The sequence below is a fragment of the Arvicanthis niloticus genome, chromosome 28 (genome assembly GCF_011762505.2).
Source record: "Arvicanthis niloticus isolate mArvNil1 chromosome 28, mArvNil1.pat.X, whole genome shotgun sequence".
In the NCBI taxonomy this organism is placed as follows: Eukaryota; Metazoa; Chordata; class Mammalia; order Rodentia; family Muridae; genus Arvicanthis; species Arvicanthis niloticus.
In genome coordinates, this window is record NC_133436.1 from 22,435,805 (window position 1) to 22,507,893 (window position 72,089).

General features: G+C 40.9%; 3 protein-coding genes across 4 annotated transcripts in view; 2 read left to right on the forward strand and 1 right to left on the reverse strand.

Moving 5' to 3' along the window:
• The window catches only part of Fuca2 (alpha-L-fucosidase 2), a 16,546-nt gene extending 16,481 nt beyond the window's left edge, over positions 1-65 (forward strand). Inside the window, exon 8 of the mRNA XM_076926889.1 lies at positions 1-65. This exon is cut by the window's left edge and continues 344 nt beyond it. The gene's annotated coding sequence lies outside the window, so the exon portion shown is untranslated.
• A 10,292-nt stretch (positions 66-10,357) lies between these two features.
• Positions 10,358-40,503, reverse strand: Pex3 (peroxisomal biogenesis factor 3). Its single transcript, XM_076926890.1, has 12 exons — positions 40,130-40,503; positions 33,446-33,577; positions 30,013-30,094; positions 24,839-24,882; positions 23,278-23,402; positions 22,955-23,021; positions 22,801-22,855; positions 21,919-22,084; positions 19,769-19,839; positions 18,683-18,805; positions 15,025-15,121; positions 10,358-11,376 (listed from the first exon to the last, which is right to left on the reverse strand). The coding sequence occupies exons 1-12, from the start codon at positions 40,200-40,202 to the stop codon at positions 11,296-11,298; spliced, it is 1,116 nt and encodes a 371-aa protein (XP_076783005.1). The 5' UTR covers positions 40,203-40,503; the 3' UTR covers positions 10,358-11,295.
• Positions 40,482-55,581, forward strand: Adat2 (adenosine deaminase tRNA specific 2). 2 transcript variants are annotated; one of them, XR_013108021.1, is made up of 6 exons: positions 40,482-40,663; positions 44,159-44,263; positions 47,755-47,905; positions 49,396-49,502; positions 53,966-54,156; positions 54,261-55,581. XR_013108021.1 is itself a non-coding variant. In XM_076926891.1 (6 exons), the coding sequence occupies exons 1-6, from the start codon at positions 40,568-40,570 to the stop codon at positions 54,302-54,304; spliced, it is 576 nt and encodes a 191-aa protein (XP_076783006.1). In that variant the 5' UTR covers positions 40,483-40,567; the 3' UTR covers positions 54,305-55,581. The 2 variants fall into 2 exon arrangements, 1 of the variants encoding a protein (XP_076783006.1); XM_076926891.1 differs by having other exon boundaries at positions 40,483-40,663; positions 54,084-54,156.
• Positions 55,582-72,089: the final 16,508 nt, after the last annotated feature.

Here is a 72,089-nt window from a genome sequence, read left to right on the forward strand (position 1 = left end):
CCAGAATGTGTTTGGTCTCCCTCATACCCACATCACTCTTTTATTAAATCCTCATATGTAATGCAGACAGTGTGTGATGAATTTGACTAGCTATATGTGTCCAGTGAACTCTGTAATTATCGTTTCATGTATAAAGCTTCTATTTGCTGTAGACATTTTGAAACACAAGTCACTACCTAGATCACCACTATTATTTGATAATATTTTCATATATATTCTTCCAATTTGGGGACAGAAAGAGATTTGAGATCGGAGGGGTAGGGTTATTTTTTTAATAAGGAGTAAAACTCAGGTTGCAAACCTAGTTGAAAATTGGGAAGGTGTCATTAGCTTCTTTTCTGTTCCTGTCATGAAGCACAACGACTAAAGCAATATACAGGAGGAGGAATTTATCTTGGCTTACAGTGCCAGAGGGTTCTATGAGAGTCTATCATAGCATGAAGATACAGTAGCAGGCAGACACGGCAGCTGGAGACAACCACATCCTCAGCTGCTAGCACGAGGCAGAGAGTGAACTGGGTAGGGTGAGCATTATACCTGTGGTTCTCCACCTTCCTAATGCTGCGACCCTTTAGTATATAGTTCCTGTTGATGTGAGCTCCCCCACCATAGAATTATTTTCATATGTATAATTTTGCTACTGTTATAAATTGCAATGTAAATACTTTTGGAGATAGAGGTTTGCCAGGGGGCCAAGACCCTCAGGTTGAGAACCACTGCTCTATTCTATCAATGCCTACCGGCCCCGTGGTATACATCCTCCAGGAAGGCTGCTTCACCCAACCCTTCCCAAATAGTGCCACCAGCTAAACATGACGAGTTCAAATACCTGAATCTATGGAGGGATTTTCTCATCCAAACTCAAAAAAAAAAAAAAAAAAAAAAAAAAAGAAAGAGAAAGAAAAAAGATAAAGAAAAAGAAAAAAAACCCTCTACTTAGATCTTTGTCTTAGTTTCTTTTCTGTTGCTGTGACAAAACACTGTAAGCAAGGCAGCTTTTTGTTTGTTTGTTTGTTTTGTTTTTTTGAGACAGGGTTTCTCTGTGTAGCCTTGGCTGTCCTGGAACTCACTCTGTAGACCAGGCTGGCCTCAAACTCAGAAATCCTTCTGCCTCTGCCTCCCAAGGGCTGGGATTAAAGGCATGTGCCACCACTGCCCGGCTAGCAAGGCAGCTTATAAGAGAGAGAGTTTAACTGGGCCTGTGGTTACAGAGAACTGGAGTCTATGGTGACCAGGAAAGGCTGTAGACTCAGAACAGCTGCTGAGATCACATATGGATCCATATTCAGTAGGCAGAGAAACACCAGGGAAGGCTCCTGACGCACCTCCTCCAGCAAGGTAGCACCTCCTAATTCTCCCCAAACTTCCATCAAATGAGAACCAAGTATTCAAACAGATTAGCCTATAGGGGCCAGTCTCATTCAAACTACTACTATGTTCCTGTAAAATGAGCTAAAAATAATAGTGACTCTGATATAAGTTTAAAGAAAAATTGATTAAAGAACTCATTCCCAAAAGATGTTCAACATGGTCAAATGTGATGATGTACACCTGTATTCCCAGCACTAGAGAGGGTTACAAGTTCAAGGCCAGCGTGTGCTACATAGGCACACAGACCATCTCAAACAAAACAGATACTTTTAAATGGTCATATCTTTTTTGTTGTATTATGATTCAAATTCATTGTTCACAAAAGAAAATTTAAGGCTGGGTAATGTTAGCTCATGCCTTCAATCCCAGTACTTAGGGGGCAGAGGCAGGCATGTCTCTGAGTTCAAGGCCAGCCTGGTCTACAGAGCAAGTTCCAAGACGGCCAGGGCTACACAGAGAAACAGTGTTGAAAAACCAAAAATAAATAAATAAACAAATAAACAAATAAATAAATAAATAAATATTTAAAGTAGAGTGTAAAATAAAATACCATTCTCTATATATATCCACTAAAATCTCTCGTTAAGGTTGGGATATTTTAAGAAATTACCCATTACTAAAGACCTTGCAACTATCAAGACTGGACTCAAAATTTTAGGCTCAAGCAATCTTACTTCTCCAGTCTTCAAGCATCAGGGAATACAGATGTGCCCCACCACACCTGGCTGATAATATCAACTATTCAAAACTATGTCAAAAAATATTCAAGGGGAAAAATATTTCAGTTAATCCTAAATCTCAATATTTTATTATAGAGCTATTATGCATACGTTCAAATGATCAAATTCTACACCAAGAAAACACACACAAAAATTCATTTTAATTTTTTTTCTTTTCGATAATATATTTGTTTACTTTACACCTGATCACTGAGACCAAACAAGGCAGTCCATTTGGGGGAATGGGGTCCACAGGCAGGCGACAGAGTCAGGGACAGCCTCCTGCTCCAGTTGTTGGGGGACCTGCATGACGACTAAGCTGCACATCTCTCATAAATGTGTGTTTGTGTGGGGGGGGGATGGGCCTAGGTCCAGCCCATGCTTACTCTTTGGTGAAAAACTACAAAATTTTAGAAAGGAAGAAAACCAAACAAAATCCAAAGCAGTCTTATAAGAATCTTGACACAGCTGTTCAGTCATCTGTTTAAGAAAGTGTTTTTGAGAGGGGGAAAAAAAAAAGTGAATTGCTTACATTCTTAGTGTTCTTTTCTTTGCTCGATACAGTTGAAAGTAAAAGGAGAAAATAAGATGCCTAAAGCAAATTTTATACAGGGTTCAGCTGGTGAGTAGCTGTATTGGTTACTTCCGAATTAACTGGGATTAAACACCCAACAAAAAACAATGTAAGGATACAGTTTCCATGGTGAGGACTGCACATCTGGGGTGTGAGATAATGTAAGGATACAGTCTCCATGGTGAGGACTGCACATCTGGGGTGTGAGACAAGGTAAGGATATAGTCACCATGGTGAGGACTGCACATCTGGGGTGTGAGACAATGTAAGGATGCAGTCTCCATGGTGAGGACTGCACATCTGGGGTGTGAGACAATGTAAGGATGCAGTCTCCATGGTGAGGACTGCACATCTGGGGTGTGAGATAATGTAAGGATACAGTCACCATGGTGAGGACTGCACATCTGGGGTGTGAGACAATGTAAGGATACAGTCACCATGGTGAGGACTGCACATCTGGGGTGTGAGACAATGTAAGATGCAGTCTCCATGGTGAGGACTGCACATCTGGGGTGTGAGACAATGTAAGGATACAGTCACCATGTTGAGGACTGCACATCTGGGGTGTGAGACAATGTAAGGATACAGTCACCATGGTGAGGACTGCACATCTGGGGTGTGAGACAATGTAAGGATGCAGTCTCCATGGTGAGGACTGCACATCTGGGGTGTGAGACAATGTAAGGATGCAGTCTCCATGGTGAGGACTGCACATCTGGGGTGTGAGACAATGTAAGGATACAGTCACCATGGTGAGGACTGCACATCTGGGGTGTGAGACAATGTAAGGATACAGTCACCATGGTGAGGACTGCACATCTGGGGTGTGAGACAATGTAAGGATACAGTCACCATGGTGAGGACTGCACATCTGGGGTGTGAGACAATGTAAGGATGCAGTCTCCATGGTGAGGACTGCACATCTGGGGTGTGAGACAATGTAAGGATACAGTCACCATGGTGAGGACTGCACATCTGGGGTGTGAGACAATGTAAGGATACAGTCACCATGGTGAGGACTGCACATCTGGGGTGTGAGACAATGTAAGGATACAGTCTCCATGGTGAGGACTGCACATCTGGGGTGTGAGACAATGTAAGGATGCAGTCTCCATGGTGAGGACTACACATCTGGGGTGTGAGACAATGTAAGGATACAGTCACCATGGTGAGGACTGCACATCTGGGGTGTGAGACAATGTAAGGATACAGTCACCATGGTGAGGACTGCACATCTGGGGTGTGAGACAATGTAAGGATGCAGTCTCCATGGTGAGGACTGCACATCTGGGGTGTGAGACAATGTACGGATGCAGTCTCCATGGTGAGGACTGCACATCTGGGGTGTGAGACAATGTAAGATGCAGTCTCCATGGTGAGGACTGCACATCTGGGGTGTGAGACAATGTAAGGATACAGTCACCATGGTGAGGACTGCACATCTGGGGTGTGAGACAGCTGGTTGTATTGGGTTTACAAATGAGGCTGAAAGGTGAGGGTTTGGCAACACTTGTTTTTCTCTCTCTCCCTCTCTTTCCCTCTCTCTCCCCCTCTCTCCCCTCCCTTTCTCTCCCTCTCTCTCCCTCTCTCTATCCCTCCCTCCCTCCCTCCCTCCCTCCCTCCCTCCCTCCCTCCCTCCCTCCCTTCCTTCCTTCCTTCCTTCCTTCCTTCCTTCCTTCCTTCCTTCCTTCCCAGTCAGACCCTGAACATGGAATGATGTTACCTACCTAGTTTTTGTACTAAAGTCGAACCTCTCTGTAAATGACCTCACAGGTATGTTCATAGGCATTCCTGTAGGCTGCTCCAAACCCAGTTAGATTGACAAGGAAAAATAACCATCACAGTACCTCATAACTTGACACACAAATAAATACATTATGTTAACCCTATCACTCCAGCCCTCGTTCTCTGTTGTATGACAAAACTTGTCCCACTACATGTGTGCTGGCACATGTCACTAATCCCAGATGGGGACTAAGTGTTGCAGCTCAGAGGGGCAAAAATTCCCCAAACTGAAGCATTGCAGCTCCAGAAGGTATCCTGGCAGTCAGGACCAAAGAGTACCATGAAGTCAACTGCACAGGAAACCTCACATAAGACATTTATTAGAAAAGACGTGAGAGGATGGTTCCCTCTGTCTCAGCTAGTGACAGGGAACTAAGCAGGAATCTGGCTTATATAGGGTTTCTTGGGGGTAGAGTTTTCTAGGGTGGAGATGTCCAGGGTTGGTGAGATTTCAAGTCCTGCACTTGGGGCAACCCCAGGGATTGGTGGAGTTTCAAGTTCAGGAATTGGTGGGTTTTCAAATTTCTTAAGCTTGGACCTTTACACTCATGACATACACTCATGACAGGCCAAAGTATGCATACTACTAAAGTCCGACTCGATGAACCAGTACATTCTACTAGAGTCATAGGAATGTGGGCGAGAAGTTACATATGAGAGCAGAAGTGACTCAAGGATAGCTTCATCATCAAGGTCAGCCCTGAAGGGACTCTAGCCTACTCAGCATGTGGCTCTGGCAGGCCTTTCCCTTCTCCTATATTTCCTCTGCCTTGCTAAAAAAAAACCTATTAGATTACATTCCTAAAGCCTAAAGTCCAGCAATCAAAAGCCCCCTTTGGCCCATCGAATTAATGTGCCCAATTAAAATGAAACACCTCATCCTAACACAGGTTTCCCCCTTTAACTTTATACTGCCATTGGCCTATGGGCCACATTTGTCTGTATGTCTCTTTATCCAGATGCAGTCCTTTGTTCCCCAGGATAAATAACCCCACCCTCTTTCCCTTGTTCCATTTTCCTTCTGTCTCACAGCAATATCCCACACCCTGGTACCAACTTCTATCTTAGGGTTTTACTGCTGTGAACAGACACCATGACCAAGGCAACTCTTATAAGGACAACCTTTAATTAGGGCTGGCTTACAGAGGTTCAGTCCATTATCATCATGGTGGGACCATGGCAGCATCCAGGCAGGCATGGTGCAGGAGGAGTTGAGTTCTTCATCTTCATCTGAAGGCTGCTAGTAGAATACTGACTTCCAGGCAGCTAGGATGAGGATCTTAAAGACCACACCCACAGTAACACACCAACTCCAACAGGGCCACACCTCCAAATAGTGCCACTCACTGGGCCAAACATATACAAATCATTACAATATTGTTTAACTATGAAGTATTATATAATTAAAACCCAAGTTACAGATAGAGAACATCCCTACTTCAAAAGTGATAAATGATATGCTTGGGCCACACAGTGAGGAAAGACTTGGTCAGAGCAAGACCAGAACCCAGCAGAACCACCAACCCTAAAGTACAATGTTCAGCACCTGGAGATTTTAATATCATCATGTGGGCTCCAACAGCCTTGGATAGCCTTATTCCTTAAGTTTCAGCACATGTAAGGCCATCTCTTAGGCTGGGGCTACTTTGTAGCTTTCCTCAGTGGATGTCTCATGATCCTGACATCTCTGATATCTTGAAGTCTCCATTACCAGTAAGCCTTTGCTTTTACAGCCTCAAGCAATGCTCTTCAGTGGCCCTTTCAGGGTCTTCTTGAAAGAAATCCAACACTGCCATATGTTGCCTGGTCTCAGAAGTGCAAGCCTCCATGACCCCTTAACTTTCACATTTGACGTATTTGGGAAATTATATGGATGCTGCTATTGCTTGCTCTAGAGCTAGTCTGGCTTCTTTCTGCCACATCAGTGCTGGCCTCTGCTGACTGTGGTAGCAGAAACTGAGGAAGAACTTCCCTAGGAGGTTGGGTAAAGCCTTTTACTGTCATTCTAAGCTTAGATCCTTACCTTTCCAACTTAATGTACATTTTCACAAGTTGGAGTCCTTGAACAATTTACTACTACTGTTAGCAGCACAGAGAGGTTTCTCTTGGACATTGTAAATCTTTTGACAATTGAGGTTGCTTTCCTCAGACCCTCTTGTTTGAAGCTTTAAACTCATTGTTCTCCTCACTAAACTGAATTTTTATCATTTTTTCAGATCAGCAAGCAATGAGTGACCTGCCACAGAGTAGCAGTCACAATGCCTTAAGATTTTCTTGGCCACATTTCATTACATTAATCCCATTGGGTGAGAAGAAGACCGCTACTACAATGTTGGGGCCAAACTTGATTTTACTGGTGTGTACCAGGAGCTGGCCAGCAACTGCCTCCTAAGTCCAGTTAAAGAGGGCAGCCCTGAATCCATTTCTTGGGTTCCTTGTAAGGAGTAAAAATCACAAGTAGTTGTAAAGCAGGTTTGCAGAAGACAGACAATGGGGCAATAAGGAAATACAGAAAAATAGCCCAAAACAAAATAAAACAAAACAAAACAACCCCACCATACGATTAGAGAAGGTCAGGAAGGGTCAGAGAGAGTCAGGGAGGGTCAAGGAAGGCCAAGGAGGGTCAGAAATGGTCAGAAGGGGCCAAGGAGGGCCAGGGTCTAAAAATGAAGTCAAGGTCATGGGTTAGGGCAGGTCAGGCTCCAGGAAACAGACTTAAAAACAGCAACTCAGCACTTACGGTAAATGAATGGTAACTTATTTTAAACAACACAGCATAATGGCAGCTGCCTTCAAAATGGAGTCAGGCAGGTTCCTCAGGTTCCTTTTTGCTTTCACTTCAGTTCCATTTTCACGACCCAAGAGGAAACCAGCCAAGGGTTGTTTTGTTTCCAAAGAGTCTCCATTTCCCCCTGAAACCTTGTGAGCTGGGACTTCACTATGCATTCTAATTTTCTCAATTCCCACTAGATTAAGCCCTGCCTATGCATGCCTTTATCTAGTGTTTCTTTAGCAGGAAGCTCCAGACTCTACTACGTGCTCCCCACAAACCAGTTCTGAAGGTCTGTGAATCACACTACTTGGTACACATTTTCCATATTACTTAATGCCTTGCTTTGACAAAATACCTAATGAAGGCAACTTAAGAAAAGGTCTATTTTGGCTCATACCTGAAGGGTTCAGGAAGGCATGTGGGCAGAAGCATGAAGCAGCTGGCCACGTTGTCAGGAAGCAGAAAGATGAATGCTTGTTTTCCACCCATTGTATCATTTCTATTCAGTCTGGGATTCCAACCCATGGAATGGAGCTACCCACATTCAGGGTGAACCTTCTCACTGTAGCACTCAAGACCAAAGATGTATCTTGGCAATTGCAATCCAGTTGACCTTGAAAATTAGCCATTACAAAAGCTTTGAGAGAGGCACGTTATATGTCTCTGCATTCAGAGGGTTGATACTGGCTGTATTGCCAGTAACTAGACTACATAATAAAAATGTGTGAGCATCTACATTCAAATCTATTTAGGGTGTATTTTTCCATGTGAAATGTACTATATTTGTGCCTGTAAATACTATAAGAATTCAAAAATCACTAAAGCATATTATTAAGATCATCTGTGGCATGGAAGACAAGAATTATTGGGATAATTAAAAATCAGTATCAGGTATTGGTCCTACAATTCATCTTTCCCTTAGAGTCGGCTTGTTCGAATGCCAGTCTGTTTTTACATGTACTGTCTAAATACTGAAGGCAAACCAAACTAAATTACTGGGTTAAATAAAATAGATATTGATGTTGACTTTACCATTCTAAATGTATGGGTTCATTTCAGTTTTTTTTTTTTTTTCAGTTTCTTATTAATGCCATACAGAGGTGACCAGGACTGCTCTAAAAGGTCAGCTTGTTCAAATACCTATGAATTAGAAAAACTTCACTCTGCTTTCGTTAAATAAAAAAACACTACAGGATAAGAATTTGCCATCCTTATCTCCCAGCAAAACAAACACTCTTCTCAGGTTTACACGCCTATAAAAAGTCTATTTATTATGTCTGGAAGGGGAAACGTGTAGAAGCAACAATGTTCATTCAAACAAGCCACTAATCAGCTAACTAACGCTCATTTCCTGCTGACTGATGGCTAGGATAAGCAAGGGTTTCCAGTGGATGGCACGCCCTCCGGTTCCATTCCTACGTGGTGTGTGTGTACCAAAGCTCAGTTTTGTGGCAGTAATGGGCTGAATATGGCCATCTCTTGAACCTCCAAAATGTGTTCTTAAAAGTGAAGTCTTAATTATTGTAATTAAGTTTTGAAAGGAGCTCATGTTGCATGGGGGATGGACACTTACACCATAGGAAAGGACACAGACACATAATTAGGGTTCTATTTTTTTTAAAAAAGTACCCTTAGAATCTGAAGGTGAGCAAAGAACAAAAGGATTTCCCCCAGAGCCTTCAGAGGTAGGAGAGTCTTGCTGACTCCTTGGTTTTAGATTTCAGAGCAGAATTAAAATACATACATACATACATACGTACGTATACACACACACACACACACACACACACACACAAATACATATTTGGTGTTTCAAGTAATCCAGTTAGCAGTAATTTGCTATGCAGCTTTATAAGACTAATACAAAAGCCGCATTCTGCCAGTGGAACATTTCATTACCTTGCTTTTATAAGGTAATGATGGAGAGCTGCAGTTTTCTTGACAGCTACACTGAATACTGTGGAATGACTAGACAAACTGTTGCCTTAAAAATAAAATACCGTTGGATCAACGTGAATCTGTCTGAACTAATAGATGGGGAAATCTAATATAACCCACATGGATGCCGCATGTGATTTTTACCAGAAAGACAACAGAGAACATCTCTCAGTAGAGTTACAGAAAAGGGTGTGTGATTTCTACTGAGGAACAGATATGCACCCTGAAAAGTGACACAAGGCCTAGATCCTATGGGAAACAGTAACTAAGAATGTTTAGATTTTTAAGTTAAAATGTCTAAGGCTTTATGATAGATTGTTTTAAAATCAATTTCTAACCAAGCTGTTTCAGACAAGAAGGTTCTAGCACCATTAGGAGCAAATCAGAACTTTGCGGCATAGTTAACTTTAGATGCATAGGTCATTTCACTGCTTTTGAACCTTGCCAGCTCATCAGCGCCTTTGACTCTGCAGGTGCCGATGACTCCAGGTGATAACTTTCTGCTGAACAATTTTCTTCTGACAAGGCTATACCTGTGTGATCTCTATGTTTCTCTGATTGAAATCCTGGGCATTTTTGGACGAGACACATGGCCGATTCCATATAGTTATAATTAGGGTTCTATTTTTTAAAAAAATAAATAAAAAAAAGTACAACCAGAATCTAAAAGTGAGCAAAGAACAAAAGGATTTTCCAACAGCCTTCAGAGGGAGCATAGTCCTGCTGACACCTTGGTTTTAGATTTCACAGCAGAATTAAAAAACAAAAAAGGATTTTTGGTATTTTAAGTAATCCAGTTAATAGTAATTTACTACGGCAGTTCTAGGAGACTAATACAAATCAATTCTGCCAGTGGAATATGTGTGTGTGTGTGTGTGTGTGTGTGTGTTCCAAAAGGCAACTTCTTTCTCAGAAACGACAGTATCAGTATATCACATTGAATGTTAAAAATAAGTGTGTCTCTTCTGACCTCTTTCTTTATACACAGTCGTCTTGCTACAGACCTCAGCCAAGCTTTACAAAGAAAGACCTCTACAGTTCATTTTCTACCACCTCCTATTTAGCTATGTTGTTTAATGTGGCAGGGACATAAAACTATGTTCTGAGAACAATCTATTACCAGATACAGTGAATCCACTGCTGACACGTGATTCGGTCAGTTCTGCCCTTCTAAATGAAGAACCACAGGTAAGCTAGTGACAAGAGATAACTTATTTTTATTTACAGTTTTTCTGAAAATAAAAAAAAAAAACAAGTTATAAGAAAGCACCAACTATGAACCAGTTAAAACTTTAAACTAGCATGCTCTTAAAAAAAAAAACAGCAAAAATATTGCTAAAGAACAAATAAATTAATGGTTAAAAAGTATTAACTAAACAAAACTATATTTTATTAAAATAGTTTATTGCAACAAGTTATACTCAAAATCAATACAAAGTTATTAAATTTATACACAGATGAATAAAACTCTGTAGTTATTAATAATGGCGAGTAAACAACATAACACTAGCCTGAAAACCTCTATGCAACCTCCTGAGGGTTGCTAACAGAGCTTTAGCAATTGCTGCAAATAAATACCGAGGAAACAGCAGCAAGGGAAAGAGACAGGAGTTAAGTGCACTGATTTCCAGATGACAAGCTGTCTGGCCGGGCTGTGTGAGCCAGTCCCGTGAGCCTTCTAAGGGTGGCTGGAGACGATCTGGCTGGCTCTCGCTCACTTCAGAGTCCAGGAAATTCCATAATTAGTTAAACATCCTAATTTCAGAGTCCAGCATCCTAGATCTACTTTTCAAGATGTATTTCCCCTCATCTTATGTGTGAAAGGACACCACATTCCATTCCGTGTACGTATAAAAGTACCTACTTGGTTCGGATCAGCTATCCAGACGGTAAGAAATCATGATTGATCCTGATGTAATCTGTGCGCCAGTTAGATACACCTGATGAAGTAGACTGCTGATAAAAAATACAGTAAGGTGCTAAGGGAATCTACTTCTTTATGAAATGAAGACTCTGCTTAAGAATATATTTTATTAGGCATTTGGTTGCAAATTGTCACTCTAGGTATAGGTGATTTACTCAGAGTACTTTTTAATGTAGATGAATCTGCTTTAGTTTTTCTTGAAAGAAAGCAGTCATTTCTCCAGTTGGGGTGTACTAAACGCTTCGTACACGTTAGCAGCAAAGTCTTTCACTTGCTCCATCATCAGCAGATCCTGGAAACAATGATGACAGCACAGTTTGTAAGGTTAGATGGTGTGAAATTCATCTCTACAAGGCAATGCATCTGTCTTGAAGCTTTGTGTACTTAGGAACAAGGAGAAGCTAAGGAAAGGAATGCTTTTCTTATACTAAGTCATAGGATATACTGGCCAGTTTCTTATTTCTAGAAAATATAGCAAATAATTCATATATGTAGTATATGTCTATTTAATATGAACACATATACACAAACTATACACGCACACTTTATAGCAAGGGTTCTCAGTGTCCGATGGTGAAGATAAAGCCTTTAGTTTCAATTAACTAAAATCTCATGTTTCCTTTAAGCAGGATCACAGGCTTCACTGCATCATTATTAAATGGGAAAAAGGGAATTTGTCTTCAATGTAAACCAAACTCTTTTTAAAATTCTTATGACAGCTGTGGAAGTTAATAGAACTTCCATTACATCTTGTCCGTTTAGAAAGAAGCAACATTGCTAGCTCCTAAATTTTCTTTTAAATGTATTTTGAGAACTATAGAAAAGTGTTTTCCTTTAAAATGATGGGACGTGAACTCAGGAGGCCCCAGGGAGTGGGGAGGTCTGGTGGGGTAGGAGTTGGTGGGGTAGGGACATCCTCATGGAGACAGTGGGGGTAGAACAGTCAGAGGGTGGACCAGGAGGGGGACAAAATCTGGAGTGTAAAAACAAAGGTTAAATTAAATTTTTTTAAAAAACAAGTTGTTTTTTTTCCTGTGTGTGCTTGTTTCCCTGAAGCTGCTTCTGCACTTCTACACTACAGCTGCAATGCATCTAACACATCCATGGATCTCTGCAAGTGTAAACTGACATCAGTACGCACATGCTAAGGTGTGCTTGCTTGGTTTTGGCGCAGGTCTTGGTGTATCCCACACTGGCCTTGGCTTGGCACTCCTGCCTCAGCCTCTGAGTGCCAGGGTTACTGATGTGCACTGTCACACCCAGCTGCTGCTTATATTATTTTATTGTGTAAATGAAAAATACATAAATGTCTTAAGCTTAGAGATTTTTCCATAACTAAAAACCAAACCACAAGCAGGGCCCACTGACACAGAGATAAACACAGAGGAGTCTTCAGCTGTCTCCACCCTAAACTACTCACACAGGTAAACAAACAAAAGAACTGTATTTACCATAAAATGGTAATCTACCCTACAAACCCCAACACACCTTTACTAAATCAAACGGATGACTATTACCTCACTGTTCTCGTGTGGTATGAAGCTGCCTGCTACACTCATGTGTTTATGTGTTTACTCTGCTTCTACACCTGACTGGCCTGCTACTCTATTCGAAAACTCATGTTGCCAGTGCTCTGCAACCATTTACACTGTGGAGTGAGTTACTGGACTTGGCCTTCACAGGAGCGATTTTCCTGTTTTTTTTTTCATTGCCTCTGTAGTTTTCTCAATTAACAAACAAAACAAAACAAACAAAAAACACAGTTTGATGCTACATGGGGCCAACAAAAATGTGAACAGCAAGATAGTTATATCCCTAAATTCAGGGGCAGGACTATGCTTTTATCTTTACTTATTATCTTGCAATTGCTTCTGTGTGGGCTTAGGTTTTCTATTTCCATAGGAATCACACTTTCCCCTCATCTTCCTGGACTCCTGAAGTCATGTCTGTAAATCCTAATGAAGACCAACCAAAAGCATGCTTCTTGAGCAGTTGGACTGAGTATCTAAAGATGACCATGTCAAAGGAGTTCCCGCCTCCACTAGCATGGATCCATTTGCTGACTGGTAAAGTCCATGGGCCCTTATTCAAAATCATGCCTACAAATACAGACAATAAAACTTACCTTTTTGTTTTCATTATTAGTTATATGGGTTTAAATTCAAATGCAATGTACAAAATTACTTAAGCCTTCAAGCTGTGGCTGCTTGTAGGACTGTGAAAGGCAGCCTGATTTCTGATTGAGCTAGGTTTGGAACCCTGGTGACCCAGCTGGAGACCCCACAGGGTCCCCTGCAAGGGATGGTAGGCATTTGCCATGCTCCCAGGCTCCAGGCTCCTGACATGAGGCTGCGGCCCTCTCTGTGTCCTTTAGTCACATAGGGCAATGCCCCCTAGCCCCTCCACAGGTAGGTGTGACCGCAGGCCTCAGGACAGATCTTCATATTAATGGGATACCTAAAGGCCAGAGGGGCTTAGCCAATTAAGCATTCCTTCCCAGACCCTCCTCCCTGCAAAAGGTATTTAACCTCAGGCCCGCCCTGAGAAAACGGGGTACGGTTTTCATGTACTTTCCTTCATGACAATAAACATCTTAAAACCATGGACTATTTTCTCTTCTTTGGGATCTGCAGTGGGGAACAGTGGAGCAGGTCCTCACCTATAGAGTCACTGTCTAAATCTCCCATAGAAGACCCCTCTGCATTCCGAACCATGGCGACCACCAAGGCAAGCGAGCCGGGACTCACATCCCTGTGGGACACAGCAGTTTCTCTCCCTTTCTCCCCCTTTGCAGCAGGCCGATCCAGCCCCACCACCACCACCACCACCGCTTGCTTGTTCTCCGATTTTTCGCAGCTCCCCGCAGCAGTGCCTGGAGGCCCAAGAGTCTCAGAACCAGGTGAGTTCCCCCTCAAACTGCAGTGTCCACTCCTGGAGCGGAATCCTGGGCCAGGGCTGGTGTGGAGTGAGCACAGTCAAACTTCCCTGAGTCCTGAGTCCTGCCTCTCCGATCAGCAGCTCTAGCCCCGGTGGTGGTGGTGGTGGTGGTGGTGGTGGTGGTGGTGGTGGTGGTGGTGGTGGTGGTAGTGGTGGTGGTTGTGGTGGTGGTGGTGGTGGCAGGGGGTGGGGGGTGAGGGGGCTGGTGGAAGCGGGTACACATCAACCCAACAACTGTATTATACATAGTTGTATTCTCATTATTTTGTTAAAATGGATGTTTACAGGTCATGCCAGAGACATTGGCAGAAGCAGAAAAACTGCGTAAGGCTCACAGCTCAGTGACGCGCCATCGGCCTTCTTCACTGGCTCTTCTGCAGTGTGAACCGCTAGCTCTTAGGTTTGGGAGGTGAGACCAGAGAGCACAGGGCAGAGTCACCTGGGTCTAAAGGACACGCTAATGACTCAACAGGGGCAGGAGCCCTGAATCATTGGCTCTGCACTGCCCCAAGAGGATAAAGCCTCTCGAGAAAGCACATTACATGGTTTCAGACAATGACACTAGGGAGTCATCATATGTACATGGAGGCCTTAGCCTCTTTGCATGGCAAATTACTACAGTAGTTTGTTACTGAACCATACTCCAAATCCTTTGAAATTTATAACGCTCTTCTCAAGTTTGTCAATGACTGAAAAAAGTACATAGATTCAAAGTTATCCTTTTAATAAAATGCTTTCCTGAATGAATTCCGAAGGAAAAAACAATGGAGCTATAACCCCCAGGACATCCTCCTCAGAGTGCGGTCTAACTAGAGGTGGGCAGCAGGGGAAGGGTATTGCTATCAATTTGCTGTCAAGCATTGCTACTCTCGTGGGCACGCTACCACTCAGAATATGGTTGCAAGCTCTACTTTAAATAAGTGAGTGCAGCAGGAAGTCTACTTTTGACTTGGAAACAGCCATGAACACAGCTTGTTTCAGCACTCCCAAGCTTCTCACTCACCTGCACAAAATGACTAGGTGTCTCGCTGCAGACTGAATGGATCTGTCCGTTCACTATGGGGATTATCTTAGCCAAAGGCAGGCTGACACTGGACAGACTGAAAACAAATTACCACAGCAGTTATTTTCTGAAATTATACACAGGTATTTAACAGTATACACATATCACTGAAGAATACTTATAGAAATATATTAATAGAAAACTAAAACATAACTTCCCTATCTAAAAACAACAGCTATAGTTGATTTTATGGATATTTTCTTCTGGCAATTTTTTCATTTTCATATTTTTTATTCTTTTTCAACTTACAACTCTACCATATTTTTGTCATAAGAACCTTTATGCTTTCCACATCTCTGTCTGTTGTTTTCAATAATTAGGTGGTAGTACATATGAGTACACTGTCACCAGCTTCCTAAAGCCAGCTCTCAAGTTCTTGCCCAAGTTTTCTCAATATTTATGTAAGTGCCTGTGTAAACACAGAGTTCCAGGTCAAAGGGTACATGTGTAAGGTCTGCAGCATCCCTGGCCAGCTGCCTCTGGTCTCCTTATGGTGTGGGAAGTCCTGCCATGGTGCCTCTCCCACACACACACTCTTGTCCTTCTTCCCGGCTCTCCCGACAGTCAAATATGTCCTAAATCTTTATTCCTGCTAACTTTCAGTCATCATCCGGCCAGGCTAACTTTACTATCCCGTGACAACATCATACCAACAGAACTGTCTTTCAGTTTCCTGTGGGGTTTCTTTTAATTTTTTTTTTTTTAATTTATTTTTTCCTGTGGGGTTTCAATAGTATTTTGATCATATCTATAGATTGATGTTAGAAGAATTCAACCCTTTTATTTTCCTGGCTTTCTAAGTATAAAGTTCTGTGGCTGTCAGACAGTATTTTTCCAGTTAAAAATGATTTTATATTTTGAAAGAATATACATAACTTAGACAATTATGTGTCAATTAACAGCTTATTAGTTGTCTGCCTTAAAAATAAATATAAGAAAATCTAATTTTCAACAACAGTAAAGATAATCTTTGTCCTGCTAACATTTTTATTATTTATTGTGCATACGTACATGTGTTTGTGTGTCTGTGTGTGTCTGTGTGTGTCTGTGTGTGTGTGTATATATGTATGTATGTATGTATGTATATGTGTGTCTGTGTGTGTGTCTGAGTGTGTGTGTGTGTCTGTGTGTGTGTACAAGGGAAGGTCAGAGTTCAAACTGGAGGAGTCAATTCTTTCTTTACACCATGCAGGCAATGAGAACTGACCTTGCATCAGGGGGCTTGGCAGCAGGCACCTTAACTAACAGAGCCATCCTAGGGGCCTTGTTTTGTTAATATACTACTGTTATAGTTCACTGCAATAGTTTTCCTAACATTCAATCCTTCTTTCATTTTTGATATTATTCCTAGTTAATAATAATGTTGAAGTATGACTAAAATTCTATATTCTGATGTCAGTCAGGTTACTGTCCATTCAGCCTTCCTTGCCTTTAGACCTAAAATAACTTTTTTTTTTTTACTCTCATCACTTGAAAACTCCTAAGGTTACTTTAAGGGTCCTCTAAGGTGGGAAGTGGAGAGATGGCGCAGAGGTTAAAAGCATTGACTGCTCTTGCAGAGGAGTGGGGTTCAATTCCCAGCATCTCAGCATCAGGCATCTCACAACCATATCGGCCTCCAGTCCTTGGGGTTCCAAAGCCCTCTTCTAGCCTCCTCAAGCGCTAATACATGTATGGCATATAGTAACACACATACAAAAGTAATTTTAAAAAAATTTAAAATAAATGTTTAAAAATGAAAAGAATGACAGTGGTTGTAACATAACCAAATATTTGCTCTCATACGCTGAACTGCAAACCAACTACCTCAGCTGTTGACCTCCTGAACTTCTAGAGTACCATCTCCCCTCCTGTAGTACCAACACTTGCTCCATTCAACTGGAGCTTCGTGTTTCAGTTACATTTTGAGCCTCCCCTTAGTGGCTTTCTGTTCTTTTGTTTTTCTTAGCACACACTGCATGCTTCCCCATCTACAGTTTTCTATTTCATATCTACAACCAACTTCATCCTTCGGCACTTTTAGAAACACTCCCCTCATGTTGTATGTCATCACTGCTATACAACATGGTATGGGGCTTGTAGCCATCACAACTATTAAAGAAAAAGAACCAAAGGTTAATGAGCTAGCTCAGCAAGAAAAGCCCTAACAACCCAAGTTTAATTCCCAATACTTACATTATTGGAAAGAATCAGCTCCTGAAAGCTGCCTCCCCCCCCCACAGATGCACACACATATGTGCATGTACACACACACTAATAAAATTATAAAAGTTATTTTTTAAAGCAGGGTCTTACTATATAGCCTTGGCTGGCCCAGAACTATTACAATTTTGGACCCAACTATTGCAATTCTTTACCTCACTTGGGGGAATAATTAGTACTTTGACAAGTACAGGTTACACTAGAAAACCTTGACTACAGAGAGTAGATAAGATTAGTCTTCAGCTGAAATGTATTTTTAAGGGTAGGTCTCAATTGTTTTAAGAGTAAACCCTACTACTCTGAGCACTCCAAATACTCACCATTAAGGGCAAATTACCCTTTCCTGCATAATAAAGAAGGGTCCTCAAGAATCAGCCAAAACAATGCCTTGCTCGGCCTAGGCTAAGAATTACATTAGAAACCCCTATCTGAATTAGATGAATGCCAGATACTGACGGTTTCCTCAAGATTTAATAGGTGGGCGTACAATAAATGAGCCCTGATTTAGTAATCCACCATTTTTCAAGTATGATATAAAACCAGAGGTTCTTAAAAAGGAGCCTTTTAAAGCAAGGCTCTTAACCAAGGATCCTTGTATCAAAGTGATGGACAGAATAAACTACAAGAAAACTTCCAACAATACAGGTCCATTACGTAGTAACAGAATGACAAACATTACTAATAATTGAACCAATTAGGTTTTCCCTATTCCATAATGACATCAAATGAATATATTTAAAACTTTCTAAAAATAATTATTGGAATATAAGTGAAATATAACTACAAGAAACTAATTCATCAAACAATAATCTATAAGAGTGTCTGGTTATTGTCATGGTCAGACATTTATTAATTTAGGCCAATAGTGACTACCTTTTCAAGTTTTTTTATTCTAAAAATTAAAGAAAAATGGATTTTGAATTAATTAAATAGTAGTTTCAGAATGCAAATACTTCACTATAGTAGCAAAAGTATGGGGAGAAAAATGCAAATTTTATTATTAAATTCAGAAGGAACTTTTGCCGATGAAATCATTGGTTTAGAAGAGTTTAATTTGCTGGAAACTCAGGGTGCAGTTTATCACCTAAGATTTCTTTTCTTATTAAAAAGTTGCTTATTTTTATTTGATGTATGTCAGTGTTTTGCCTGCATATCTGTCTGTCTGTGTGAGGGGGTTGGGTCCCCTGGGACAGGAGTCACAGATAGTTGTGAGCTGCCATGTGGGTGCTGGGAACTGAACTGGGGTCCTCTGGAAGAGCAGCTAGTGCTCTCAGCCACTAAGCCATCTCTCTAGTGCCCTCAGATTCCTTTTTATCTGATACAACAATATCAAAATATCCAAAGCATCACATTTTAAGAGCATGTGTTCATATATGTGTTTTATATGCCATGTTACCTGTTTATGGAGTTACCATGTTGTAGGTCCTGTTCAGTGGGTCGAAAGAATTCTGCCATGTTGTCTAGAAGTCGACTGAAGCCTCTGTTTAAACAGGTATTCAAAACTGTACTAAAATCTGGACTAGAATAAAATAAGAAGTATATTACTTTTTACATTCTTAGTGGGCAAAACAAATAAACTAAACAAAAACCTACCCCCCACTAAATTCAATAACCATGTGGTTGCCTTTGAGATAACATTTCTAGTTACGATCTAGTTTTCATAGCATGAATAACTATATAAATTTATCAGTTTTTCAAAATTAAGCATACAAATCAGTAGAATTGTTTAGCCTAACATCATGAAAATATTCATCAGATTTGTTTCATATTAATATGTATTTTATACAATGTATTTAAAAAATGTCAGCTGGCAAGAACACAAAGAAATCCAGCCAGTATAGAAACCAGCATGGAGGGTCCCCAAAGACTGACAGTAAACCCATCACATGATGTGGCTATGCTACTCCTGAGTGTTTATCCGAAAGGGTCCCAGTCAGCATGGCATACAGGCACCTGCACACTCATGTTCACTGCAGCACTATTTACAATGGCTCAGTCAGGCAACCAAAGCCTAGGTGCGCATCAACAGAGGGATGTAGGAAAGGTGCAGACAATGTGGTAAATATACAAAGTGATAATGTCTGGAGGCTGCAATTAGTGATAATCATGTTAAATAAATGAAGGCAGTCTTAGGAAGACAAGCACTTCACTTTTCTCATTTGTGGGTCCTACATTTTATGTACACACATAAAATAGTGTATACATATGTGACATGAAGGAAGAAGTGAAGCTGTCTAAGGGAAGGAATATTAAGGCACAGGGACCATGGATAATAATGAAGAGGGCAGCAAAAAATGGGGGATACACCCGAAGTACCCAACTCTGTTTCCTTCTACTTTAGATAGGAAATCCTACCTAAAGAAGGGGAATATATCAAAAATGTAATTTTCAGATACACTATTAAATATTTGTTCAGAAAACACTAGAAAATGGTCTTATTTACATTGAAAATACAAGTAACACCTGTATGCACTCTACATACCTTTCCAGCATGTCTCTTGTCTCATTGAGAAGTTTAATAGTGGTAATATCTCTGGGAGAAAGCCCATAGGCCTGTAAAATCAAAAATCTATACTTCAGGAGTGCAAATATTACAAAGTCATGGATAAAGTAATCATAGTAAAAACTCAAGCATTTGGGAAACTTGAATATCTCTGTTTTGTCAACAAAAAAACCTTTCAAATTAAAAAATATGTATATATAAAGGTTTATGTCACCATGTAGACAGTATTTAAAACATGAATTGATGTATACTTTGTAAAGCTTTCTTTATTTGGTCTGTTTTAGACGTTTCTGGCATCCATAAACAAAGATAAGTAGCAGATGTTGAGACTAACAGGGACAGAGCGTTGCGGCTCAGAAAGTCAGAGTCCTCGCACTACAAGCCTGCAGACCTCATGTGGAAATCCAGGTGAGGCTACACTTGACTATAACCTGAAGACTGGGACAGAGACACGCACATCTCAGAACTTTCTGGCCAGCCAGCCTAGCCAGAACGTGGAGTTCCAGGTTCAGTGGAAGCCTATCTCAATGCAGTCCAGTTTAGAGCAACAGAGGAGACACACCTGTTCTGGTCTACACATTTGTGTAACACCTACACACTTATATGGATTCACCACACACTTACACTACACACACAGCATGGAGCAGCACATACTTCTTGCACTATTGAGACGTTTTATTAGGATGTGTGAGGGTTTTTTGTTTTTCTTTCCTTTTCACTTCCCCCCTTTTTTTTTTACTCTAGGCACTGCGAGGCTCCTTGTTCCATCATAAGTGTCAGTTAAACTCAGGACGACCTGGGTCCTCGCTCCCCTCTTCACTCACTCTATTCAATCCTGTACATCCTTTTTACTTTGTACCACTGTTGAATTGTAAAATTTGGAAATTGTTTTACAGGGTTAGAAATCTTATTTCAATGAGATCTATTTTATAATAATTTGCTGGTTTCTATCATTAATCTCTGTCTTCTGTTTGAAACGAGGTCTCCCTATGGAGCCCAAGCTGGCCTAGAACTCAGTGATCTGATGCACAGCAAGGCTGGCTCTTTCATTGATTTTGTCTCCCCTGTCTTCCTTACATTTATAAAACTCCCTTGATAGATTAGAATTGTTCTTTCTTTCCCTTCCCTCCTTCCAGTTTTCTTTTTATTTCTTTCTTTCTTAATCATGTAGTCTCTGTCAGCACCCAAACAGATCGTCATTCCAGTGTCTAGGCAAAGAGAAAAGTCTTGGGCGATGATAATGAACACTGTAGTCTACAGGGCCGCCCTGCTAGAGAGTGACCTGTTCCCAGCTTCTCTGCTACAGGTCAGAGCTGTTATCTTCCAATGGCAAAGAATGGATTCAGCTGAATCTATAGATAAAAATAATGTAAGAAAAGTTACTAATTTAAAAATTAGTTGTATAACCTGAATATATAACCAAAACCCTTTGGAATTTGTGTAGTTCCTAATGAGAAACTTCTGTAACACCTGCTCAGGGCACACTAGGGTACAGCAGCGCTAGGACTGGTATTAGTGGGCCTTGTTTGCTTCTCAGGTGAGTGGCTAGAGCTTCCTTCTGGTTGGCCACCGGTAGCCATTATTCATTCTTTTAAAAAAGGTTTTACTTTTAAATTATGCATGTGTGCATGTGTGGGTATGGATGACACATATATATGTAATAACAATGAAAGAAAAAGAGGCCATGAATTTAAGTTTGAATGCATTACTAGTTTCATTAAAATTTAATTCTGCAAACAGAAATAAAAATGTTGTACCTAGCTGCACAGAGCTCTTCATGATCTCAATATCATGACCGTCCTCTGGGTTCTGTTTGCTCTCATATAAACATCGCAGCTACTCTAACTGAACTTGTCTCTTATGCTCCCACAGGGCAAGGAACCTGTATTCTCCTTTTTATTCACAGCACCTATCAAAGAGCTTGAAACCTAACAACGACTCAATAAAAATCTGCTAAATACCCAAGATTATAAGTGCTACGATAAATTATATTAGTTTTTCTAATGTTTAAGGCTTTATTTAGATTCTTAAAGTATAAGACTCAGAAATCCATATTTCAAGAGAGAGTAACAGGGTTAAGAAATGTGGAGTATGATTTAGACAATCAGAAATGGTTATGAATTAAGTACCTGAGCTGCCAACGGTGTTTCCTCATCTGGCATCATGAACTGGCACAGTGAAGACTTGAACACATTTTTATCATTCCAAGAAGACTGATGTTGCTCAACAAGAATTCTAATTTCTTTTAGTTTTTGCTCCAAGTCCAAAAGAGACAAGGAATGTTTAAGAGAAACACTAGAAATATAGGAAAGTGCGTCAAATAAGTTGAAATGACAGGGCACACTTCACAGTGCTCCTATTCTAGTAAGCTGGCATCTGAAACCCTGTTCTATTTAGTCTAACCTGATGCTGCTGGACTGGAATGGTCTGGGAAGCCAGCCACCAGATAAGGCCATCACTACAGAGCAACAATAAGCTTTCACACAGATTTCACAAGAGAAGTCCCGTCATAATATAGATCTTATTAGTGTAAGAGTCAGGTAGGCAGATTTTAAAGAAATATTTTTTATATTTCTAATTTGTTTGGAAATCAGTCAATAACCAATAAAATCTGAAAAATATCTCCCCATGTGAAATCTACTGACACTGATACAGTAGATTATAACACATATGCAGGGTTGGTGTCTAAATCAGATCACCCATTTCCTAGGACAGTCCTGTCATGCCCCTTGCTCTGCAGTACTGAGGAGTGAATGCAAGACCTCAGGCACACAGAGCAAGCAGACGCTCTACACATGCACACTCCACACCTACTTTCCCTGTTTTTAAATTTGGAGACAGAGTCCACTAACTTGACTGAGCGGGTCTTATCTGTAAGCCTTGAACTTGGGCTCCTCCTGCCTCAGCCTCAGAGTACCTGGGATGACAGAACTGTGACACCACGAGCACCTTTAATTTTATTTTATTCACAAGAACCAGGAAGTCAGAAAAGACAGAGGAACATGGCATACCGTCCTAAAATCCGCTGTACAGCTTGTTTAATGACAGTGACCAACTCTGTCAGGCCTATCAAAGGAAAAGCAAAATTAAAAGGAAAACAGAGCCTTGTTCACTTAAAACTTTCCTCAATAATATAAAGGTGCTTGCTACAGACGGGACTCTTACCATCTCCAAGGAGGTGTTGAATACTTGATAAATACTGCTGCTGTACATCTGGAGGAGCAAGAACAGTCTGTGTAGAAGAGACATCAAGTCAAAGGAGCTTTTAAAGGAAAGTTAAAGCTTTTAAAGGAAAACCCTCTTTAATATACCCAAAAAGTTCACTTTCCAAAGACAGCCATCATAATGCTACAAAGTCAGTCACAGATGTTAGAGTATGTTTCTCAGAGCTGATTAACAGTTCAAAGTACTCAGAATCAGTCATATTTACTTAAATGTTGAACCTCTTAGAAGACAAAGCGGTGTACGCTCAAGTCTGTTAAACTTACAGTGCCATTTTTGCCAACTGTTGCATTATCCAGGTAAATATATCCACCAATTATGTTTAACTGGACTCGCAAAAGAACCACCAGCATACACGTGCTATATACAGCTACAATACTTCTTGTGAAACCTTCAGAGAGAAGAGAAACCCTTTGGCATTGTGACTAAAACACCAAGACATGTATAAAATCATGACCTATTTCTTTGACTACTTTTTAATAATTTAACTTTAGCAAAATATAATAGTAAATGGATCAAACATAAAAATATATCAATTTAAAATATTTTATACTTAATGTATCTCTTTATAACACACACACACACACACACACACACACACACACACACACACACACATATATATATATATATATAATTTATGTCCCCTTTCTTTCCTCCCCACTCTTTTGATTGTTAAGCAGGGTCTTCCTCTGTAGCCAAGGTCGGCCTCAAGCTCAGAGTCCTCCTGTCTCAGTATTGGGATAGCAGACTAGAGTCATGCTTGGCTAGCCAGGGTTTCTCAGCTGAATGACTACTTATAAATACGTATTGGGCAAAGGAATTATCTATTAGAAGCTGGGAGAGGAAAGCAATTTGGGCATGTACCTCAGTTGGTATAAGCCTGCCTGGTGTTCATGAGGCCCTGGACTTCTCTCCAGCATGGATGTGTGGATGGGACAAGGCAAAGCAAGACCTGAGTGAATTGTATCTTTAGAACTCAGAAGCCCAGGGAACAAGCTTAGAACTTAGGAAGGTGGAACATGGAGGAACTCCTGATTCAGTGACAGGTAAAAGCGAAGGCCAGTAGAGATTTGGATGAGGTAGAGAGAACAGGGAAATAGGAAGAACTTGCTTCCCAGCAGCCCAATGCAGCGTTCAGGGCAGAGAAGGGAGCACAGATGTCCACGGTGTCAAGTGCTGTGGCCAGTTGAAAAAGCCCCAGTGGATTCAGAAGCACAGAGACTACTCTTGGTGCCTATGAGGACCACTTGGGTAGAGACAAGAGCAGAAACTAGGGCGTAGTATCAAAGAGCGAGTAGGTGGGAAGAAATGGAGAAAGAGAATGTTGAAATAGCTGTTCACAGGGCATGTGAGAAAGGGCAACAGCTGAAAAATAATATAGGACACTCAAGAAGTTTAAGCCGTCTTCCAACAGGGGAAGACTCAGGCATCATTTGGTGGAAAGCTTGCTGGCATTAAGGTCTGAGACACAGATAGAATGCCTAGAGATGTTCCTTGATTAAAATTTTTATTACCAGTGAAATTTTGTGTAATGTATGAAATTAAAGTTACTATTTGGGTTGGATAAAAATTCCTTTAAAATATGTTGAAAATATAATACCTAACATAAGCACATACCTTACCTTAAAACAATGGTATCACCACCATCACTAACAAAGTGTTGCCTAGAAACAAACACTGACCTCTTTGCTTTACGAATATTTAGATTTAAACCTGACTATTCAATGGGGCAGGAAAAGAAGAGTCATGTATATATTATGATACAAAGAGTTCCTGTTACAAATAGCTCAAGGATGTGCTGTCATACAGAACACTCGGGCTTACTTATTATCTTTAGGTCCTCCCATATTTCCAGCTTGTTTGAAGGCCTAAAGGAAAAAATCAGAAAACACGAAAATAATAATCTATGTAAGTTAGTATAACTTTGAACTACATAGAGCTATATTTTAAAAGTTAAAATTAAAACAACTCACAAATTTAAAAAATTCAAACAACATACGAATATTGAAGAAACAAAGTCAACAAGGTAACAAAAACTGTCTAATTGTTTTAAGAAACACTAACAACCACTTTCCTAGTGTACGCTCTTCCAATCTTTGTCCTCTTTCTGAGCATACACACAAGCATACTAAAGTAGTAAAGCCAGCCAGGTTTCTTCCCTCTGCTTATTGTCTTGTATATCATCAACTGGACCCTGTGATCACTCAAAGGTAAGAATTTGCTTTTGTTGTTTTACTGTATCATTATAAGCATATGAGTTGACACATGCATTTGATGCTCAACCAACTGGAGATATTCTCCCTTCTACTGTTCAGATCACCTTAGGTTGTTCAGGCTACTTAGGTTGCTTCTGAAATCTTTTTGCCTAAGCCTTTACTCTTTATTTATTTTTTTTTAAAAAAAAGCTGTTCTGTTCTGAGTTGATCTTGTTCTAAGCGTACTGCAGATCTGAAACTACCCATTTCTTTAAGAGTTCCTGGTAGGTGGGAACGCTAGAGACTAGAGCCTTTGATCTGGTCAGGGATTGTTTCTAATCATTCTCAGTGAGCTGAGCTGGTGCTATGGTCGGGCTTACTGTTGTCTCAGAGGATTGTAGAGTAAAGGTTTGGTAATCAGGGTGACACAGTGGGAGGCAGTGAAACCTTTACTGAGTTGGAAGCTACAGGGAGGTTCTCGGTCATTAAGGACACCTACCAGGGCATTTGGAGACCCTGGGACATCTAGTATTACTCTTCTTGCTTCTTGGCTACCAGGAAACCGCTTGCTCCACTGTACCTGGCCCACAAGGACCATCAGAGACCCAGAGCAACACAACTGCCTGATCTAGACAGGAAACTTCAAAATTACAAAACAAAATAAGCCCTTTTTTAAAGACCTCTTACTATAAGGTAAAAATGACTAAAAGCTGTTAGATATCTATATAGTATTTATATGTATACATTTAAAGATAAACTATACAATAAGTTTATACTGATAGTTTAATTCAAAGCAAGCTTTATTGGATTTTAGTCTAATTTTTTTGACGTTATTTTGTCCACACTAGAAATTAGTAAAAAGAACATAGTCATTGGTCTCCTTCACCCCCGAGTTCGAGCATAGCAGCCCTAAAATAGTGCTGTACTATTCAAAAGAGATTACAGGTTTTAAGTTCTATATAACAGGAATATTTATTTCACTAAGAATATTTAATTACCTTTCTGATTTAAAGACATGTGGCATAGTTTCTGTCTTTGTGGTTAATATCAAGTTTATTTTACTATAAATATTTGATATCATAGTTAACAATATCATTTTAAAATTACATAAATATTTACAGTTATAAAGTCAAATTGATACAACCTTGTATGTTGAATGCCATGTTCCCCTATTCACAGATGACTTAAACATGCTTTCACTTCTATTGTATTGCTTTATATAAGCACGTATACATTTTTAGCATATTTAAAACTGCTCCTTAAATAAAATCAGATATACTACAGAAGTTTTATTTACTAAAAAATAAAATAGCAGTGTATCCAGGAGATTATTCCATAGTAGCACAACAACATTACTTATTTAAAAAAACATACTATGGGCCAGCAAAATGGCTCATTAGGCATTAAGGCCTGCTGCCAAGTTTAATGATCTTGAATTTATTCCCAGGACCAACATGGTGAAAGGAGAGAGCTAACTCCTGTAAATTATCCTGCTACTAGCACACACAAAACAAACAAACAAACAAACAAACAAACAAGCATCTGGGTGGTAATGGCACACACCTTTAATAATAGCACTTGGGAGGCAGAGACAGGTGAGTTTGGGGCTAGCCTGGTCTACAGAGCAAATTCTAAGACAGCTAAGGCTACATAGAGAAAACCTATCTTGAAAAACCTAAATAAAATAAGTAAATAAGCAAATGTAATAAAAAAGCAATAAATGTAGTGTAGCAGTGGTCTGTGTGAATGCACTATGCAGATATGATGCAGAACTTTCAGATCACCTGTGTCACAGAACAAATATTTTTACTATTTTCAGTTCAGGATAAATATTTTTGTAAAATATAATAAAAATTATTTACTAGAACACAAAGATACAAAATACAGGGCAATCATTCTTATTGAAATAGGACATAATAAGAAGTTCAGTTACAGGGCTGGAGAGAGGGCCTTTCTAGAGGAGCTGAGTTTGGTTCTTGGTGTCTCACTGGTGGTTCACACTGCCTGTAACTACAGTACCAGTCACATCTGATGCCTTTACAGGAACCAGTACTCATGTGCACATACTAACCACCCCCATATAATTAAACAGTGAAATAGACCTTAAAATTTATAGTTATTTCAATTAAAGCTGAACCATTATTAGAGGACAGAATGTCCTTAGTATATAATCTGTAAAGGGGCAAATTAGGAACTGAAACCATGTTCACTAACCCTGATTTCATTTGGGGGACTTGGTGGGTGAGAACAGAGTGAGCAGCGACCCAGGAAGCACTTCTGCATTGATAGTCATCGTCTTGAGACTGTGCCAGTGGTTTTAAAATCTTGACCTGATTAAATGCAGCTCAGCAGTAGAACCTTTGCCTATCACGTTTGAGGTCCTGGTTCTCAGGATCACAAAACAAACGAAACAAAAATGTGCGCATATGCAGGCACGCATGTGTACACACACACACACACACACACACACACACACACACACACACACACACATATCTTTTCTGATTTGAAATCGCATAGGACAGGGAAAGTACTAATTGTGTAGATTTTCTTCAAAGGACTCTTCAAGTGGATACGTACTTCAAGTTAAAAGCAACTTGACTTTTTAGTGTCACTAAAATCACTATCTACCTAACACTTAGGTCAACGCTTGCCAAACATTCTATTGCTTATGACGAGGATGTTTAAAGTTCTCTGCCAGATACCCAATCAATGATGGTTCCTTACTGCTATCGTGTACCCGCCAAAACAAGGCTATCAGATCATTTATTTATCCTCATCAGTTATAAGCAAATGAATTTAAAAAGAAAACCAACTTGCTTGGCAGGTTATATGAAACCAGAGATGACTGGATTATACAAGCAATTGTCACACTGTAGGGCCTCGTTAGTCTGTTTTATACAAATGTTTATCAAATGGACACGTACTAATTGCAAAATAGTAATTACAAAGCAAAAGAAAAGAAAGGAAAAACATTAACATACATAAAATATAAGCACTGAGTGAGAAGCACAATTCATCTTAAACTCTGGAATTTAAGAAATTCACATTCTTGTGTTTTGAGTAAGTTTTTACATGGTTTTGCAAAATCAATCTTTTTTTAAACTCCCATATTTTCCTTTAGTGTTTCTTTTACCCTGGAATTAACAGGTTTGAATTGTACTATGTTTAACCCATTTCCCCTTTGCTTGTCAATTCAATGCCTTAAACCTACAGGTATTTTATTAGGTCTTTATTTGTCTGTTTTCTGGTGCTGGAGATTTGTTGAGGGCCTTGAGGATGCTAAGCACAGGCTCTACCACTAAACCCTTCCAAGCATTTGGAATGGAGACCTGTGTAGGATACAGGTTTGCTAAGAGGGAGGAAAGCCACCATGTTTAACTGTTATCCTTTTGTTTTTCTATAAAAGGCAAACTCAATTTGAATCTGTCTTTGCTTCTTAATAAGACTAAAGTCTAAGATAATTACAATCTATTTTCTTTCCTCTATTTAAGCACATTCAAGCAGTAATCAGTTGTTTATATGACTGATTTATTTGTTTATATATCTTCTTATATAATTATACAAAGCAATTTATAAGCCACACTTTACATCTGTAAAGCAGAGATTAAATTCAGTCCACTTCTAAAAATGACAAATCACCTGCCACTTGTATTCTATTTGAATCAGATAAAAAGTTTTAGCATATGTTCATTATTATTTTGGGAAGTATTCTCTGAGTAACAGAAAAATGTTTCAAAGAGTTCTGGGAATGTAGCTAAGTGACAAAATGTTTACCTCATGTGGGTCCAATTCCAGTATTATAAAAGAAACAAATAAATCAAGAATTCTCAAGTTTGCTGCTCAATTTGTCTAAGTGCTCAGTTTCTGTTTGCGAAATGCAGATGATAACATCTGCCTCACAGAGATATTGTGAAAATCGCATGAGAGCATGCGAGAGTGTGGGAGGCTCCTATCACAAGGCTGCCACAGAACTGCAAATAGTACTTCATTCCCCCTTGGCACTTAAGGATCATTATAGTCAAAGAAATATTTCAGTGAAATCACTTGATTAAGATTTATTTGGTTTGGGTGTAACTCAGTGGTGAGCACAGACATGGCTCCTGGGTTTGCTTCCTCACCTGTCTCTCTCTATCCTTTCCCTTTCTCTCTCCTCCTCTCCCCTCCCCCTCCTTCTAGCCATACACTTTACTTACTGAAACCACCACTGCCTGTATTTTGTTCATCAAAAAAAGCAGTCGTTTGTTTCTGGAAGTTTCCTCAACCTAGAACAGAATTTAATTTCTAATGCCTATGTGCATGCCGCACACACACATTAGGTCATCTATGTGGGTAGTGTTTTCTGAACTGCCACAATAACTTATCAGTATTATACATTCATGTTATATTTGTCTATCGTTAGCCATTTACTTATAAATTCATGTTCCTTATCCAAAACACTCTCCTACATAGCTAGCACTATGAGAAGCACAATACTGAACACAGAGATGTTTAGTTTTACATTTCTGCTGCAGAGGTATATTCTATAAGTACTCAATAAACTGTTGAATAATGTAAAATTATAGAACATATTCATGTAGAGACTACATATTATTGTCCCATGTGATCTATGATCTGTGTAGTGAGGGAGAGTGTTAATAAAACTAAATATGAATTAATATGTATTTAATTTTTTAAACTGAGCCTATGTATTTTAAGTTTGTATTAAAAAAATAAGGAAACAAGGATGCATTAAACATATTTAGCTCATTCTACATCCTTTGACTGCATTCCAATAAGCCAAATAACATAGTGTGCTTTTACCTGTTTTTCAACAAAGCTGTTAGACTCTCCGAGTTGAGCTGCTGCATTAAGGCCTCTCTCAGCGTTGGCAGCATGGACAGCACTGTCCCACAAACAGAAAACAAAGACACTCACAAACGGCATGAACACAGTCATTTATACACATTCATACTACTATGGGCTATATAATAATAGTAGCAACTAGCAAGAGTTAGGGAACTCTCCAGGGTAGAGGATTCCACAATTATTATTACCAATTATATAAAACCACTACACACTAATAAACTATGTGTTTGCTGTGTTTGCTTATGTTACTCCAACATTATCATATCACATTTGGAGCAATGTAAACAAGAACAGGCAGAAGGCAGGATGAGGAGACGCTGTCCTCCTGTTAACACGGGCTCTCTGAACTATGGTTTATGGGTAACTACTCCTTCACAGGAGCCCCCCTGTCTCTACAGGTGGCATAAGATGAGCATACGTGGGGTAAGGGGATAAAATCAGAAATGTAAATGTGTAGGTTTGAATCTGAACCTCAGTTTTCTCATCTGTAAGTTGAAGAGAACACAGGGCCTATCCTTTATAAATTTATAATCCTTGTTTAAATTTATAACATTTACAAAAGTATTGATTAGCTTGTGGAAATAGCCTTAGCTAGGGTTACCATTCTTTTTGGGGGGAGAGGGTCCTAATGACATAAGCTGGAATCTTCTTAGCATGTAAGAGGCAGGAATGTACCTGTATTTTGACTACCACATAGTATACTGTGATCCTTTACCCAAACTACACAATTCATTACTACAGTCCAATTACTGTTAATTAGTATTTCTAGAAGTCATAATGTACTGTTTGTTCATTACAATTTATATTCAATTTGAATTTCCAATGTTTATTCAATATTTTGCATCATTCTGAATCTGTTAAACTAACTCATCATAAAAAAGTCATCCACCACAGTCCAAAAAACAAAGAGTATTTTGTATTCTGAAACTTTATTAGTGATGTCTGCTACACACCTAAACAAACATCATGTCATGTGTAAATTTAATGAGTTTCTCTTCTCAGTCAAGTCAAGAAAGGCAAAAGACAAAACCCTGAATGTTCCATTATCTTACAACATTTAAACTGACATCAATGTCTTACGGAAACTGAAGTCATCCATGCCTGTGGTTTGCCCACCAAAGATTTCTATGGTGGAAGTTTAATCACATTATTTGTAGCCTCTTGTAAATGCATACCAGGAAGTTGTCAAGCTTTTTAGGGAACCTATCTTTTACCTCCTAGTGAAAATGCTATGCTATTTTTAATTGTCTGTAGTCTGCTATCTACAGGGTTGTGATGGTCTCAGCATGTCCCAGCTCCATCTTCTAAGAACAGCAGACTGAACCAGCAGATTCATTACTATGTTCACATTGCCCTCCGCTCATGAGGACTCAGAGAGGAACTCTTATCCAGGGAACTAAACCTGTTAACTCATCAAGCTTTCTTAAACTGGGAAGAATCATTTCAGGCTTTTAATTTTTTAGACAGTCTCACTATAGCTGTATTGTGAACATGGCTAAAAACACTATGCTGGCCTGAACTCATAAAGAACTGTTTGTCTCTGCCTCCTGAGTACCAGGTCTAAAAGTGTGCACCACCATGCCTGGCTCAGGTATTTCTTATCTCAACCTCTTCCTTTCGCAAGTGTCAGAGACCTTTCCTATTCCTGTGCCCTCTCTATTATTCCTCAAAGGCATTTCCCCCAAGTCATTGCTCTCATATCTTCCCATTTGATTCTGGGGGACCAATATGACACATGATTTTATCAAAATGAGGTGTATTTTGAGATCCCAAGAGTGATCTTTTACCAGTTTATGAAAACTTGCATTATAATCTGAAACAGACTATTCATATTCTCTAATCATTCAGTGAGATGTCCTCAGTAACACAGCATGTTCAGTGTGATTTGTAAGTTCACATGCTGAGTGTCTATACGCCAAGCATCTTATGTGCAGTATCTTGCTGTCTTCTCACAAACTACTTCTTTTTTTAAAACAGGGACTAGCTATATGGCTCTGCCTGGCCTAGAACTTGTTATAGACGACCTGTCATCAAACTTGAAACAATCCTCCTGCCTAAGTATCCCACATGCTAAGATGTGGATCGAACTCAAGAGCTTTGTGCATGCTAGGCAAGCACTTTCACGAGCTGAGCTACATACCTGATCCTTCACCATACATTTCTGAAGTAAATTTTATGAAGGTCATTTTATTGGATGAGCTGAGGTTTAGGTTAGCTCAAGAACACAGATAATACAAATCAAACTGGAAAATGATCTGGTGATGAGCCCCTCCCTAGAGCCTTTGTCATTCTGGATGTGCACATGAGCTGTCATTATGGACAGTATTCTGACTAGGGTTTCACAAAACAGAGGCATCTGACTAGGTATGATTACTTCAAATATAAAACTCACATGTAGTTGTAGCTGTAGCTGTGAACTTATCTTCCCTTTTTGATCTTAGCTTTTCCATCTATAAAATGAGGCAAGTGAGCTAGCTATAAAGTCCTCTAAAAACTAGAAAAAAATTCCACGTGTAAAGGTGAACCAGACACATTTAGCTTTGTAAATTCCTTCTAAAGTAAGTATCCTTGAAAGAAATGTTAGGGAGAAAAAAAAAAACAAGCTTTAAACAGTAAAAAGAATAGACTTGACATGGATTTGAGAAACTAGTTTTCAAGGCATCACACCAGTTAGAGCCCAACTCCTTGCTCTCTTCAAACATGAGCAGGCTGATTGTATTATGGCTTTTTTTTCCAGTAGGTTTCTGGCTCTGGCAATTACATTCTTACCATTAATTAAGTGATTGAGCAGACACTATTGTGTAATATGTATGTCCTACGTTGTCTTGCTGCAAACGTGATAGACTTAAGACTCTTTGCTGTGACCTACAAGGCCACGTGGGTCAGGCCTCTCTCTCTTTGTGTCCTAGCACTCACCCGCTTCTCTCTAGCTCCAGTGCCTGTGTACTGCTTCTGTAGTGACCCTAGCACATTCTCATCTCAGGCATCTGTTCTCCCTACTGTACTGTAGTCTTTCTGCACACAGCAAATGGTCAGAGGCATGAGTCCTCTCCACTCTGCAGAGCACTGGAGCTACAGCAGCCCAAGGTCACTTACTGGCTGTTTGCCATCTTTTCACCATAACATCTGCCAGAGCTCAGGGGATCTTACTCTGTTTACTGCCTATTCCCTCAAGAGCAGGCACTGTGAATATCTGCTGAATGAATACATAAAATGAGTATTTATATTGTTTTAAAAATTCACATTGAAATTATGTATCTCTGTTAACAGGAATATTGAGTAGATTCAGCATACTTTCCTCATCTTTTCCATGAGCTGGAGTCTGAGATGATGAATTAATACAAACCAAGAAGCACTTTAAGATACAAATACATACATGTCTGCTTACCTGTCATATTGCAAGTCCTCTGGTTACTTTCAAAATGGTATTGTCGCCGAGCTTGGGCAATGTATTCTGCAGCTTCTCTTTCTTGTATTTCTCTAATTTTTTTCTGTCCATATTTTCCCAGGATATATACTCCTAAAATCATTAAAAAAAAAAAAAAAAACAAAGTAGAATTTTAACTAGAGTACTAAAAATTCCAACGAACATTTTAAGCATTTTTGATTAAATTATGAGGTTTAAACTAGGAACAAACTGAGACTTACAGCTTCTAAAATACTTTTATTAAAGAACTGAAAAAGGAAAGGAGATTGTAGTACTTACTTATTTATTTTACATGTATACAATATATTTTAATATAGCCAGTAAGAAAAAAAAGAGATTAGCAGACAAGAGCAGAAAGGCATTGAATTTATAAAGTCTGGCAGCATCTTTAATAGTTAATTGAACATATTCTAAACATTCAGCAGCAAAGGATTATTTAAATAAATTATAATCTGTTAACATAATGGTATCTTAGGTAGCTATTAAAAACCACATTACTAAATAGTTAATGACTCAAGGGAAATCCAACTTATATGATTAGGTGATAAAATAACATCCAGGAAGTTTGTATTTTAATGAAATAGATACACAGAAAAGTACATATTTGATTTCTAAAGTAAAATGAACTGTGATAATTGCAATTGTTTGCTTTTCTATATTTTTCATGTTTTCTTCAATGATCATATAAGTTTAAAAATCTCTACAATAAAAGATTTAAAGGAATGAAAGAAAGGTATATAGTCAGGAAGACATGTATTTATCCACCCCTGAATTAGAAAAAAGTCTGAGAAAATGAGAAAATGTAATTTACACTATCTAAAACCTACTAACTCAAATGACAAAGGAACAGGAAGACAGCATCGTAACCCAACAGTGTAAACATGGCAGGGCCGTGTGGTCTTCAGCACAGATGATGTGAATGAGTGAATTTCTGTCACACACTGGGTGAGCGGCCACTGGTTTTCTTAACTGAGAATATGATGAACATTCCAGTATTAAAATGTAACCCGGGGAACTCATCCCTGTCTTTATTCTAGACAATTCCACATATGCATACGACAGACACACTGAGATCAGTCAGCACTGGCCCTGTTCCCCACTCTCATTTCTCTCCTACTCCTGCTGATCCACTATTTTCCTCAAGCAGTCTCCCATACAAGATAACTTGTTTTAACTAACTACCTCTGATTACCATCAGATAGTTTACTAAATAGTACAATGGACAATACAAGTGGATGTTCACAGACTAAATCAGTAAGTGTTTAAGACACTTGATTAGCTGAGATATTTTAGTACCATTTCTATAAACATGGATGTATAGCTCTAGCAAGGCCTTTCTCCTTAGGGATGGCTTAACCTGGAACCCAGAAAAATCTTCCAAATCAAACAAGTTACAGCAATGATAGTGTTGCATTTGTTTTGGGTATATGATTTTGTTATAGTGCCAAAGAAGATCAGAATTCAACAAGCTTATAGAAGAGGCTTCGTTACTGTTTCACCTTTGTTTGCTAATAAGTGTCGATGTGTGCCAGAACTTGATTTCCTTATAAATCCTGGCAGCACGGGCTCAGGGGACTAATCATCTCTCACATATCTCCACTGTCTGTGGCTTACAGTATTTCCCAAATGGCCTCAAGAATTATGTATTTAGTGCATTTCTCACAAGGAAAAGCTAGCCACCAGGAACTACCAAACAAACACATCCTAAATTATTTTCACTAAGACAGATGTTGTAGATGATCTAAGATGTTATATATCTTTAGATAGTTCCATGAAATTGTGTGATAAACAGGAGTAGTCTGGTTGCTGTTACTATGCATATAAATACACGCATTGGAATTAAGCTTCAAGAGCAGGCAGACATTCATAAAAGCTGTTCATTGGCTGTCTTTTCTATAACATCACAGCAGCACAGCCACACCTGTTAGGTTAATACCTATAATTCTAGCTGAGGCAGGAGGATTACCAGTTTGAGGGTAGCTTGGGATGTACTGTGAGAACCTATTCCCCTTCCCTCACCACTAAGATCTCAGAAAATGAAGAAATTGACTTAGATTTAGCAAAGTGACCCTCCAACAGGCAATTCTGGTTCAACTAGTTCTGAATACATTGCTTGTGTCTTATCTCCATAACATACTATTGAAGGTTACATACACAGTAATTATTATCTCTCGAGTTATATTGTAAAATGAATCACTTATGTCACACTCTTTACGTGGTAAGTGCAGGCTGAATTGTGTCCACTCCCAGCTCGTGCCACAAGCTGATATACTGAAGGCCTAGCACCTTAGAATATAAGGTCAATACAAAGTGAGATCAATGGGCCTCAATCCAACATGGCCAGTGTCCTGAGAAGAAGATAAAATTTAGACAGAGATATGTGCACAGAAAAGACAATTTGAAGGTTCCTAGAAGCTTTCTCTTTATGGCAGTCAGTATTCAGTTGCAGAAGACAGTGTGAAAATCGATGACCATCACATGACATGGCACAGCCTAGCACGGATCCCTTTCAAATGATGGAAGGAACAAACCCTACCGACACCTTGATCAGGACTACTAACTTCAAATGTATAAGACAAACCTTAGTTTTGTAAGTATCTCACTTGGTAGGTCTTCATTTTGGAAGCACTAGAAAAGTGACTCATGAACTTAGGCTTAAGTCCTAGACACACTGTTTTTCTTTAGTCAGCACTGATATTCCTAGTCAAGGACTAGTTCTCTTAGGATCCCATATACAACCTTCACAAATTGACTTCTCATGTTTCTCTAGGAATTACTAAGGAAAGAAAGAAAACTATCATCAGCTAAGACACACTCAGGGCTGTATATGCTTCACTGGCAGCCTGACTCTTGGACTAGAAAAGAGGCATTAGTGATGGCTCCCGATCAGCAAGTGAGGTGACTCGGAGCAGGCCACTTAATCTCTCTGGATATACATCTTTTTCATGTGTACAATCAAATGACTTTAAATTTCCTCTATAGCTATAATCTTCATTATTAGCAATTAAAATATCTACTAAATACCAAAAAATAAGTGAAAATGTTTTGATGTTTCCTTTCATGGCCAGTTAAGCAAAGTATCTTTGTATAAATCATTTGTTTTAAAACCATCTTTTAGTCTTGTCTTCCAGGATAAAAAATTTCTATAGCACTAAATTTCAATAACAATTTGAAAATAATCCATCAACATTGCTTCCAATCAAGCAGATCCTCAACTTCTAACATTTACATTCTAGTTCAATCTTTTTTTCAGTTCTGAATAGTGAACTTGCCCATGCTCAGCCAGTACTGTACCACTTGGTGACATCTCCATTTGAGTAGTGAGACATTCCTGAACTCTTCACCTGAAGAAACAGAATCTGAAAGAAGGAGTCTATATTTTTTCTGAAGCACTTTAAATGGTTTTCATCCATAGCAAAGACTGAGAAACAACTGCACACAGTTCCTGCCCACATTACACATAATGGCATAGTAAGGAAGCCATTTCACACTGTGTATTACTTTATTTCCATGAATACTCTCCAGACTATAGCATGAGTTCCAAGTCAGAAACGGTGTCTTCCTCCTTGTGTATTCAGAGTCCAGTAGAGTTAGAGTAGGCCTTATTATTATTGCTCAAATGTTAAGTCAGTGAATAAGTAAAAATAAAAATCTCTAAAGAGGTTAAAAATTGCTAGGCTTAAGATATAACTCAGTGTTCTGTGCTTTTAAAAAAATCAGCAAGATAATAAGTATGAGTCTGGCTCCTCTGTTCTGTGATACTTTCTCTTGTTATGTGGTTTTCAAAGTATGGTCTGGGCATCCCTGGAGTCAGTTTAGGGATCTCTGAGGTCCACAATATTTGTGTCATACTGAAATGTTGTCACTGGCGCTCGACACTCTTTTCTGAGTGTTCAATGGAGGGTTTTAATGGGTAGTATCACACATGGCTGACTACAGAAGGGGTGAGAATTTAGCTTTCTGCAGTTAAGCCAAACTAAAGACTTCTGCAGTTGTAAAATGATGCCATTCTTCTCACTAATTTCTGAAAATGTTTCATGTTAATACTTAATAGTCTTATTATTGTTATCTTAAATGAGCTATCAGGTACTTTAAAATCCCTTGGTTTTAACCTCAAATTCTTAAGTAGATACAGAATTCAGGAGGCTGTGGAGGGCTCTTAATTTCTAATAGTATAAAGATTTCCCATAAAACAAGCTTGAGAACCACTGCTCTTCTCCAGCCTCAAATGTGTAAATGAACATGCAGCAATTACTATCCAAAATTCAGGGAAATAGGAATTCTGACTTTAGAAGCCACACAACTCAAAGTTCTGCCTTGTTGTGTTTTTCCAGTACTAAATATCACTCTTTGATCATGCATAATAACACCTTACTCAGCATCTGCCTCATGTTATATAACTCCATGTTGCTGCATACTCCTGGGCTCAGTACTCAGCTCTATCATGGTCTATTAACAGTATTTCACTTATGTCTTCATTCTTAAAACATTAAAAAAAATCCACTGAGGCAGAGTGGTAGAGTATGGAATGATAATATGCGTTGGGGTCTAACACACTTGGCGTTGAATTTTTATTTCCTTGTTAATAACTTGGCAAGTTTCTTAACGTCTAAGGACTCTAGTTTCTGCGTTTTAAAAATGGCCTAATAGTAACTATCCTGCTGTCATTTCCAGAGGTTGGAAAGAGCTTCGTATGATGTTCAATATATAGTGGGTCTCTAATAAATGTGATTAAAAATACATAAAGCATACCTATTCAATCGCACTGGCCACAGCAGTATAATCAGTTAATAAATATTTTTTTAAAATGTAAGATAGGAATTTCCTCATAATATGAAAAAATATGAACTCTTTACAAATAAAACTAGGTAAGTTCAACTATTTTAAGACTTTCTGTTTTGCTAAAAACCAACAGTGCTTTGTTTATACCTCTGAATCTTTTTCCCTCCCTTTTGTTGTTGTATTGTTTTCTGTTTGTATGGTTTTTGTTTTTTGAGACAGGGTCTCATTATGAAGCTCTGGATGTTCTGGAACTCAGTATGTAGACCACACCTCCAACTCAGAGATCTGCTTGCCGCTGCTTCCAAGTGCTAGGATTAAGTGTGTGTGCCCCCACACCCAGTTTTTTCCTTCCTCTTAATCTCCAATTATAAAACTCCCAATAAGGCCGGGCAGTGGTGGCACACGCCTTTAATCCCAGCACTTGGGAGGCAGAGGCAGGCGGATTTCTGAGTTCGAGGCCAGCCTGGTCTACAGAGTGAGTTCCGGGATAGCCAGGGCTACACAGAGAAACCCTGTCTCGAAAAAGCCAAAATAAATAAATAAATAAATAAAAATAAAAATAAAAAAATAAAATAAAACTCTCAATAGAGTTTCAAAAAAAATCTATTACTATATCCATAGTCTTTAATTTCTCCTATGATTATTTCTGGTCTGCCATTAAGTGTTTCATAAACCATTAAGGTTGCTAGAGACAATTTCCTTTCCTTAGGTAGAGTAAAAATTTTTCTTTATATGTCTTCCATGACACATATAACTTTATCTTTAGCATAATTATTCTATAATATTTGGTACAATTTAAATATACCTTGGATATTAGAGACTGGAAGTTATATAAAACACATTGTATCTATAAAGTATTTCCTAAGGGTGGTTATTAACTATTATCCATTTGTGCTATATGTCAGAAATATGCAGAACATAGTTATTGCCTTATCAATGACCTAATATTTTAAGTCATTTTATGATATATATATATATATATATATATATACACACACACACACACACATATATATGGAGAGTGATAACATTTTTTAACACTCAAGTTTTAAAAACTTTTTTGTGTTGTTCAAAAGATTCCCTTCTTAAAATCCCATAATTATGAACTGAGGGTTCTTACCAAGACAAACAGTTTAAAGTGGTTTGTGTGTGTGTGTGTGTGTGTGCTTGTGTGTGTGTTTTTTGCTCGTTCCCTGAAATCCAATGCAGTCAGCCTAGGCAAGTGCTCTACCACAAAGTTACAATTTCAGCATCAAGATTTTTATCCTATGTGTTTCTTTCCTCTCAGCCAGTGAACAAAACTATATCACCAAAATGGACAATGACCACAACCCTGACAGTCCTGACAACACTGCAGAACAACCCAGTCATAAGCATTGTGTTGATACATACTTTGTATTTTAAATTGGAGAATAGAAATTATCTACTGTATATTTTACAGCAACATGCTGTTTTCAATTTACCTTTAAGCACCACCTCAAAGAGCAGGCTTACGCTAATGGCCCTAGAATATTTCGAAACTCGTGTGAAAGGTTGAAAGCAGAGTACTGGAGTTTACAAACAGAATGAAGAAATCTAACAGAAAAACAAGAGAATTGGAAGGCAAATGTATCTGTATGAAAATAGTGCTATGAAAACAAACTTCATTGGTTAGGCCCGTGAGGGAAAAAGGACGGGGGCAGAGTGAGGGGCAAAGGGCACAGAGAGGTGAGATAAAAGAACTTTAGAGGTTCTCCTTCGACGGTTGGGCCAATCTCTTCGACAAATCCCGGATCTAGTATCAGTGGGCCCTGCCTGTTTTATAAGTCATCTCTGTCACTCCTTCCTGCCAACGGCCCCTTCTATAAACCTGTTGTCACTCACCTCCAAGGACTGTGCCCAGGAAGATGCATTTCTTTTTGTGACGTTTCAGAAAATTCCACATTGATCGCAGCATCTTCAGACCCCGGGTTGTGTGGGTTGCCTAGGGGAGAGGGGCTGGCTCACCGTGTCCTCCGTCAACCCGGGCCGGACCTCCGGCAGAAGCGCGGTGGCGGCGCTAGGTGCTCTCCAGAAACCACAAACCTTTCCTTGCGCAGAGGCGGTCACCCAAGCGGAGGAAGGGGGCGTGGACTACAGCGGAGCAGCAACGCTTTCGGTCCCCCAGCCGCCGCTTACTGATCCGGGACTCCTGGGTCCGTCCACAAATAGCTCCCGGGTGCCTCTCCTTTTTCCGTCTTCCCGGAAGCAAGGGCCCGCGCCCTCCGAGTTCCGCTGGCCTCTGTCCTCTAGTTCCTTGGCCCGGAGTCTCTGCGTGGCGATATGGAAGAGAAAGTGGAGTCCACCACTGCTCCAGACGGCTCGAGCGTGGTGTCGGTACAGGAGACCGAAAAGTGGATGGAGGAGGCAATGCGAATGGTGAGGAACCCGGCAGATGAATGCTGAGAGTGCAAACTTTCTCCCGGCCGCATCCGGACCAGAGTAGTTGAGCAAATGTGCCTGGCGCGCTTTCTCATCACCATTAGCTGTATCACCTCTCAAAATATCTGAAGCAACAGCTTGTTTTATTCTAGGGGAATTTTCTCTAGCTTTGTCTCATAGTAATTGGGGTTGAGGGAAAAATACAGAAACTGTTTGATTGATGTGTAGTATGTATCACAGGGAGCCTTAGTTTCCGCCTGGGGATATGAACCTACCTGCCTGTCTTTCCATGTGGACACATACTTTGAAATCCATAAAGCCACGTTATTTTATGGTTTGCTCCCGACGCCCTTGAACATGGAAGGAAGCTGATGTTTCTGGTAGAGGGTCATATCAAAACGTGTCCTGGTACAGTCCTCACCGATGATGTATTTACTCTTTCTACAATACTTTTCTCTGCCCTTGTATTTCCTTCCCACGATCCCTTTAAGGATTGCGTTATGGAGGGTTCTGGTCGTGTTTACATGTTTTTTTCAAGCTTATTACCCATATTGATGTGTGGCAGGGATAGAAGTTTGTATGATATGTATGTATACACGGACTTTCTGATGCTGAATTTTCATTCTGTGAACATCATGGAATTTGTTGGCAATCATTTTGTTGGCATCATTGTAAAGGCCTTAAGACTGAGCTCAGCCTTTGATGTAGGGATGTTATTTTTGCTTATTTCTTTACAAGATTAAAATATTTCAACTTTTTATTCTAATGGTTACAAAAGTTCACATTCATAAGAAATTAATCTAGAACATTTAACAAATTATATAAAAATTACTTAAAAGTCTTGACCTCAGAGATAGCCCGGGTGACATTTTATGAGCACTGTTCCTATATTTCTGTCCCGGTGAAAACAGAAGCTGCTTCCTCCTTACCTTCCATAATGGCATAATGCATTCTTTTTTTTTTTTTTTTAATTAATACTTCTTTTGTTTTGGTCATGTTTCTCGGAGCCTGGGGTGGGAAGAAGAGACCTTTGTTCTTCAGTTTTCGAGTTGAGAATTTGTTGGTTTAAGGAAGATCAAGTTGCCATTTCAGTGGCAGAGCTTCGGCCTCTTCCAAAGAAGGCCAGCTTCTGAAGTTCAAAGCCTTCTACACAGTCAGACCTATTTTGACCCAACTCTTTTGCATTTGTGACAAGGGGAAGGGACTGACTGGAAGAAGTGGGAGGGGCATTGGAAAGTCTGAGATAGGATGGAATGATGTGGATTTTCAGCCTTAAGTTTTGGACTTGTCAGTAGAGGAAATGCATGTACCGGGAAGCAGTTCCTCGACCCCCACAGACTGTGTTCTGCAAGCTTCACTTCCTCTCAACTGTCATTGCGTTTGCCCAGCCACACAGTACCAGCACCCTGGCCTATAAGTCACACCTGATCAATTATGTTGTATGTCTCTTTAAGGTAGCCCTATCATTTCTAGTGAGATAAATTTGCTGGAAGAAAAGAAAAGAGAGGACCCAGAGGAACTAGGTACCAAGAAGCCCAGTCCTCTGTTGACCTGGGAGCCCGGAAAGGCTGCCAATACAGCACTGTTCTGCTTCGTGTTGGGTGCACAGTGGATAAGGCTCCTGGCACTCTCAATCTCTTTCCTTCTACCTCTGTACTTCCTATTTGGTCCGGGAGTTTAAAAATAAGTTATTATTTGTGCATTTGTGTGTGTGTGTCTGTGTGTGTTTGTGTGTGTGTGTGAAGAGGGTGCACATGTGTGTGTGTGTATGTGTGTGCTTGAATATTTCTAAAGATTACCGGACAACTTTTGGGAGGAGCGAGATTTTTCTCCTTCCACTGTGGGTTCTGGGGATGGAACTCATCATCACACTTTCACAGGGAGTCCTGCCGAGCCATCTTACTGCCCCTGTCTTTGGTTTTCTTCTGCATGTTCGAAACTGCTTGTGTCATCTTATCCTGTGCTCCAGGATGCAGGCTTACTGAAAGCCTTGTCACATGTCTCTTCCTCTTATCAACTTCTCCCTCTTCTCTTGTCACTCAAACAAAAAACCTTATGAAGGGTCTAATCAGTGAAGTCGCACTGGTTACTAAAGAGGCTTTGGAGGGAGAACAATACAGAGAACTCAGCACCTGACACTAATAGTTGCTCCAACTATTAATGGAATAATAAAGGAAGTCAAACTTTCATTCCAAATGTCTTAAATGGGTAAGTTAATGTGACCTCTCTGTGCTTTGGGTTCCTTATCTACACAATGGAGCTCAGTATCCCTATTGTCATTGAATATGCTTGGTCCACAGAGTGGCATTATTTGGAGGTGTGGCCTTGTTGGAGTAGGTGTGTCACTGTAGGCATGGACTTTAAGACCCTCATCCTAGCTTCTTGGAAGCCAGTATTCTGCTAGCAGCCTTCAGATGAACATACAGATCTCTTGTCTCCTGCACCGTACCTGCCTAGATGCTGCCATGCTTCCACTGTGATGATAATGGACTGAACCTCTGAAAGCCAGCCCTAATTAAATGTTGTCCTTATAAGAGTTGCCTTGATAATGGTGTCTGTTCACAGTAATAAAGCCCTATCTAGACGGAAGTTGGTACCAGGAACTGGAATATCGCTGAGATAGGCCTGACCATGGTTTTGTTTTGAAGAATGTGGATTTGGGGATTTTGGATTTGGAAAGCAGTGAAAGTGCTTTAAATGAGATTTATTGGGCTATCCTAGTAGGAATATGGAAGACTTTGTTGCTGAGAGTAATTTGAATTGTGCAGACCAGGCCCAAGAGGTTTCAGAGGAGGATAATTTCAGTATGTGGCTTTGAGACTGTTTTTGTAGTATTTTGGTGAAAATGTGGCTGCTTTTTATCTGAAAAGTCTGCCTGAATTTAAGGTAAAGAAATTTATGCTAATATCATTGACAAAAGAAGTCTCAGAAATGCCCAGAAAAGACTTTGTTCTCTGGATTAGTCTAATGAAGAGCATTTTGAACAAGCATAGCAACCTTAGAAAGGAAAAATACAAAATATATGGTTAGAGTATTAAAGGGGCACCAGGAAGTGAAGTGAAGCTGAATCCTGTGTTCTAGGAGATAGAAGATTAAGGGGGTGGGACTTTGGAGCAAGATCCTACCCAGCTAAGTTTAGGGCCAGGCATGGTGGTACACATCTTGAATCCCAGGAGATAAGCCAAGCAGATCTCTGAGTTCAAGGCCAGCCTGGGACAGAGCAAGTTCTAGGTGAAGAAAAGCTTAAATCCAGGCATGGTGGTACATACCTTTAATCCCAGGAAACAGAGCCATGCAGATCCTTTACACAGACACCCAGCAGAGAACACAGCACAGCATAGCCCAAAGACACCAGCTTCGAGCCGGGGAAAGCACAGCCATGTCTTTTTGCCTAGGTCATTATCCACATCTCGGTTCCCACTGCATCTGTTTTTATCCATAGCCTTCCTAGCACTGAACATCACCTCTCAGAGTTTCCACTTTGTGTTTCAGGCCAAAGAAGCACTTGAAAATATTGAAGTTCCTGTTGGCTGCCTTATGGTCTATAACAATGAAGTTGTGGGGAAGGGAAGAAATGAAGTGAATCAAACAAAAAACGTGAGTGGATCACTGAGAACACAGAAACATACTATGGCCACAGTGGGGCCAGCTGTCAAGATAAGACCCAATGTGTCCTGTGGGGCAGTTCCCTGTCCTGCCCCACCCCTGCTTAGTGTGTGTGTGTGTATGTGTGTCTATAGAGGTTGAAGTCAAGATACCTTTCTCCATGCCTTTCCACTGTATTTTGAGACAGTCTCTCTCTCTCTGCACCTGTAGCTCATCAGTTTAGCTTGACTAGGTGCCAGTGAACCCTAGGGATCCTGCTCTTTCCCGTCCTCTACACTGGTGTTGTCTATGGGAATGTATGGCTATGTCTGGCTGTTTACATGGGTTCTGGGGAGTCTGCATTCGGGTTCTCACTCTTTCCCTGCAAGCACCTCACTTACTGAGCCGTCTCTCCAGCTCGACATCTTTTTTCTTCCTTCGTAAATGATTTTTTTTTCTGACTGTAACAATACAATGATTTTTGTCTTATTGATTTGTTTTAGGTATCAAATTTTCAGAAAAGTTAAATGATATAAAATTATAGTAGACAATTTTCTATTTCTACATTTGTGATCTTAGCCAAAAGCTAAGAAATGGTTACATCTTTGAAATTTTACTATTTTTTTTTTTTTAGCACTTGAGTGAAAAAAAAGAAGGAATTTTGTTACATCAGAATTATCAGCCTAGAAGAAAGGAGTGCACCTTGTAACATTCTACCTGAAAGTTCACCTTTGCAAAGCAGATCTATTTAACTTATAATGTGTTCCTTTTAGTTTCTTTAAGGATTTTTGTTTGTTTTGTTTAAGTGGGGGAGGAAAAGAAAAAGAAAGTGTACAAATGGGAGGGAAACATAAAAGGATTATATTAGAAAAAACATTTTTTTGGATATCTAATCAAATAAGGTCTCCAAGATGAGCTGTCCTCAACTACATGTGTTTCAGCTTTAATAATTTGGTATTATTGTGATCACCAAATCACAAATATTATGATTGGAAAGTTCATGGTTTCAATGCTTCTTAGCCATGGCGTCCCAGCAGTGTGTCACGGTGGAGACACATTTGGGAAGTGGAAGTAGGTGAAAGTGCCATGAAGCCTTTTATGGTTCTAAAGTACCAGATGGACTCAAGCATAACATAACACCCATGCTGTTCCCATGGACTTTGATCTTACGTGCTTTGGGAGCTTAGAACCATTTAGTGTCAGCACTGGGGCTCTGGGGCCTTTAAAGCTCATCCATCTGTGACCCTGAGGTTTAGCAAAACTCAAGTCAAGAAGGAACCCGGATTCACAAGGCAGTTATGAGGACATCAAAACATTCAAGGCAGACAGATAACACGCATGCTGTGTAGTTAGAGAATATGTTGGTGCACACCTAACACTTGTGTTTTAAATAGTTGCCACAGCACCTGTTTTACTCTGTGGTTTGATGGAATGTGTTTAACATGAGAGCCAATGACTGAATCTCTAGTAACTTACATTTCATAGACACTTTGGAGTTAAGCAGGGTTCTTCCACTGTTATGTGTCTCGCACAGAATTGCCCTTTGATTGCAAGGCCCTGGGCCCCAAGTGAGGAGACCAGAATTCTGCTTTGGGCTAAGATACCCACACTGCTGTGCTCTGTTCCATCCCCCTCCCCCAATCTCCTCTCCCTGTGTATTTCCAATGCATGATAAGACAGCTTACTATGTGTCTTTAGCAGTAAAAGAGTGACTTAGCAAAGGCAATCCAGTATTTATGGTATTTACTGAGAGCTGTTAAGAACTCCATCTCTCAGGAATCTGTATCTGGGCTTTTCAGGCTCCGGTTGGAGGAATCTCTACTGTCAAGTTCTTTTGTATTGGTGCAGAGCCTCTTCTGTAAAGTCCTTCTGTCCTGGGTTTCTGATTCTGTAGTCACCCAGGCATCTTCCTGTCTGCCAACACCTATCATAGCATTATGGGCCAGTGCCAGCGCTTTTCTCACCGTGCTCCAGGTCCCAGGAAAATGAGCACTTTTTTCTTCCCCTCACCCAGTGTCGAGAATCTGTGGTTTGCATTAAGCTATTTTTATTTTGAACTGTTTTGTTAGTTTCCTTTTTAAAATCAGTGTGCAAAGTGATGCATTTCTTGGTGAGATTTTTCTATACACTCTTTGGTGGCCTAAGGTACTTGAAAGAAATGTTCTCCAACTTGCTGAGATGCCTGCAAGTTACACAATAAGCTTCAGGTTTCCAGGTCCCATACTGAGGTGAGCTCTCCTGTAATTAACCCAAATAATGTTAACTGGTCCACCAAGCTAGACTTCAGTGATACCCTTACTCTTACAAGCAGAATGGCTGATATAAGCATGTTTCTTATCAGCCTTACTGCTTACATAGACTTGAGGATGGAGGGAGTTTCTATTGGATCTCGTCAGTTTCAGGAATTTCCTGAAGCCTTTGAGTTGTTTACTTTCTGAGTTTAAAGAACTTTTCTTCAGGATGGAACATTTCATGTCCACCTAAAACATCCTGTGTCTTAAGGAACTCATATCCAAGGTAGAAAACTTTATCTGCATGCATGCTTGTGTGTGTGTGTGTGTGTATGTGTGTGTATGTGTGTGTATGTGTGTGCACACGCGCGCCCACACGCATGCCTGTAGATACCTTCAGAGGCAAGAAGAAGATGTTGGATCTCCTGGAACTGGAGTTCACTGGAGTTACAGACACTGTGGACCACCTAAGTGTGGGTGATAAAAACTGAACTCTGGTCCTCTGCAAGAGCAGCAAGTGGTCTTAACCTTTGTGCCTTCTCTCCACCCCTGCATTAAAATCATTTTTAATAAGAGGAAAGAAGAGTCCCCAAATTGCAGCAGGCTACACTGTGCTTGGTGTGGCTCGGATTGCTCGAGGAGCTGTAGAGGAGAAGATAACGGTAGACTCTCATTTAGATATGGAGGATCCAAAGTTTGCGTGAGACTCATAATTAGTATAACACTGTCAGGATTCAAATGTCAGTGTAATTAATTCCATATGCTGGGTGGTTTCTCCTGTAATATGCCATCTCCCATGAAGTATCTGAAATCTCAAATGTATGCTTATTTACAGTCTGTTGTACTATAAGGAGAACATGATAATATAAACTCAATATAGGTTTGCTTTAGAGTGAGGTTAGTTTAAAATCTATTTGAAACTAGAGCATAAACTTGTGAAAATTACAATCCCCCATTAAGATATTCAGAAACGGTAGATATCTTTTTTGAGACTTATTTCCTCTGTAATATTGTAATGAAAAACAAACTTCCCCAAGGCACATGAGAATCTCACGGAAAACATAGCAAGGTTTGTGTAGTACACTGGATTGGGCATCCCTGTTGCTAAGGTTATTCTATTTGCACTGGGCAACTCCTAAGGGTGTCCTGAAACCCATGTTCTAATACAGTCAGAAATGGTAGGAATGCCTTTTGAATTGACGGTTTGCATATTTTGAAGACATCAGCTGTACGAAACAAACAATATTAATGTGTGTCTCTCTCTCTCTTAAGGCTACTCGGCATGCTGAGATGGTGGCCATTGATCAGGTCCTAGATTGGTGTCATCGACATGGACAGAGCCCTTCCGTGGTATTCGAACACACGGTGCTGTACGTCACTGTGGAGCCGTGTATCATGTGTGCCGCCGCCCTCCGCCTCATGAGTATCCTTTGCTTCCTGGCTTCCTGCCTTTACCTTGCCTGTGAGCAAAACATGGCCGGATACACCTCCCATTGTTCTCTCTTTTTATTGTTTGTTTTTCTTTTCAATGCTGAGCATCGAAGCCAGGCTCTCATAGTGCTCCATCTGCTGTAACCCTGAGCCATAGCCCTCCCCAGCTTTCAGTTCCCTAATGTGTGGAGACTGCATTGCGAAACACACCGTTTCCTATTCTTTCTCTGTATCGACAGCCAAGAATGAATTGAATACTTACACTAAGGGAAGAAAAGCTCAGAACTAACTTAAACTCTTATGTCGGGATAAATCCAAATTAAGGTAGAACACAAGAGATGTCCTGAGGACTAGGCTTTACCTCTGTATGACAGATGATGTGTAATTTAAATATTTTCAGTTAATCCACTTTTGCCATGAATACCTGCCACAAAGTACTGAAAAAAAAATGGGGGGAAGGGGGAAATTAAGTTCAAGGTAAATGAGAAGTAAAAATGTCTCCTGATACTATCATTAAATGTGAATGGAAATTAGCAAGTTAGTGTTCTTTAGTTGGTTTGTATCTTGCATAGACCAAGCAACATAAATGCTGAGTGCAGACTATATTATTTGTTTATTTATTTATTTATTTATTTATTTATTTATTTCATGTCACCAAGAGCCTTGCTTATGCTAGGCAAACATAGGCCAGATACATAACCCATTAATTTTTTTTTTATTGTCTGTTTTTCTTTTCAATGTCGAAGATCCAGTTGGACTGAAGTTCCTGATCCACCTTCTAAGGGCTAGAATTATAGGCACATGCCATCACACCAGGCTTCTATCCAAGTCTGACATGTTAATTAAATTTATTTATTGGGGGGGGGAGGATGGGCATGCCATGACATTTGTATGGCAATCAGAGGGCAACAGTCAGGAGTCAGTTCCCTCTTTCTTCCGTGGGATCCTGGGACTATATTATGTAGTTTAAAAGGTAAAATTTCTGCATTAAATTTCCAATTCTGCAATGATTCTGAAAATATGGTTGAGAAAAGAGCAGAGAATTGATTTGCATATTAAGCAAAAACACACAGTCTCTGCTGTTTACAGTTGCCAGGGTTTGTTTGTTCATTTACTGTTGTTATAACGGCAAGCACCTTCCATGGCACACATGCAGTACTCAGAGGACAAGCCTGGGGAGTTGGCTCTCCCCCTCCACCATTAAGTAGGTCCCAGGGATCACACTCAGGTTGTCATGTTTGCATGGTAAGTCCTTGTATCAGTTGAGCCATCTTGTCAACCTATGTCTTGCTAGATTTTTTAATTTCTACATACCTAAAGTCTCCTTCTCTTCTTTTTTATAATTGGATTTTATTAGTTTAAAGATAAACCGTAACGTTTTAATTGTTTTAAAGTCTGGAATGAGCTTTCTAAGGTAGTTAGTATCAGCCTGCTCTTGCCGTGGTTCTTCACATCCCATGCAGGACCTTAATTCTGTGCTATAAATCCCACTGGTCGTCTATGGCTGTCAGAATGAACGGTTTGGTGGTTGTGGTTCCGTCCTAAACATTGCCTCTGCTGACCTACCCAATACTGGGAGACCGTTTCAGGTAATACAGTCTACTTGTGCCCTCCTCCCCTCTCTCCTCCTTCTTTCTTCCCTCTCTCCACACCTCCTTTCTTCTGTTTATCTATCTCTTGATGGACTTACCAATTGTGTGTGGTCAGTATTCCAAAAACCCATGACAGAATCAGACAGTATCATGGGGCCCCGGGTTGAGTTCTTTACATCTCACTGGAAAAGTTCACCAGCACCTTGTGTGGGCTTAGAGACTCTCTCTCTCTGTTGGGACAAGTGGTGCCCGCTCTGTGGTGTGATGACGGAACCTTGCCTGCATTGCTAACTGGGATACTAATCACAGCCAACGGTATTTAGGCACCATTTCCACCACTGTGCCACACACTATTACTACTGTCTGCTCGCCATTGCAATTTCACTATTTGTTGATGCCTTTTAATGGTGAAACTTCCCCCGAGACCAGAGAACTTACATGTCTTTCATCTGTTAGAAAGTCTGCTTCCTTGCCACACTGGTAAAGGTTTAATTGTTGAAAGTGTAAGCATTAGGAATCTGCATGACGGAATCCATACCATTTTTCTATACCAGTTCATTCTCCAAGATGGAGGATTAATCCCAAAGGATCATACTCAAAAAACAGTGCCGGGCGGTGGTGGCGCACGCCTTTAATCCCAGCACTTGGGAGGCAGAGGCAGGCAGATTTCTGAGTTGGAGGCCAGCCTGGTCTACAGAGTGAGTTCCAGGACAGCCAGGGCTACACAGAGAAACCCTGTCTCGAAAAGCAAAAAAAAAAAAAAAAAAAAACAGTAAGATTCAATAAATTCTGGAGTTCCTCTTGAAGGCCTCAAGTGTTCATAGGCTGTGTCGAGGACTTAAAGAGTCCTAATCCTGTGCAGTGCGAGTTTTGTAAGATTCTTTGCCTTGAATTCTCCCAGCTGAACATAAGCTTTCCTAGCCACCGCTGTGTTTAAGAATAGATGCCTTTAACATCACATCAGAAGAAACTGCAACAGAATGAGTGGGAATGAGTGAGGCTGATTGTTAAAGACATCTCATAAAGTGGCTTCATTTTTCCTTCATTCCTAAGAGCTGCCCAGACATTGCTTGTATAGCACACATTGCTGGCTCCGTGCACATGGTGCTTCCTTTATGAGAAAAACCTAAGTAATTTCTCAGCGTTTCTGAACAGAGCTATGACACATCGCTGGGTATCAGACTGTCTAAAATGTAGATGAGGAGCTAAGGAGACAGCTCTGTGGGCAGAGTGTTGGCCAGCCAGCTTGGGGACCTGAATTTGGATCCCTGGGTCCCACTGAAGGCCGGATGCAATTGAGGATCCTGTGGTGAGATGGGAAGCAGAGACAAGAAGAGTCCTGGCCAGCTAGCCCGCTAGATGTCGTGTCAAACAAGAGAGCCTGTCTCAGTAAGGTGCAAGGTGAGAACAGGCACTTGAACTTGTGCTCTGGTGCACCTGCTTGCTGGCTTGTCCATATACACGTGCACATCACAGACACACATATACACATGCACGTAGGCACGTTGGTGACATGAAAACACAAGCAGTTCTGTCAGGTGTCTCGGTGTAGTCAGTCTTTCTCAGCCAGAGAAGTTCGTTTATGGTTCATCTCTCTACATGGCTATGTTGTGTCAGTGGAAAATGAATGCCATGGTTTAATGCCAAATTATGTTTTAAGGTCTTGTTAGCCTTTAGCGCCTTAGTGTGCTCGTCTTCTGGGTGCTGTATTTTCTTTCTTTTCTTTGGTTTGGCTCATGGGACAGAGAACAAAAAGGGAGGTAGGAGCTCACATCAGAATTATAGATTCCTTTAATACTGCATGCAATAATATACTATAATATTATACAGTATAAAGTTCACTGGGATATCTGTGGGTCTATTGTTTTTAAAAAGATGGTCTTCATTTTTTTTAAGTATTTCTTTTTTTCTGTTTCAAACATTTGCTTTGTTTGTTTGTTTTGTTTTTGTTTTAACACAGTTTTTCTGTGTATCCCTGGCTGTCCTGGAATTTACTCTGGAAACTAGGCTGGTCTCAAACTCGTAGATCCACCTGCCTCTGCCTCCCAAGTGCTGGGTTTAAAGATGTGCACCATCACTATCTGGTGGATATACTTTCTGCTAAAACCTACGTACACATAGCTTTAGTTGATTCTTTAGAATGTCATCTTGGTATCTAGACCCATGGGTTGTTTTTTATCACTACCACCACCACCACCACCACCATCATCATCATCATCATCATCATCATCATCATCTCCCACCTGTAACTGTGTTTCTCCTCGGACCACACGTTGGAATCTCTTGAAGGGCTTTTGCATTGCTCTGTACTCGGACCTGCATAGGTGAATAAAAAGGCAGATGCTTGTGTGTCTGGTCATCTCGTGACTACAGAGCTGTGTTAGGAAGGAGATCATGTTTCCATCAGTGAGTGCCTGTCGATGGATGCTGGAGAGGCAGCCTCAGTGGGGTCTTTAGAGCATTAAGACCCTGAGGAAAAGATTGAGGAGGAAATAGGCTGAGAGAGAATTCTGTAATATTCTGAGGCAAGGGCAGGGCAGTACTTTGTAAGGGAAGATTACTGTTACCATGGGGGAAGATCACAGGCTGGAGCCAACTGAGGCCCCAGGAAGGAAGCTTCATTTGCACAGTGCCCTGTGCAGCTAGCCTCCAGTCTGCAGGTGCTTGGCTTGGCTCCACTTTGAGGGATGGCTGTATTGTTTGACAAACTTGAGTAGGATGAGTTAGATTCTTTCCAGGCTCTCCAGATGAGTGCTAAAATCCCCAAGCATTTGGCCCCATCTCATATGTCTTTAATTTCTTTCCCCTATGCTTAAACACACACACACACACACACACAGCCCACCCTTCTCCCCACTCTCCCGGAAGTGTGCTCTGTACATGTTCAGCGTGCATCTTTACTCCGCGTTTCATTCATTGTTCCTTACAGCTCTCTTTGTTTTTCTTCTTTCACGTATTTTAATCTCTTCTGGTCAGTTACCAGAGCAAAGCCAAGCTCAACAGCTTCCTTCAATCCTGCATAGCAAAATTCCCCTCCGCCCCCTGTAAAGGACCAGGTACTAAATATTTCTGCCTCTTGTGAGAGAAATGTCTTTGTCACATACTGTTTTATACTCTTCAAAGTATAAAAAGCCCATTGCTTTGCTAGGTAAGTATTGTAGCTCTCAGCGGAAAGGCTTCCCCTGCAAGTTCTGCTCCTGCAAGTTCTGCTCCTGCCAGCTAGGGTGGGGGTGGGGATAGGAGTGGAGGAGGAGTGTTTCCTCAGTGCTAGTGTGTAGCAGGATACTTTCCTGCTACATTGTATTTGCAGTGGAGTTCAGTTATTGGGCAGTAGAAGAGGTAGCCAGAGTGAGGAGTCGGGAGGGAAAGGAAAAAAAGGAGGAAAGAGAGGAAGCAACATGGAGGAAGAAGCATGGATCTCTAGCAGGCCTAGGTAGCAATTTCTATCAAAAGGTTAAATACTGGGTAACAATTCTAATTGGTAGGGCATCTTGTATATTGATCATTTCCAAATATAGAAACCCATTGAATAATCTTTAAGTATTAAGAGTCTTCTTTTTACTGGTACTAAGAGCATGGCGGGTATTGTCTGGGGCTTAGCAGAGAATCCTGAGGGTGACAGGGTTGGCCCAGAATCTATGCTTTGGGGCATGGTCTCTGTGGAGAGGAACCAGCCGCCACAGTGATGTCTAGTGGCCCCTGGCGGCTTCTAGTGCGGGAACATGGCAGGCCGTCCATTTAGCTAGCAGAGCCGGACCACACCGTGGCTGTTTTCTAAATTCTCCCGTTTCACTAGTGTAACAGTTCTGCTCTACCAGGGGATGATTTCCCCAGTGAATGCGTTACAGCTCTGCTCTGGCTACGAGGAGCCAAGGAATACTACAAAACCACACCACACAACAGACCTCACACAAGACCCCCCCAGGAGGGTGGCTGCCTAAGCAGAAGGCAGGGCTTAAGGGTTTCTTGGGGGGCCGGGTTTTCTAAAGTGGAGATTTTCAGGGTGAGGATTTGTGGAATGTCAAGCTTAGGGTAAGCTCAGTGATTGGTAGGTTTCTGTGGCAAGCTCAGGGATTGGTGGAATTCTGTTTCTTGTTCCGGTCAAGTCAGGGTCAGGACGTTTTAGCTTTGTCCCCTTTATCCTACACTAGCTTGTCGTTCTTAGCTGCGGACAGGATTTGTTCCACTAGGAATAGTGTACAGCCCAAGGTGTATAGCATCTCATGCTTGGAGAAGTATGGCAGGTAAAAATATGAGCACCTGTTCACATCTCCTTTAATCGCTACATCATCCCTCTGAAGTCCAGTTACGTGCCACAGAGGGTCTAAGTACTGGCCTCTAGTGACGTACTTAAACTGCAGTTCAGGTGATTAGTATTAGTGGCTGATTGAGATGTTAGGTTAAGACTGGACGCCCATTCTTTTGGAAATTTATGTCTTTATGCTTTTATTTGTCCCAAGTAATGAACATTGTGAGGAGTCCATTAATGTCGCCGTGACTGTGTATACACCACCGTGGGGGCATTTAGCCCACATCCAGTCATGGCCAATGCTCACCTCATGTTCCTCCCTTCATCAGTGCATCCCTGGGTACCGTGCTGAGGAGGCTGTGGAGCTCCTAAAGACCTTCTACAAACAGGAAAACCCAAATGGTGAGTTTTCCCTTAGTGCAGTGTCCCATCTAAAAACTCAGTATGAAGGAAGTTTGGTATCTCTTGCTTTTTACTTATCTGACTTTTTTTTTTTTTTCTTTCAGCTCCAAAATCAAAAGTTCGGAAAAAGGATTGTCAGAAATCCTGATGTTGTAATGATCAAAGACTAGTACCTTTTGGAGACCTGGACAGAATTCCTGACTGAGAGCCACTGGCATCGCTGGTCACGTTTATATGTTATTACTGTGTGTGAAAACTGCGTCTCTCCTCATTTGCTCTGTTAAGGAAACAAATTAGCTTTTTTAAAAAAGAGTCTGACAATGTAAACAACTATTAGCTCTTCCACCAAGCTGAAAGAATGTTTCCAGGAAGGGGAGGGATTAAGGTTTGAGGTCCTGGAGATCTGCCAGCAGGGCCTGCCCTTTACCCCAGCCTTAGCCCCGGCTTAATGAAGCTCTTTGTGGCTGTGGAGACGGCCAAGTCGTAAAATGCTTGCCATGCAAGCAACCGTGAGGATTGGGTCTCTATCAGTGCCACGTGGGCTTGGTGGCCTGCCTGTAATTCCAGTACGTGGAAAACAGAGATGGGCTTCCAAGATCCCAAAGTAAGCTGACTAGTTAGGTTAGCCCTTATTGGTAAGCTCTGGGTTCAAATGAGAGATACTGTCTCGATAAGTAATATGAAGAATGATCTAGGAGGAACCCCCGGTGTGAACCTTAGGAGTCACATGTCCACATGAATTCCCCCCCCCAATCCAAATGCAAGCATTGACACACATGACACCATACACATACACATGCCAAAAAAAAAAAAAAAAAAGGCAAATCTTTGTAAATCTATGGGTACAAATCTTTGGAAGATTGATCAAGATCAAACAGGAAGTAGAAGAAAGAAAGAAAGAAAGAAAGAAAGAAAGAAAGAAAGAAAGAAAGAAAGAAAAGCAAGCAAGCTTTGACATTTTACTGAGTGCATTCAGACCAGGTCCTGCACCAGACTCCACCAGGGCACATGTACCTGGGCTTATTCTAATTTTTATTGACTTTATATATATGACCATGCCTGTTGGGAGTTCATGTGTGTGAGTGTGGAGGCAGAGGAGACTCTGCTGTTCCTTAGATTCAGTGCCAATCCTCTTTTCTGATTCTTTTTTTTTTTTTTTAAAGAGAAGATTTATTGAAATGTACCATTCGGCTAGGTAGGCTGGCCAGGAATGCCCAGGCTTCTGTCTGTGGCTTCTACTGCAGGAATTACAGGCACACACCACCATGCTCGCCCTCCTCCCCTCCCTCCCTTCCTTTTCTCTTTTAAATGTGAATTTTGGCAATTGAACTCAGGTCCTCCTGCCACTTGATTGACCGAGTTAACTCCCCTACCCTAGGACATTTTTTAAAAAGTATTTACATAAAACAGATACTTTTAAAGCAAGTGTTTGAGTCTCTCTCTTTTTTTTTAATTATAGCATATCGCTACAATAAAGTTTTATTCATGCCGTCTTTAAATAGTGGGTGCTGGGCAGATGGCTCAGGGGTTAAAAATATATACTGCTTTTTCAAGAAGATACAAGTTTGGTTCCCAGCACCCGTCCCTGGGTGATTCGCAACCTGTAATTACAGTTCCAGGGAAGCGGGTGCCCTCTTCTGGACTCTGTGGGTACCTACACTTACATGTACACACAATTTACACACACACACTTCAGATTTCTAAAGGAGAAAATTGAAAGTAGAGTCGTTCCTTATAATGGAGCTACTATTCCTTTAACGTCCATTTCTTCCCTGGAACAAAACCAAGACCTTATACTCTCAAAACAAAGACCTTGTATTCTCCAGAGAGAGAAATGAAGCGGTTCATTATGTAAGTTGCCGGATGATGACAGTTGCTGCTGGACAGTTGCTGCTGGACTGTAGCCCCACTGCTGGAGAGGTCGAAGCAAAAGAACCATGAATTCAAGGCTTGGGCTGTATAGGGAGCCCCTCTCCCCGCCCCCAATCGCCCCAATCAGAACCAGTTGCTACTAGGAATAAGAATGCAGCAATGATGGTTACAAGATTGAATAAGATGATCCATTGAATTCGAAATACCAATACTCTTCCAAATGCGGATGATAGAGGTTAAACTGAGTATCTAAAAATTTGACCTCACCGCAAAATCTCCGATAAGATCACTAGAGCAAGGTGCGGCTTTTCCGCGTCGCCCTGGGCGCAGTGTGCGTCTCTGCCCAGAAGGGGGCCTCGCTGTTCCACTGCCTGGGCAGCCTCAGTTTCTTCAGCGCATTCAAGTCCTTGATGCAAAGCGGCTGTGTTTGTTGACTCTGCCATTTGAGCGCTGTCTCCGACTTGTTTGTTTTGAATTACATTACAGGCTGGAATGTGATTGTGGCGGTAGTATTTTTATATTGCCTGGGGGAGCAGCTAATCACAGTTACATGCTTCAGAAAATTTATAATTGCGTGGTTTTGTGCGTGTGTGTGTGTGTGTGTGTGTGTGTGTGTGTGTGTTTTTAACAGCATTTCAGAAGTTTTATGAGCGAAGAGCACGCAGGATTTTAAATTTACAATAATGGTCTGTGCACCTTCTCTTCGGTTTTATCTACTTTAAAGACTGTCTTCTCATTAAGTTTTAGTGCCTTGCCTAGTGTGTTCCTTTTTGCAGTTGGTCATAACTCACTCCTGGCTCCCGTGCTCTCCTGCAAGCAGACATCATTATATTTATTGACTTCATATCATTTTGAGGGAATTATTTGTACTTGAAACAACCTGGGATCTTATCCTTGTAGAGTACCACCAGATTATTCTGGCTATCTTACGACCAGTGGGCTCATGATAAACCTTTGAAAGTAAATTTAGTTTGAATTTAGGGAAAAAATTAATGATAATAATATAATAATAATAATAATAGTAAGAGCATAGAGCCATAAATAATATGTGGCCATTTTATCTGGGAGACAAGAACTGCTTAGGAAGCAGAGAGATAATACCAGAAAATACGGCGGTACGCATGTTTTCCCTTCTTTGATTTTAGCAGATGGCTAAGTGGCATTTCCTGGTTCCTAAGCAGGGCTGAATGGTTTAATTTCCGTTTACCACCTTTAAAATTCTCTTTCCAGTCACTGACAGAGCTTTTGCACACAGGCATAGTTTCCTGTGGGAAAATCTCTCTGGATTGATTGTTGTCAGGGCTGCCACTGCAGGATCACTGTGAATATCATAGACACCAAGTGTGCAGAATTCAAACGACATGTTCACACGACAGTGAGGAGCGATAGATATGTATACATCGAAACCGTCTGCATGCAGTGCCCTTCACACCTCAAAAACTTGTGCCCAACGGAACCATACTGGTTGTGCCTGCCGAAGAGACTAAACAATAGTCGTCCTTTGTGCATAAGATAGGAAGATGTGGGACACAGAGAGCCTGTAGAGACACTTGCCCTGCTAGGAGGAACTGGGGAGAAATGATCAGATCTGAGCTGCTGGAGTATCCAGTGTTTGCTGGGTCCATTCAGTGATGAAAAGTCATGTCAAGATATCTTTGCATTTCTTGTCTTAGACACTTGAAATATGGAGAAAACAGCCAGCGACCCAAATGTTGGCAAGATGGTTCATTTTTTCTAAGGACTCTCCCTTCCTTTTTGTAGCCCAGGCTGGCTTCAGACTCACTATACAGCTGAAAGTGACCTTGAGTTTCTGATCCTCCTGCCTTTCTAGGGTGCAGGGATTACAGGTGATGGCCACTTATGCCAGTTTCGGCCAGTGCTGGGGAATCAGTCTCAGGGCTTCATAAATGCTACGCAATCCCCACAGTCAGGGCTACCAGGCAACGCAGGGCTACATCACAGCCTTTTCTTCACATTTGTTTGTTTGTTTGTTTGTTTGTTTTCTTTAAGTTACATCACATGTTCTCCTGGTCCTTTACCCGGAAGCACTTGCATATCTATGCATAGGGTGCTATCCTGTACCATTGCCACGCTGACCCAGCCAGTTTAACGCTCATTCGGCTCGTTCACTTTAAAGGCTCGCTGGTGTTCCAGTGCAGCCAGTTGGCTCAACTAAGCCCTGGGGAGAATTCCCTCCAGCCCCGTGAAGCCAGCTCCACCCTAGGGCTACGTTACACTGTGTTCCAACCTAGAACATTTCGGTTGCCTTTCAGATTGCTGACATTGGACTCTCGGGCGGTGTGTGAGCTCTCCCACCCAACCACATCCCCCACCACGGACAGTTTTCCTACCTGTCCTGCCCCTGTCACCACTGCTGCTTTCCAGTTAGTGAGCTCCTCTTTGGGATAAGAGTGATCTTTTTATTTGGTGCTTACCCCTCTGGAGGCACACAAACACCAGCAGACTCCACAGGTGACATTTTGTGCACTTGGTTAAGATGTCTGATTTAGTCACTGTGGACTTGGTTTTCTCTCTCTGTGGCAGTGAGTGATCAGTCTGTGGGGGAAGAAATTGTGACTTTTTTTTAAAATAGAAAGTACGTTAGACACTGATGGGAGGGAGGGAAGGAAGATTCATTTATATAAATTCAAGGCAGCTGTTAAATTATTTGATTTCAATTTTTCTCTGTATTGTGTGTTCCAATATTCATAACTTTTGGTAAGAATATTTTAAACAGCATAGTCAATAAAAAAATGAAAACGAAGATCTAAAACTAAGTACTTTCATTCTTGACATCCTTCTCAGCAAAAAAAAAAAAAATCATGTAAATTTCATTATAACTAATAGTGTTGTGGAAAAACGGTCCAAGATATTTCTGACATCACAGATGCCCTGTGGTAATACAATAGGACATTGATTACTTGCCCATAAAATCAAGGCATTGCAGGGGAGGGTAAGTGGGGGACACACACGTTTCCATAGAGACATCTTGACTTAAAATGTTTTAGGTACCACCATTTGAATATAGGTAAAAAAAAAACAAAAGCTAAGACTATTTTTTTTTCTTTCATTTATTTTAAAAGAAGTACAGCTTCTTTCTCTGTTTTGAAATCTCCGGTGAAGCCAGAGCTGGTGCTGCCTCGCTGTTCCACATCAGCTGACCTAGAGTAGGCTTGAGGAGAGGAGACATCAGCAATTGATTTCCCTGCCTTTTGGCAAAGGAACGAGACTGCATTGACTTCAACCGTGCAGACAACTGCCAGCTCGTTCCTTCCTTCACAGGGCGCTGATTGTGTGCAGTGAGGAAAGGCCTGATGGCTGATGTTATTTTTATGGGTCAGGCAGGCATGGCTTGTGGTGAAAGCTTGACAACTTTAGGATCCTACATGTTTGTTCCATGAGCTAATAAAAAAAGCAGGCTTATGTGATTCTTTTGAACCTGATTTTCAAGTGGACTCTTACACGCTGGACACCACATATCAAAGACAGCAAGTAAGGAAACTTTGTGATGAGATTCGACAAAGGCTGACTTTGGCCAGGCTTTGGTCAGGTTCCAAAGCCTCTTAACCAGGCCATAGCCTTGGCTCTGTGGCCTGCTGGGTCTGCATAGCCTTTTGCAAGTATCCTACTGACTCTCTTTAGAGCCCCGCCCCAACCCCACAGGAAGCTAAATTTTTCATCCGAAGAACTGCCTTGCCTTACCTTCAGCAGGGCTCACAGGTTAACGGTGACAACACCTTATATTCTGTGTCCTCATTCTACCTCCACCCCCTACCCCTCCATTCTGCTCACTGCTTAGAAAGCCCAGATTGGTTTTTATGTCTGGGCTATCATATAACCTCACACCACAAACACACAGTGGTGATACCTCTCTAATCCTGAATAAGGTTATGGTTCCCATTTTCACAAGTGTCTGTCAGGATAATCTTTGACAAGTCAAGGGTGTAAACCGAAATCCAGAGAAGGGTCCCACAAAGTATGGCCTGTGGACCAAAATCCACCCTGGTACTTACTTTCACACAGTCTGAATTTGATCAGATTTTTACACTTCTAACGGGTTGAAAAATCAATTCAATAATATTTAGGGATTTGTAAGCCTAAAATGAAAAGAATGTTTCAATAAATCTTCCGGGATCACGGCCACTCCTGTTTCTTTCTTCGGTGCTACACATGAACTCTGACATGCACAGTCTGGCCCTTTAGAAAGCATTTCCCGTCTCCATCAGGGGTGGGAAGGGTGTTGGATCGCCACGATGCTCATTTGAGTCCTATGACTTTGCAGCTGGGTAATGTGGTTCACTGCTCAGCTTTGTCTCGTTACCATGACTTTTGAAAAGTTTGTTTATAAATATGGAAGGGAGATTGGAGACACTAAAGTATTTATTTTGGCTTCAACTAGGTTATTTCTTTATATACTACTTTTCAGAGTAGCGAGGAGAAAAGATAATGTACCATTTTATTTGGTTTAGAATAGATGCCTTTTATTTGTGACCACGATAAAAGGTTTTCAAGCCTTCGCCCTCTTTAACAATGGTTACTATGGTGTCCAACTTTGTTGGCTTTCATTTTTTTTTTTAGACAAGTTCAAAACAAACAAATCATTGGACACAATGTTCATCAGATGGGCCTTTGTCCCATACTACTCATGGTTTATTTAAAATATTCAAATAAATGCAAAGTTAATAATTAAAAGAAAACAAACTACTGCTATTTCCATTAACTACTTAGATTGAAGCCTACAGTTGAGTTTTGAAAAGTCTTGGAGCAGATGGAGTAGATCGATTATTGCAGCTCTGCCCTGCTCTTCTCCAGGGCTCTCACCAGTTGGCTCCCCTTTGCCCTTTGCCCTTTGCCCTTTGGGGAACAGCCCTTCCTGACTTCACAGCAACATTCCCACTTCAGCTTTGGCTGTCACCTGTGCCCAAATTGGTAGGAAGTCATTTCTTTCAATGATATTTCTGTCCTGGAGACCAAACTAAATTAAAGATGTCTGATTTTTTTTTTTTTAATCAGCAATGTCACCATCATAATTTAAATAATAAATGGTTTCGGGAAAGATTGTATTTCCTGTTAAAAAAATTTTTAGTTACTTGTCTCTCCATGTTTATATGTGTGTAAGGATGTGCATCTGTGTGCGGGTGCCCACAGACTGGGTCCCCTTGGAGACTTTGGATGCAGGCCGTTGAGAATCACCCACTGCAATCACCTCTTAGCTTCCCTCCCCACATTTTCTTTTGATCTGGAAGAAATTCCATTTTCTTTGTGATGAGGGACACTGGGCAGAGCCAACGTTTGCCTTTCTCAGTGGGTCCTCTCCACAGGTAAACCCAGCGCACCCCCTGTTCATTTATTTTTAAGCTTCAGAGCTTAATCAATGGTGGCGACCTCAGCATTACTGTGCTCAGCACCTCTATGAGATCTCTCCCGAATACCCCAGCCCACAGTGATCCCGCTTCAGACTCCTACTGAGTGTCACATAGTTTAATACTCAATTGCTCTTTAATTACAGTAATTAGATTGTAAGCTGCTCAAAAGGGAGGATTTAGCCCAATACTAGGCCCAGAGGCAGCTTCGGTAAATGCTTGCCGAGTGATGGATTTGCATTTTTGGATGCTTTTCAAGCAGCAGTACAAACGGGTGAATTAGCACTACCACAGGATGCTGTCCTTTCGGATTACTGGGTAAACCCGCTGTCTAGCTGTCTAATGCCCCCCACCCAACACACACATACTTTTTTAGCATAGGCCACCACTGCCAGACAGCTGGGCAGCCAAGGTAACATGGCTTAAATTCCAGATGTTCTCCAGTTCATTTCTGCTCACTGGAAGCCTACTTAGGAGATCTTGGCTTACGTGTCCTCATTTTCAGGACTGAGACACCAGGAAGGACCATCAGGAAGGGAACAAGGATATATAACTTCGTTTCCGCTCTGGTAATTTTTCTGTGAGACCCCCAAAAAGAAGAGGGGATACTAGTGAAGAAGTTCCATGTTAAGATTTATGTAACTTTCTTGCTAAATTAACCCAGAGACTAGATTGATGTTTTAATCATAGTCTCCCGAGAGGGAAAGTCAGCCGGTGAAATTGCTGGAGGTGACATGCCAATCTACAGAGAAACCAAATGTGGTTTTGGAGACCACCATGGAAATAATAACTTCAGTCATTAAGTGGAGAAGGAGAAGGAGAGAGAAACCGGAGAAGTTTTCCAGGATTGAGAAGTTATTTTTATTATAAACTAACCTGAAGGCGACTGTAGGCTTTATTATTATTGTAACATTTAAAGTCAAATACCGATGGTGTTATCTCTTCGTGGTGATTACCCTTGGCAACGGCGGAGCAGGCCATTGATGGGGAAGATCATCTCCAGTCTTGGCTTCTAAGTTGCCATTTTCATAGTGCAGAGAAACCCAGTTATGTGGACAAAGCTCAGTAAGAAACACATGGCAGAATTCATGTCTTAATGAAGATGCTCTCCTTCCTATACACTTGACTCTTTTCAGACTGTTGGCACAATCTCCTTGGCTGTAATCAGCCATGAATAGGAAGGAAATGGACGTTCATTTCCTTCATTTGTTTCCCTGCAGACCTGGGGTAATCAATCCCAAGTCTTTACAGTGCTCTGCTACTGGCACTCGCTAAGAGGTCCGGGGTATGACCCGTGCTGTGCTCTGGGAAAGCCTGTTCTGCTTGGGAACTGCCATCAGACGGAGATCAGTGTCTATGCTGTGAACTGGAAATCTGTTTGTGCTTCCGGATTTGAGGGTGTCGGGTGAAGGCTGATGCTGTGATATTCTCCCGTGTACTTTTGACCCGTAGGTATTTTGGAGAAGAGAGAAATGAGACATAAGGTTGAAATGATAAATGATTGAAGGTGTTAAGTCTCTAGTCATATTATACTGGCAGGTAGCCCAGGGCACAGCTGCCAAATGGATTCTACCAGATCCCCAAATGCTGTCTCCTTTGCCTGTGACGGAGCCAGGGAAGAGACATGCGTGGAGCTGAACTCTGAACTGAGGTTGGCCTGTGGAAGCAGCAGATTGAATTGATATCGGGAGAGAGTTTGTATTATTAACTTTTATAATGTGGCAGTGATTTCAGGAATTTTATAGAGTTGGCATGTGACTCGGGACTCACTTTCATCTTGCATGAGTTGTTCATCCTGCTGGGTTGTGTAGCATTAACCGAGAACACTTCAAGATGAAAATTGGGAATGTCTGTGGCATGAGTATCAATGCCTTGGCTTGTTGGAGTGTCTGGGGCCCACAGGCAAGAGAACCTGCAAAGCCTCTGAGAGGTCGAATAGACCTCTCCTTGATACCAGGAGGAGTGGAGAAGAGATACAAGGACCAGAATGTGGCTCCGTGAGGGAGAAAGTGTGACTTGGTAGCTTCTCTCCTGATCCCTACCTGAGAAATAGAGCAACACTAAGAGGAGACCATAGGTCAGGTTAGCAATCTTCCTAATTCAACAAAAGAAATAGTCCAAACAGCAAGGACACTGGTGTCTGTCTACAGGAAGGATAGCCAGTCTGCTTGCCTTGCTGGTAAGGTGACAGCCATTTGTTTTTTTCTATGTGATAATGGGCAGAGACTGCATAAAATTGAAAGCCTCTGAGTTCTCCTTTCTTCATAGTGGCTGGGTGAGATGGCTTAGAATCCATGAAAAAAAAAAATCATTCTTGGCTTTTGTCCAAATTCTCCTTGACCCCTGTTCCTTTTATGTCAGTGAGTATGGCTTTTCCTCCACTGGACTGTCAAATCTGAGGTGACCTGTATGTATGACAGCTGTGGTGCTGGTGACCTGTTTTGAATCAAGTCATTTCAGATTCACCCATCATAGACAAGAGTATGATCCATGGGATCTAACAAAGCTAGAAGCAGAGCTGCAGGACCTCAGGCTCAACTGAGGAGTAGCTCGTGACTGCAGACGTTTATGGACTGTTTATTGTGTGCTAGGCACAGCTGGGAGGGCTTTTCGGCTATAACTTTATATGGTCCCTGCAGCAACTTGAGGAGGTTCCTGTTTTAATTCACATTCAAGGACTGAGGTAATTCAGGTCGACAAAGTTTAACCTGCTCAACATTACAGAGGGGCAGAGCCAGAGTTTAGACTCCAGAGCTCGCATTTCCCATCATATTAAACCACCAAGAGGATTGCCCAAACACAACAAGAGCAGAGGATGGTGGTAAACACTGTTTCCTGCCCATCCCTCCGCTGCAGCAAACCCCTGCAACTCACTCAGGTCTAGTGACGAAGCCAGGCTCTGGCTTCTCTCAGTAGACTGTGGGTTTGAATGTCTTTGTGTGTGGTTGGGTAGATGGGGGGACGGTTGGTAAGTTTTGTTTTAAAACTACCTAATGTAAATCTTGTAGAAGGAAATGAACTGCTTACCTTGTTAAGAACAGAGCTCAGGATATTTATTAGCTTAAAAATATAACTGCATCATTATCTTGGGTCTTCACAAAAACTGTCAAATGACATGATTTTGGACTACGTCAGTGAAAGATATTGTTTGGGAGTCACAGATTAGTTTCCCATACATTTGCATATTCTGTAATTGTTCGATGAAAACAATAGCACATCAATATTACTATTATGAGGTAGATGCACAGTTGGTAGGTTTTGATATCCAGTGTCAGCTATTTACCGTAACACCAATACCGTGTAACAAAAAGCTCATAGAGCCTCATGATAACTTGCACACACAAATAACTTGTTTACTCATCTGCCATATTGAACTAAACAGATTTACTAATCTTGGCTGAGCTGACCTACACTTTATGGAGTTCAGGTCACTGATGCGTGATCTAGCCTAAGTTTGGATAAGGTAGCAGGCAGAAGCAGGTCAGCTCCTCCATGTCCATCAGTCTCCAGTATGCTTATTGTTAGTAGGCTATCGCAGAAGTACAGGCTTTGAATAAGCCAGTTAAGTCCATTTCAACCTTCTGCTGGTCTCATGCCTGTTACTATCTCATTAGCCAAAGCAAGCCACATGGCTAAGGCTTAGAGTAGAGGTAGCTTAGTTGCTTAACACACCTTATTAGTTCCCGTGGAGAAGAACTGGAAAATAGAATGGCAAAAGAGTAGATACAGGCAAGACTGGAGAGATGGCTCAGCAGCCAATAGCAGGTACTGCTCTTGCAGAGGACCTGAGTTTCATTCTCAGGACCCACACTGGATCAATCTCTAACTCCAGTTCCAAGGGGGTCGACTTTCCCTTCCAAACTCTGTAGATACCTGCATTCATATGCACATATACCCGTAATATTAATTATTAAAAAATATTAATTTTCAATTAAATTATTTTTATAAAATAAATTTTGTTTTATGTATTTATCATATAATAAAATAGAATAAAGCAGTATAATGTATTAAATTAATATAATATTGATAAAAAGAATAAATACCAAGTATGATCAACCGTTTTTTGATCTATAACATATTTTCACTTTGCAAATAGAGAAACTGAGAGGTACAAAGTTATGTGGCTTAGCAACACAGGTGTATTAAGTTGCAGGGCTGGATTTGAAAGGCTTTCCAGACATCAGCCCTCTTCTCCACTCCCTTCTTATGGATCCTTGCAAATGGAGACAACGTTTACCCCTTGACAGTGAGTGATGAGCGCTGCCAGGAGCTAGTAGCAAAGTCTCTGAGAAGGCTTTAAGATGAAAACCACACACACACACACACACACACACACACACACACACACACACACACACACACACTGTTTTAATCACTGCCCTTCATTTTGCATTTTGCAGTCTTTCAGATTCCTCTCACCTGTGGTAGCTCAGAAATGTCATGTGTATAAAAGCATATGACTTTTTTCTTTCTTACCCCCCCCCCCAGTCATCCCAGCAATGCACCAGTCCATCCGTATCAGCAGTATCTTTTCATGAAAAAAGATACCCTGGACAAATGCTCTTTTGAAAAAAAAAAAAAAATGCTATCGATGTCCCTAAGCCAATCTACAAAAGTGTCCATCTCCCACTGATGAAAGTGGGATTCTGAGCTGATTCAAAGTCCAGTCTCTTTATAAGATACTCTTTCCTTTCCTCAGGTTGGCTTTGAACATTTGACCTTAAGTACTTCTACCTTCCCAAAACTGGCCTTGCAGGCAGGTGCCGTTATACTTGTCTTTCAGACGCCCTTTCTGCAAGTGTCTTAATCCAGCTCTACAACTTGCTTGCTGCATTGCTATTCTTCTTGATTAAGCCAGTTTCATGATGCATATTATGAAGAAAGTTGGAAATTTTCATATACTTCTGTTGACCCTTGAGGCAAAAAAAAGCATAAGCTTGGACATACTAAATTACACTGCTTCCCCAAGTATATTCCTAATGACGAAGCCCACAAGGCATCCTGTGGTGCTCACTCATCTGGTCCTGTCCTGTTCCACTGACAATGTATCAAAGACAGCTGTCTGTTTCTTTGGGGAGAACATATTTAGTGAGCGTAGAGGACCACTGAGGGGACTCTGTGTCTAAGGCAGTATTGAGGGTCACCTCTGAAAGTGACATCTTAAAATGGAAGGACTTCTACCTGGAGAATGAAGAGTGAAAAACAAGCCTGATAAATTTCAGCCAGTGACCAACTGATGGAGTCAAGCAGAGAAATTTAGTTCTGTGTCCCGATGAATATAAACACCTGGGATCCTGAGTGCATGCTGTTTCTGCCCATCCTAGCTTCTCATATTGGGTAGCACTGACCTGCGCTTCCATGGGACTCTACACAATGAGGGTAAGAGTTGTGCAGGCTTGACTGCCTGAAGCTAGCTCTCACTTGGCTCTCACTGAATGCCTGTTGGCCAAATGTACAGTAACCAATGACTGCTTCTGTTGTTCTTCCCTCAAAGAGACTCAGATAAGCAAAAGCTTTATCTTATGCAACAGGAGTGCTCAGGAGTTGAATAGTGTGGGAGGTAAATAAAACACAATTCTAATAACTGCATCCCAAAGGAAAGATTGCTAATTGTGGCAAGGAAGAAAGAACATGACTATAAATCAAAGAACTTTTCTTCTTATTGGGGCTCTGGTTTGGATCTTGGTCACTTCTCCACATATTTTATCAGAAAAACAAAGATATGTTACATCTGAAAATGCTTCAGAAATTAAAGTCCCAGATGAAGTCCAGGTGTTATGATGATGTAAGACACACACTGCAAAAAGTAACCCCAGATAACTCAAGGAAAATATACTCAAACCGAGAGCAAGAAGTGGATCTTATCCATCATAGATACGGCGCTCATCTATCAAAATGCCTGATTAGAACTTTGATGAAATTACTGAATAATCCTCAGCAGCAACAGAATTATGCAGACACTCTGAGATAACAAGTCCTTTTTTATTATGAAGATTTTTCACATTTATTAGGCAGGTTATAGGAACTACACAAGTTGTTGAGTTGCTCAAGATGGACTTTTACTGAAGTAATAATGAATAAAGTACTATTCGCTGATTCAGTGAAATTTATACCCCAATTATGAGACATAATTTACATAAGGCAGAGTCTTCTACTTATAGAATGTCTTGTCTTAATGGGTCACAGGACACAATGAACCTTTTCTCCCTCAAATTAAACTGGACAATGAGCAAAAACAATACAGACAATAAGAGAGTCCTTATTGGGAATCTGAGGCAGGAGGATTACCACCAATTAGAATCTATTCCTGGGCTGATTGAAAAAAAAATGAGTTCCTGGCTTACAGCAAGACCCTCTTTGAAACCAGCAAATGAAGCAATAAGTAGATTAAAATTAACAGAAGGAAAAAAAAAATGAGAATCGAAAAAAGTAAAGGATCCATTGGGAGTCAAGAAATTAAAGACCCAAGATGAAGGTAGATTTTTTAAAATTAATTAATTTATTTCTACTTATTTTTGTCTCACTCAGTCATCCCCTCCAACAACCCTTCCCCCATACCTCCTTTCCCTCTGTGCAGGTGTGGCCCCCTGGGTAGTCCCCAATCCTGGCACTTCAATATGTTCTTCCTCCCACGCTGAGACCAGCAAGGGCAGCCCAGCTAGAAGAGCACATCCCACAGACAGGCAACAGCTTTGGGGATAGTTGTTCGGGACCCACATGAAGGCCAAGCTTCACGTCTTCATGTCTACCTATGTGCGCAGCCAAACAGTGCATGGAGCTTGGGGACTCTTCTGGATGAGTAGGAAGAAGGATGGAAGGCAAGTCGTAAAGAAAGGAGTCGACTGCTCCTATGGCTGGAGGATGGAACTAGGAGGTTGGATGATGGTGGGGATGGGACAGTGGTTTGGATGATCCTGGCTGGATACACTGGATCTTAGCCACTGTCAGAAGTCGCTGTCAGTGAAGGGAGCAGTGCTGGGCCAAGACTCAAACATGAAGGAGTTTTGGAATCTACCATCAGAGCTCATAGGGGTCAACAAGGAATCAGGAAGAGATTAGCAAACATCCCTGCTTAGGTTAAAATTAGCATGAATTTGACCTGCCCTTCTCAGTGCCTGGATGGAAACCTCTCCTTGGTTAATATCCAGAAGTGAGGGTTTCTAAAACCTTAGATCAGATTTTGAAGATAAGAGGATTTATTCAGGAATTTGGCCTTTGTTCTTAGCCTTGGATCGTTACTGGACATATTTAGAAGACAGCGGAGTAGCACGAGTTGTTTGTGGTGGTCCTATCACAGGATGAATGCATTGCTAGAAACACCAGCCATCTCGGTGTTGACCTTAGCACTGAAACAGGATCGTGCTTAGCCACACACCCCTTCTGTGCTTGCTCATTATTTATCCTGGACTCATCTCAAAGATGAATTAAAGGAGAAAGCATGAACCTGCAAGTCATCCTTAACCTCAAATATTTGATCTATGCCATCACATCTGAGTAGTTCAGAATCTGCTTAGAAAAGACAAACCAGGGAGTTTGGCTTCTCTCTGCCCCTTTGGAAGATTCAGTGCCAGCCTTCTCTATATGCTTAAGTCACCCAGTGGTAGTAGCCCTTTCTAAATCTTAAGGCAGTACACAAACCATTGCCCTGTGACATAGATCTGTCATTCCAACACTAAAAGGAAACCAGATGAAACTAGCCTCAAGAGAAGCCTGTAAGTCAAACTTTAAAACGATCAATTTTTTTGTAAGTTTAAGTATCTATGTATTGTATCTAGTTACAGTGAGGTACCTCAAAATATTAGAAACATAATTTATTGGGTATCTCGTCTGGCTGTAAGAGACCTGTCAGTGCAGAGTAGGTAGTTTGTTTACAAGGAGACAATTAGTCATTGATGTGGCCAGTCATTCCAATAACAATAACAACTGCTAAGAATTATGTCGACTGAGTTCATAATAAACTTCTTACAAATATTACCTATTGGTTATTAGTAATCACCATGTAGATATAAATATTGGCTGTTATAATCAATCGAGTAGGTATTCTTATGACCACCCCTTTCACAGACAGGGAAACTGAGGCTTATAGAGATTAACTAGTCTGGCATCATACAAGGGCAGAATTAAGCCCACATCTGGATGGTTACAAAGCCCATTTGCCACCATGTATTATTGCTTAATAAATAGCCCTACAGATAACATTAGGCTAGATTTTCAACAAGGAGAATTTATTTTTCCTCGCTGTTACCGTAAGACTTTTTAAAATAAAACTTTAAACGTTCATTTTAAATGAGTTTTATCCCTATAAGAAGTCCTCCAAACAGCACAGCAGATCTCAAATGTTCACTTCTGACATAACTTCAGTGATCAAAAACAGGAAATTAATATTGATACGATTCTGTTCATGGCCAACAAGCTTTATGCAAATTTTACCGCTTTTCCCACTGAGTCCCAGGGTCTCAGCCAGGAGGACACGCTCTTGTCCTGTCTCCTTTTAGACCAGTTCTGTAGTACATGACCTTGAGCACGGAGACCTCCTTCAGTCCTTACCCAGGCTGCTTTGCTTGTTTGGTGTCAGTCACTTGAGTTCAGAATGAGTCCTTAATCTTCCTTTGTCAGCCATGACTCTTTGAGAAAATGCTGGCCAGTTATTTTTTTTTTTTTCTAGAAACATTTAAATTTGGGTTCATCTAAGGTTTCCTCATGAATAAATTTGTGTTGTGTCTTTGTTAACTTTGTTAACTCTCGAAGTTATGCTGTGCATTTCTGAGTGTTTTGCAGCAAGACCTGCCCCAGGATGCTGTGTTGCGGTGACACCGACGTTGACCTTGATTGTTTGGCCAGGTCTCTCTCTGGTAGAGCACTGCCCCTGTAACTAGCAAGGTTTTGTTGGGAGTATATTTTGGGATCATGTGACTATCGTCCCTTTTATTTCTTACCTGTTCGTGATTCTTTCTTAGGATCATGATTGCTGTGTGGATACTGACTTTCTCCCTCACCATTGCTTCTAATTAGAATTCAATGGTGAGGGAAAGCTTTCTCTTCTCATCTCTTAACTTTTTTTGGTTATTTATATCAGAACAAAATCATGGATTTGTACTTCCTTGAGACCAAGTGTCACTATGTACTCTAGGTTGACATGAAACTTGGTATGGAACCAGACTGACCTCCAACTCACAGAGAGATATGCTTGCCTTGGCCTCCAGAGTGCTGGGCTGAGAGGCATGTACCACCATGCCTGGCTATAATCATGGATATTCTTTTTGATCCTTTAATAGCCTATTCCTGACATTATTTTGTTTAAATTCCCTCATGTTCAGGATAATGTCTTCAGGAGATTATTGTATCTTTTGATAGTTTCTCTATTACTTAAATTTTTTGAGACTATAATTTAATTATAACATTTCTCTCTCCCCTTTCCTCCTTCCAAATCCTGCCCCATATACCCCTCCCTGCTCTCCTTCAAATTCATGACCTCCATTTTACTAATTGTTATTGCATACACATACGTGTGCACATCAATATTGCTTAGTATAAGCTGTTGAGTCCACACAGTGTGTTTTCAGGGCTGACTCTTTGGCAGTGGGGAAGACCTCTTCTCCCTCTTGCGGCTTTCCTTGGTTGCCTCTAGTTCTTTCTGTAGGCTTGAGGCCTCAGGAGCTTTTCTCTGTCCAGTTTGACATGTCCATTGGTGTCATGTTAGCTCAGTTCATGTGTAGGCAGTCATGCTGGTAAGACTTCATGGGTGTAGCTTCTGGCACTAACTGCGCTCAAAATAATGCTGTGCATTTCTAAGTATTTCAAAGCTAGAGCTGCCCGGGCTTGATTTGTTGAGTGTCTTCTGCAACATGACTGGAGCCTTAGGTGCATGGGTGTTTTGAATGTGTATCCATTCCTATGGTGCTGCAAAGCTCTCCATTTTGATTGGTTGTGGTTTTCTGTAGTGGTTTCCATCTGTTGCAAAGAGAAGTTCCTTTGATGAGGGTTGAAGACTACACTTACTTGTGGGTATACAAGTGTGTATACATTATTATTAGGGATTATGCTGCTTTATTAAATCAGTGGTTGTAGATTCTCCTTCAGTAGGCATGACTTCACTAGCATTGTTTCCGGGAACAGGCATGGTTCCCTAATGTTTTGTTTTGGCAACAAAGAGAAGTTCCAGGTTACCAGTATATTTTCTCTACCTATTGTTTGGTTTAGACTCCTCCTCCTTTACCCAACCCCACCCCACAAGGGACTGAGGTGCATATCTTACATACCAAAGCAGACTTGGCCTCCAGGTTCTCCCAGAATCCCTCAGTCCTTACCTGGCCTACCTTGCCCCCAGCCCTGAACTTTCCAGCCTAGGGGCTGGACTGCCCTTCCCTCAGAGGCTCCTCCTCCCAGACATCTTCCTCTTCCTCTCTCCCTCCTCCTCCCTCTTTCCCCTTCTCTTCCCCTCAGTGACAAGGTCTTTCTTCTTCTATTTACCTTCTCATATCACACAGCTATGTGGATAGCTTCTTGTTTCCCTTTTTAGCCTCACGCAAAAGGCACCATTTTGTGAATGTGTTCACGTTTTTCTGCTTAGCGTCATATCCTGCGAAGCCTTGCTTATGTCACAGAATCCTTACCACTGGTTAGTCACACCTGTCTAATACTTGGTTGACTATGTCTGTATGAGGTAGAGTTTATCCATCTGCTCTCACGAATGCCTGA

Bases quoted from the DNA above. Each gene is read 5' to 3' on its own strand.
- Pex3 (XM_076926890.1), bottom strand. From the start codon at position 40,202: ATGCTGCGATCAATGTGGAATTTTCTGAAACGTCACAAAAAGAAATGC. The intron at 23,403-24,838 runs GTAAGCCCGAGT...TTCTCTCTGAAG, and splicing joins GGAGGACCTAAAGATAATAA to GTTTCACAAGAAGTATTGTA. The intron at 18,806-19,768 runs GTATGTAGAGTG...ATTTTATTCTAG, and splicing joins ACAAGAGACATGCTGGAAAG to TCCAGATTTTAGTACAGTTT.
- Adat2 (XM_076926891.1), top strand. From the start codon at position 40,568: ATGGAAGAGAAAGTGGAGTCCACCACTGCTCCAGACGGCTCGAGCGTG. The intron at 40,664-44,158 runs GTGAGGAACCCG...TTTGTGTTTCAG, and splicing joins TGGAGGAGGCAATGCGAATG to GCCAAAGAAGCACTTGAAAA. The intron at 44,264-47,754 runs GTGAGTGGATCA...CTCTCTCTTAAG, and splicing joins AAGTGAATCAAACAAAAAAC to GCTACTCGGCATGCTGAGAT.